At 41.5% G+C, this 71,776-nt stretch overlaps 4 protein-coding genes across 4 annotated transcripts in view; 2 read left to right on the plus strand and 2 right to left on the minus strand.

Moving 5' to 3' along the window:
* Positions 1-7,283: 7,283 nt before the first annotated feature.
* On the minus strand, positions 7,284-28,340 carry LOC149303122 (U3 small nucleolar RNA-associated protein 25 homolog). Its single transcript, XM_089481334.1, has 15 exons — positions 28,234-28,340; positions 27,192-27,231; positions 26,580-26,880; positions 26,246-26,413; positions 25,751-25,839; positions 24,813-25,214; positions 22,568-22,784; positions 21,672-21,874; positions 21,307-21,489; positions 20,592-20,704; positions 19,110-19,355; positions 18,767-19,005; positions 18,205-18,286; positions 10,760-11,084; positions 7,284-7,349 (listed from the first exon to the last, which is right to left on the minus strand). The coding sequence occupies exons 1-15, from the start codon at positions 28,338-28,340 to the stop codon at positions 7,284-7,286; spliced, it is 2,781 nt and encodes a 926-aa protein (XP_089337460.1).
* A 4,092-nt stretch (positions 28,341-32,432) lies between these two features.
* On the plus strand, positions 32,433-33,458 carry LOC149303123 (tubulin-specific chaperone C-like). Its single transcript, XM_089481336.1, has one exon. The coding sequence runs from the start codon at positions 32,433-32,435 to the stop codon at positions 33,456-33,458; it is 1,026 nt and encodes a 341-aa protein (XP_089337462.1).
* A 6,678-nt stretch (positions 33,459-40,136) lies between these two features.
* LOC149303124 (peripherin-2-like) lies at positions 40,137-45,200 on the plus strand. Its single transcript, XM_089481647.1, has 3 exons — positions 40,137-40,717; positions 43,445-43,691; positions 44,988-45,200. Exons 1-3 carry the CDS (start codon positions 40,137-40,139, stop codon positions 45,198-45,200), a joined length of 1,041 nt encoding a protein of 346 aa, XP_089337773.1.
* Positions 45,201-49,692: 4,492 nt separating this feature from the next.
* The window catches only part of LOC149303125 (E3 ubiquitin-protein ligase UBR2-like), a 22,867-nt gene continuing 783 nt past the window's right edge, over positions 49,693-71,776 (minus strand). The window contains exons 2-38 of the mRNA XM_089481473.1: positions 71,621-71,719; positions 71,048-71,211; positions 70,380-70,479; positions 70,045-70,173; positions 69,296-69,479; positions 67,535-67,596; positions 67,128-67,238; positions 66,936-67,001; positions 66,453-66,575; positions 66,264-66,327; positions 65,251-65,375; positions 64,441-64,493; positions 64,244-64,346; positions 63,686-63,734; positions 61,911-62,065; positions 61,480-61,582; positions 60,086-60,195; positions 59,877-59,968; positions 59,213-59,386; positions 58,232-58,431; positions 57,946-58,039; positions 57,424-57,585; positions 56,819-56,931; positions 56,689-56,752; positions 55,868-56,016; positions 55,731-55,786; positions 54,677-54,773; positions 54,276-54,343; positions 53,875-54,010; positions 53,278-53,368; positions 52,100-52,227; positions 51,639-51,747; positions 51,376-51,432; positions 50,985-51,062; positions 50,707-50,877; positions 49,976-50,077; positions 49,693-49,834 (exon numbers count right to left, since the gene is read on the minus strand). Of these exons, the coding sequence (XP_089337599.1) occupies positions 49,693-49,834; positions 49,976-50,077; positions 50,707-50,877; positions 50,985-51,062; positions 51,376-51,432; positions 51,639-51,747; positions 52,100-52,227; positions 53,278-53,368; positions 53,875-54,010; positions 54,276-54,343; positions 54,677-54,773; positions 55,731-55,786; positions 55,868-56,016; positions 56,689-56,752; positions 56,819-56,931; positions 57,424-57,585; positions 57,946-58,039; positions 58,232-58,431; positions 59,213-59,386; positions 59,877-59,968; positions 60,086-60,195; positions 61,480-61,582; positions 61,911-62,065; positions 63,686-63,734; positions 64,244-64,346; positions 64,441-64,493; positions 65,251-65,375; positions 66,264-66,327; positions 66,453-66,575; positions 66,936-67,001; positions 67,128-67,238; positions 67,535-67,596; positions 69,296-69,479; positions 70,045-70,173; positions 70,380-70,479; positions 71,048-71,211; positions 71,621-71,719 (4,083 nt within the window). The remainder of the gene's footprint in view (positions 49,835-49,975; positions 50,078-50,706; positions 50,878-50,984; positions 51,063-51,375; positions 51,433-51,638; positions 51,748-52,099; positions 52,228-53,277; positions 53,369-53,874; positions 54,011-54,275; positions 54,344-54,676; positions 54,774-55,730; positions 55,787-55,867; positions 56,017-56,688; positions 56,753-56,818; positions 56,932-57,423; positions 57,586-57,945; positions 58,040-58,231; positions 58,432-59,212; positions 59,387-59,876; positions 59,969-60,085; positions 60,196-61,479; positions 61,583-61,910; positions 62,066-63,685; positions 63,735-64,243; positions 64,347-64,440; positions 64,494-65,250; positions 65,376-66,263; positions 66,328-66,452; positions 66,576-66,935; positions 67,002-67,127; positions 67,239-67,534; positions 67,597-69,295; positions 69,480-70,044; positions 70,174-70,379; positions 70,480-71,047; positions 71,212-71,620; positions 71,720-71,776) is intronic.

A 71,776-nucleotide genomic window follows, 5' to 3' on the forward strand; every position in this document is an offset into this window, starting at 1 on the left:
AAGAAAGTGAGAGTAATGTTAGCGGGAGAGGAGTATGAAGGAACGTTGACAGGGAATAACGAAAGAGGAAGAGAGAGATTTCGAGGTCGTGGCCGGGGCAGAGGGTCATACCGAGGTAGAAGAGGTAGTGGTGATAGACGGTCACGTGGATGTTATAATTGCGGAAAGGAAGGTCATTGGGCGAAAGAGTGTCCCGAACCAGACAAGAGAAAGCAGAACTCCCCAGAGCAATGACCAATACAGGAAAAAGAGACGTTGGATCTCAGTAATGTTCATGATGTGTTGTTATTGTCAAACTTGCCTGAAATTGATTTAATTGTAAATAACAAACGTGTAACATTTTTGGTTGATTCAGGGGCTTCGCGAACCCTATTGAATTATCCCACCTGCACGGGCATACAGAAAGGGACTGGTAAAATTCACATAAAGGGAGTAAATGGGAGGACACATACCGAAAGCTTATCTGTTCCCCTCCAAATACAATATCCAGAGTTTGGAAAAATAATTACCGCCAGTGTAATATTATCTGAGGTATGTCCCGTAAATCTCCTGGGAAGAGATCTGATTAGAGAGTTGGGAGTGCACATTGCACCCGTGGGAGACAAGTTTGATGTTACGGTGGGAAGAAGAAATAACTATCAAAGACGGCATGATCGTTACTATTATGCCTTGAACATAGATTTTACTGAAAATAAGGGAAACATAATACAGGTTTTGAAACTTGTACGTAAGACATTTGAGACCTGTGATTATTTACAAGTTCAACATTCAAATAATTTTCATTGTACAATGTATAAAGAAAACAGCAGGAGGAGACGAGTATTATGAATCACACTTAAAAGACAAACGAAATACCGTAATACAGACAGAATATTTTTACTGGACAGACAAAGGACAAGGGACATTATCTTGTATATTAACCCCCCTGAATGACCACACTTTTTTAAAGGTATAACACCACATTTGTCTCTGTGTAAACAGCAAACTGATCAGTGGAAGTCTGTGGGAGATATGGTGTTGCGATGTGAGATTAGTCACTCGTGGAAAAGGGATAAAGGAAAAGCTGAACTAATCAAGGCAGGTAAATTATCTAATTATTTATTAGCCCAGGCGGCTGAGTTAACGGCTCTCATAGAGGCATGCAAGTGGGCAGTAGACAAACGAGTAAATATCTATACCCACAGTCAATATGTGTTTTCTACTATATATGTGTTTGCACAACAATGGAAAAATAGAGGTATGATTACCTCCACAGGGAAACCGATAAATCATAGAGCCCTGATTGAAGAACTATTAACGGTTATACATCTACCAAAAGAAGTAGCTGTAATAAAGTGTGCAGCCCATACCAACAGCAAAGATCCTATAGCATTAGGCAATAACCGTGCAGATATTGAAGCAAAAAGGATTGCTCAAGAGATGTTTGCCATAATCACTCACGATATACAAATTGATCACCAGGTTTTGTATGATATGCAGCAGGCTGCCCCTATGTCTGAAAAGCGATATTGGCAGTCTAAACAAGCCACTCTATGTAACAAAATTTTTCACATTAACAACAAACCAATATTGCCGAAATCATTGTTTCGCTATGCAGCCTTATTGAGTCATGGGCTGAGCCATGTCTCAACAGGAGGGATGGTAGCCATCATAGATAAGGTATTTACAACATTCAGATTTCAAAATTACTCTAAAAAATTTTGTGCTAATTGTCTTATCTGTGCTCGATATAATCCACAGGGAAATCTCAAACCTGCTATTGGGAAGTTCCCCAACCCCGAGTATCCGTTTCAACATATTTGCATGGATTATATTGAACTAAACAAATGTGAAAATATGAGATATTGCCTAGTTATTGTTGATGCATTAACTAAATGGGTAGAAATATTCCCAATAGCCCACGCAGATGCAGATACAGTAGCTAAGGTCATGATAAAAGAAATCATTCCTAGATTTGGAATACCAGAAAGAATATACAGTGACAATGGGCCTCATTTTGTCAATCAACTAATCTCCAGATTTACACAAGTATTTGGTATACAATTAAAGAATCATTGCGCCTATCATCCTCAGTCAGCAGGGTTGGTAGAAAGAAACAATGGAACAATAAAGAATAAATTAAAAAAGACTATGGCAGAAACTGGGAAGAATTGGGTTTCTTGTCTACCTATGGTAAAATTGAGTATGCGTATTACACCTAATAAGCAGGGTCTCACCCCATTTGAAATAATGTACGGGAGACCCTATAGTTTGCCACAGATAAAGGTAAAAGAGGCAAATGATGAAAGAGAATTAACCCTAGCAGATTATATGGCAAAAATGCTGAATACCAGATCAATACAAACTGTGAATTCTCTTCCAGAGACACAAGAGCCAATTCCTGAGAAATTGAGTGTTGGAGATTGGGTACTAATAAGGATAATCAAACGAAAGAATTGGTCATCACCGAGGTGGGAAGGACCGTACCAAATACTACTAACCACCCCCACGGCATGTAAGATAGCTGAGAGGAGTTGTTGGATACATCAGTCGCACTGTAAGAAGGTAACACCACTTGCTGGTAGTCACTCATTAAGTCTGGGTACAAAGGGGGGTCCAGACGATAGGTTGGACTCGTCTCAAGCCAGTGAAGAAATCCATTCCCCAAACCCTGAGTTGACGGCCAGGTAGGATGAAGGGGTGGTGCCTGCTTATAGTTTATTGGGTAGTGACTGATGCTATTCCTTTTTTTATTAAAAAGACTGAGTGGAATGAGAACAAGAAAGTGACCAAATGGGAAAATACCAAAGCACAAAATCTGACTTTTTCATTAACAGGAGATAGTTCCATTGAAATTGATCTGTGTAAAATGATTCATTGTAAAAATATTGGGCAAGCAAGAAACTATGCTAAGGCCAATGTATATATATATATATGCTGAATGCCTGAAAAGCCCCCTGGAAAACAAAGCATAACATCATGTCTTGGTTGGGATTATGCTATGTGGACAACAGCTAGTCGAAATTTGGGATATGATATGCCCAGGGCAAGAGCGAGTAAAATCAAAATCTGTAAAAAGATTACAATCTGAATGTAAAACCTTTAATAATTGTAATAAATTGTTATTTACTTTAAAGGAACCTATGAAGACGGATGAGAGACTATATACTATAGGTGTGTGGGTTTCCAATAGAGACCTGCAGGGAATTTTCTTTTTGTCTTTTCCAGAAAATAAGGTCCAAGCAGAAACAGAGTTTCAGATCCAGGAAGAAAGATATATCGAGGAAATTGAGACAGGGGTAATTCCGTATACCAGTTTGAGTTCTATTGATCAAATTGCCCTGGAAGCAGGATTTCATGGAGATAACGTTTGGTTGGAATGGCTTCAATTTACTGTAAAAAGTCTAAACAAAGAGAATTGTATAGTCTGCGCAGAAGCCCGTCCGCAGTTGGCTACGGTGCCATTTCCATTAACAGAAGAGAATGATCCAGTCGGATTTGACTGCATAATAAAGCTCTTTGATGAGACTTATGCCCCACCTGGAAATGGAACTTGTCATACATTAGACTTGTTGTTTCCCAAGGTTAAAAGGGCTCAATTACCTCCAACAGTGCAAATATATGAGGGAAATTACACCTGTATAAAACTTCAGGGTGATAGCAGCTATTTCGATTATAAAGATTTGTCTAATTCACTATGTGTCGAGACTTTCTCCACAGGACTGCGACAGCCAACCCAGATGAGAGCAGATATTTGGTGGTTATGTGGAGACCGGAAAATAAGACCTTTTATCGATCCCAGAGGAAAAGGAAAATGTGCTGTAATACAGCTCATTGTACCTTTAAATTTGTTGACCTCACGGAAGGAACCAACCTCAAGGCCGAAAAGATCAATACAACCACAAGGATCGTTTGATGATCGAATATATATTGATGAAATTGGAGTACCATGAGGAGTTCCAAATGAGTTCAAAGCCCGAAACCAAATTGCTGCAGGTTTCGAATCAATCATTTTCTGGTGGAGTACAATAGCAAAAAACGTGGACTAGATAAACTACATCTATTATAATCAACAGCGGTTTGTGAATTATACTCGAGATGCTATTAAAGGAATACATGAGCAACTGGATGCGACCTCCCTTATGGCCTGGCAGAATCGAATGGCCTTGGACATGCTATTGGCCGAGAAAGGGGGCGTGTGCAAGATGTTCGGGAACCAATGCTGCACCTTCATACCAAATAATACCGCCCCTGATGGGAGCATCACCAAAGCCCTCGAAGGACTAACATCCTTATCAAATGAACTTGCCGAGAATGCAGGAATACATAATGTGTTCACCTCTTGGTTAGAAGGATGGTTCGGGCGATGGTCAGGAATGATAACGTCCGGAATAATTACTATCACTATAGTAGCCGCAGTATTGATATTCGGAGGATGCTGTTTTATTCCATGTTGCCGAGGACTTTTGAATAAGACAATTGATAAAGTTGTAAATCAGACTATGTACTCCCTGGTCGACAAAGAAGAATGTGATCAATTATTAAGAGTATCTGAGACTCTACATATTAATGACGTTGTTGATATGAAAGATAAATTATCAGTGTTAATGACCGATACTGAAGATGAAGAGTCTGATATTTAATAATATTTTGATAAACAGGAGGGAAATGTTGGAAAAATACTTATGTTATCGAAAATATTATTTGCTTACATATAAGGAAGTAGAAAATGTCATGTCCATGATATATGCACCAGTCCCCGCCAACACGCTTCCTCTATAATATTCTATATATATATATAGAATAAAAGGTCAAGTCTGGGCCATTTTTAATTATGCAGCTTAATAGGTGTAACCTGCTTGAAAAGTAACCAATCATAATGATGCATGCTATTACAAGTAGATAAGATGCTATATAAACCATGTAATCTAAACATATAATCAGACAATGCTTCGACTTTTGTGTGTTATGTGCCTTGTCTCGATTATGCGCATGATCTAAATAAAGGAAAACTCTTTCTCAAGAGAATTCGACCATTAATTCGACCAACACAGCTCACGAGAGAGCTCATTTGCTGCTGAGCAGCGCAGAGAATCTGCCATCTCAATGGGAAACTCAAAGCTCCGGCCAGGTGCGTAACCTTTCCCACCAGGGCTTTTAGCTGCGCTGAGGATAAACACATTGGGTCTCCAACGCATTCGCATGGAGTCTCATTTGTTTGGTTAGTACTCCAGTAAGAGTGTTTTGATTAGGAGCCTAAAGCTTGGTGGCAAACAAGTCCCTTGGAGTCAAAGAATAAGGAACGAAAAGAAAGTACTGGATGCGTATCATAATTCTACAATAAACAATATTGATTACTGGGGTGGAAAAATAATGAAATACAGTGCACTTTACAGCAGGGCAATTTAGCATTGACAATAAAACAGGGTTTTATTTAATTGTGTTCCAATTAACTTCCTTTATCCGCAGACCTGGAGGCGGCCGTTGCTGTCACTCATGTGATATTTGGGGTCACTTTCTCTGTTCAATCGCCACACAGAGCAGATTCTTTATGGCAATGCTAATGAGGTCTGGTGTATCTAAAGCCCTTTCCTCTTTCATGAGTCAGAGGGTCTCTCAGGGTGATTAAGGCAGAGTCATTCTATTATACAAGGCAGTATAAGGAGCCAGGAGTCTAGTAGACCTGGCTAACATAATAGAGCTAGGACACGAAATCAAGCTGTCGAAAACATTATTTTATGTGAAAAGTCAAATTAATTTCAACCAGAAATAACTCAATTTTTTCAAACACTGACTGTTCTTCTTTGATCATTCGTTAAGATTCCCGCAGAAGCACGCGGCTGCGGAGCCTCCATAGCCTTCTTTTACAACAGTCACAATGATGTTATTGAGCTCCTGTGAAAAATTCACTTTGTATTATTTAAGCCTCTAGATGATGTCTCATAGATAAATAAAATGCCTTATAAATAAGTGATTACCGTCACATACCGGCAGCTGGAGCTCCTGTCCTACCACACAGAATATAACAGCCTGCTTACAAAAAGACGCCATGGATTATAATGTGAAAGCTGAGCACACGGCGCTCCGTGGACCCACCACTAACGGCAATCGCTAATGTTTACAACAACTCGGCTGCCATGTTAAATATTGTACATTAGAATTTATGATCTTCCTGATCGATGAGCTAAGTGCATGTACTTGCAACGATGTGCGCCATCACAACACGTCCGCAGCTTTATAGGTGGCTGCAATGGAAGAGGCCTGGTATCCCTCATATAATGCATTCAATAATCCTTTTCTTTACCATAACCTAATATATAGAGAGATGCAAAGTAACAGAATGTTGCAGATTCGTGTGAATGTTTTTTCATTATACTAGATTACAAAATACTGTTACTTTACACCTACATTACTGGACTAATATGGCTACTCCCAATATATATATATCGGTTTTAATAACACATCATATTTATGGGAATTTCATTCATTCATTATTAAAGGTCATCATCTTGATGACTTAACACAGTCCATTAGGGAAGATTTTCTTCATCTCAGTCAGAATCTCACTCCATCAGGGCAGGTTTTCTTTTTCTCTTAACACGTCCTATTGTACTGTGCTACAGAATATGATGTCGCTATATAAACCTGTAACTAACCGCCAATGAAGATCTGAAAAACAAACACTGGTTTATCTACCTGTCTGCATTGTTGAAACTACAAAACCAAGCTCAAAGGGATCCGAGGGACTATATCAGTTTGGGGTCCCTCGCTACCTGGGACAGGTAAGCCCCCCAAAAAACAGAGGTTTGTGTGATTAGTACTCCTGGTTTTAGCCCCTATTGTAATCTAGTAGACTAAGCTAGTCTGAGGTTGGTCTAGCCAGGGCTTGGTGGACTGATGGTGAATTCACATAGCTTATGAATAAACTCTAAAGATGGCACTACTCATGCCGAATCCTTTCCATATGATATTAAGCAAGACATTTCTAACGCTTCATTATTTTTACCTTTATTGTATGCAAGCTACCAAAGATAATGACTAGCAGAGGATCTGCTCTGCTTGCCCCACAGGACACCTCAGCCATCAGGGGCACTTTAAATATTAACATAGCCAATAAAATGTAAATAAATTGGGTTTTCAAAACACATAGAGGGCCTCATCAGACTCTAATTCTAATGAGAGTCACACACGCACTGCCCATACACACACACAGACTGTCCATGCATGCACGCACACACAGGTAAGCACTATATTTGATAGGAAGTCTTGAAAGCATATTAAAGCACTTAAAACGCACCGGTAATTTAACCTGCATTCATGTTTGCTAAGCCGTTTTGAGTGAAAACATCCTCTGGCAACTGGTTACAGACCTATGTAAGAAGTTCAATAAAATTACTCATCTTGTTCACCCACATGAGATGTTTTCTATTATTGACTCTATTTTTAACCATGAAAACCTGTATTATACACAAAGCCACGCTTGGCAAAACCAAGTCTTCTGGATCTGTTCATAATATTCACAATGATATAAGCAGCTTAAAAAAATGATGGGATCAACAACTGAGGAGATAAACACATGTTCTGTCACCCAAAAAAAATCGAATGCATTGTTTGTATATATTAAAAAAAATATTAAAAACTTGCAAATGTGCCTGTTTTCCTTAATTTTTTAAAATCAGACTTTCGTACGGCAAAGCTTAAATATTTAAACTAAACTGTCCCGATCACCAGCAAAACGAGCTTCTAAAACCTCACAACATGAACATTGAATCATTTGCAATAATATAAAATTTCTCGTTTACTGCTAGTCACCCTGTTAGTGGTTTTAAGAGTCACTTTTGCCCACGACAATTGTGTAATTAAGGGCAATATTTATACAAATAAAATAATTATCCTCATTTCCTTCGGAAGTAACAATAATCACTGCAAAGCTAGAAAAATGCTGTAAGCAGTCTATACTGACTGCCAATTATAATTAAAATAATAAATAAGAATAACTGATTAATGGTAAGAATTATTATGGAATGCATTTCGACATAAAGACCATGTTACTGATTTTAAAGGGACGCTCCAGCCATTATATGTAAAATCCAAAATCTATACGCATTTTGTCCCTTTCCCCACCCCCAGCAATGTATTCAGCCAAACGCGTCTCCTGCCACGTGATAGACTTACTGCTAGGCAGCTGCAGCACTGGATTGGCGAGCGATGATGGGGACTGTGTGTGGAAAGTGCTCCCATTCATTTTAATGAATGTACTTTCTTGCCAGTGATTGGCTACTTCAAGCAACCAATTTGTGATGAGTGTGGTAAGATTATAGAGGAAATATTCTGCTTTTCCATAAGGTGATTTTTTTATTTATTTTTACATTTTAAAGAATGCGTGTTAACGCACTCGGCATGGAAATGAAAACGGATCTGTCACCAAATATCATATCTTAAAGTTCTTTACATTAGAACTATGCTGTGACAGAGACAGTTTCCATTTAACATCCAATTACCCCAATGTGAAAGACTGTGAAGTGTGTTATATGTCCAAACTGCTGATGTATCATTGCTTGTTGACACAATTATTATCACAACCACAAAAGAACACAATACAGGGTGGAAAATAACTATTTGCTTTGGGTCTTTATAGCATTGATGATAACCAATGTGGCAAATTCCAGTACACGCTCTGAAGTGACTTGGGTGTCAATATGGTGTTGCAGATTTTGGTGAATGAGGGCAAAACTACTGAATGCCAGCAAAGAACAAAGGCGATTACATATAGAGAAGAGAGAGGATTTGTGTAACTATGTGTAAGTGTATAGTCCTGGAGTCAGTGTGTGTATTTGTATAACCATGGTGTAAGAGTCAGTGTGTGTGTGTAAATGTATAGTGTCAGAGTCAATATGTCTACTGTATTGTAGTGCCAGATCCAGTGTGTACGCGTGCATAGCGTTAGTGTATTCCTATATATGTATAGTGTTAGTCAGCGGGTGTATGTTGCTGGATTGTGCGTGCATGTGCATAAGAGTGTGGTGTTAGCGTGTATGGTGTTGTATATGTTACAGTATGGCATTAGCATGAGTGTATATGTCTATATATGCTGTATTAGTGTATGGTATTAGTTGTGTGTACATGAGTGTAAAATGTAAGCGTGTGTGTTACTGTAAGGTATTAGTGTTTGTGAGCATATGACATTAGCGTCTGTCAGTTACTGTATGGTGTTAGAGCGTGTGAGTGTGAGAATAATGGTTAGACATACAAGTTTGAATCTTTATGGTGTAAAATAGCCCTTGTCACGAAGGAGTTAACTGCCGCACTGTAAAATGGTGCAGCACTGAAGAAAGGTCTGTTTCCCCAACAAACATCCTCAAGCTGCAGACCTTCATATACTCACATTGGCTAGTATATGAAAATAAAATCATGAAAACCAGAGAGAAGATTGTAAGCTCGTCTGAGCCGGGCCCTTCTCGCCTGTTGTTCTGTAAGTCACATTGTTATGTTACCCATTGTACAGCTCTACGGAATATGATGGCGCTATATAAAACGAAGACGAAAAAGCCGACAATGCTGGCTCCTAAATGTTTGTCTAGCTCCTAAATCCAAACCAAATGCGTCCCTCCCTGCGCTACTGACATGTAAGCTCGGGCTGTGAGAAGTTTCGGACTCCCTGCATCCATTGCCTGTGTCTGTGGTCCCCTGGCTAATGGTTTCTTGTCTATCCAGTGCAGACATGAATCCTCTCCCTTCATAAGTGAATGAGGAGCTGTCCTTTCAGCACCACAGAGCAGCCGCCCCAACAGTGCTCAGTGAGTCAGGATCAGCCATTACCCCCTGCAGGCATGTTATGTGTTATAAATATGGGGGGTTCAGATATAAAGGCAATGGATGTGGGGAGTCCGTACCTTTACCTGGCCCAAGCTGACATGTCAGTAGTGAGTATGTATTCCTCCAGCCTGGACCCTCAAACACGTTAGTGCCAAACTCCATGTCTTCCAATTCTTCTCGAAGGAGTGCAACGTTTCTCGTGACTCCGGACTGCATTTTCAGAACCGATCCAATAAGTTCAGCCGTGTTTGGACCAGGTGCAGTGCCAGGTCATTCAGATTCGGAAAAACTCAATTTTTATTCGGCACAAAAATCTTGTATTTACCATAAAACAAGGAGAAGTGAAGGAAAACCACTTCATTTGGATAGAGTGCGCCGTTAGGGTCTCTCTAAGGCTACAGACCCCAAGCAAACTGATATTTTCGACACATATAGAATGTATTATATACATTAACTGTCACTGGACATACACCACACATTAAACCCATTGACTCACGCCAAATAATCCACTCATATACATCACGCAGGCATTACCTGCCATCACGTATGGATATTAGTGCACTTTGGCAGTTACTGACCCCCCTGCCCTTAATATATGGATATATACATCTGAGTACAAGGTGTGACTGTTCTCCAGCACTATAACACTGAATTTTCTACAGTAAATGTATACAATATACTAACACAAATTAGCTATACGTCAATGACATGTACAGAGGCACAGCCTGTGTGTCAGCGCATGCATTAATGTGTGTGGGAATACGTTATCCTACTGTTTATACTTCCAGTCACACACATACCCCTATGTATATATGTGTGTATATATATATATATATATAACTGCCTGTATATAGCGGGCGTATGAAGCCCGGGTAGTGCCTCACCCTGAGGCGGTTGCAGAGACTCTTAGCCGGCTGAGAAGTTGCTAATGAGCCGATCATCAGACGGTTATTGGCCTACTTACCATCAATCGCCATGATGCTTCCAAGACGGAGCGTACCAAGGAAACAGGTCGGGGAGGGGGTGGCAGCTGGGCTGTGAGTGACAAGGTAGCAGGAATAAACCACACGCAGCGGCAGGTTTTGCTTTCACTAGTTTCCAGCGGGGACGTGAACTGGGCGGCGGCGGTGTCTGGGGTGGACCGTTCCGTTCCGAGGCGGCACGCGCTGAAGACGACGGTTGGTGCTTGTCGTTTAAATCCGGGCGGCGGGAAACGTTGGGCTGCTGCTGGGTAGCGGGAGGCGGGCAGTGCCCGTGAACACAGCATGCATGTCAAAGGCATATCATTCCTGAATACAATACAAGACCAGGACTGAATCAGGTCCGAGTGTTTACAGAAAATAGGCACACTCGATGGGCCGAACCGGTCTGATGTGCTGTCAGATTTCGATGTGATGATACACATCAGTCCATAATGGGGAATTCGATCAACATATCTGCAACATTTTTCCTCCCCCGATGCCCCTCTCTTCTGTTCTCTCGGGATGTTTGCTGGCTGTGTCGGGGTTCTACAGCCCTAAAGTCACAGTAATGTGCACAGACACAGCAGGACATGATCATATTGTATATAAACGACTATATTATTCCTCTATATGGCCAACGTTGTCACAGATTAGTAACGCTGCCCGGAAGAGCTCGGGCGTCCTATTATTCATTAAAACCAATAAATACGTGTAATGCTATAAATTATATATATTTCTGTTTATTGATGGGCAGGAAGCGGGTATCTGCCAGGAATTGGTCTTTTGCTCCTACATGCTGATCAAATGAGACCAACTGCCAGCACTCACTATTCTATTTATTTACACATTGCCATGGAAACCATGCCAAGCTGCCGGTTTGAAAGGTTTTATTATACTACTGGAGAGATACAGCCAATGGTCGCCGACCGATCAGCAGTATTCCCTTTTTTCATTGGAAGGCATGCTGTGATCCACTTGGGATCCTTCCCCCCTAACGCTGAATGTTATGAGTAACGGGCACACTGTTTGTATCAGACAATGCTTTTTATCATGGTGACATTACCTGACTGATCACGCACTATACACAGGCATTCCTATACCATACCTGGTTTCCCTATGTAATAAAGGGGGAGGGGTGCAGGTCAGCTCCTGATATCTTTTTACCAGTCCCATTCTCTATCTCATTCTGTGTTCTCATCCAACAATCAAATATGGGGGAATCCAGAGTTTCATATCCAAAAGTGGCAGGAAGTTCCATCTCATCATACGTTTCTTTCTGTTGAAACAAAACATCAGGAGCCACTTGGTAGATATGTTATTGGACATTATTTAATAACCCTTAATATGCTAATATCAATGCTCCCAACTCTGGTCAGATTCAGTTCTTTGAGGAGGCCACATATGCCAACTACTTACCCTATACTACTAAACAATTGTTGGAAGTATACTCAAAGTACAGAGAAGGATTTCACCCCCTCGCCCCAAATGCTCCTACTTTCCCTTTTTTTTTGTTAATGCCCTTGTAAAAGAAGGGTCTTCCCCACGCATTTACCAAACCTGTAAGGCTCCAGGTCCTGATGGACCCCCATATACAGTATTGTCTCTTGTCACGTAACTACACAATTTTAACAAAACAGTGATCTGTAAGAAAATGTTTATGGAGACAGTGGTCGCTGTTCTAAAGTTCTATCTAGACCATTCAGAGTATAGCCAGTCGGCAATCCCTGCTGTTACTGAGCGTTGCTCATCCAGACCAAGTTGGGCTCATAAAAGACAGCAAACCCTCCATTAGTGTGTTTATGTTCACTAGTATTGTGTCCATATCAAATTATCCCTCCTTCCCTTCCCCTCTCCTTTAACATGGTCAAACTCTTTAATAGCACTTTATGCCCTTTCCAGCTCATAGTAGTTGAAATCCTCGGCCTACGTACGGTTCCTCTTCACTACCTGCAATATAATAAATGGTTCCCTACAGGTCTGACTGTGCTGTAGTGATTTGCCAACACCCGGGTATTTGGTTGTATTTTCTCTCCCCCTGACAGACACCAAATCAAATTGGAATTCTTACCTTGCCAGGTTGCAAGTCGAGCAGTTCTTCGGTATGGCCCGTTCTACTGCCAGGATTTGTCTATGGAGATGCTTCACTTTATATACCTGTTATTAACAATTTACGGATGATACTTGCGGTATCATATATAATAATCTCTCAGAGGGACACGCTAATTAGAGTCTATGGAGTAACGGACTTAGCATTGCCATAAAGAATCGGCTCAGTGTGGTGTTTGAGCAGAGAACCAAAAGCTGGGGCCAAACTCCCATCAGATCACATTTTCTTTATAGAATTTGAATTTTGAAACAGTGATGGCATATTTAGCCTCGCAACTACCCAAATAAATGGAAATACCCAGCATATGAAGTATTTCCAAAATCAGGACAAATAACTAAATATATTAGGGTTTTTTGGTTCATTTGAACAGACTATGTATAGATTTTTTTTTATAGATGAAACCATACAATTGTAGCTTTTTTCTGAATTTTTCCCTTTTTTTTTACATTTTTAATAATTTTATTTCACCACCTATTAGAAGTCTGCGAAGGCAGCTAAATTCATAAATATCTGCACTACAATTACTACACAATAAAACGGTTGTTCCATTCTTAAAAAAAGAATTGCTTAGAAATCAGCTCCTAATTTAAAGAAATTCTTTCCATGATAAAAGGGCCTAATAATTTGAGAAATTACCAGCAATTGTTATTCTGCGCAGTTCAAATACATTTTTCATTCTTTTGTACAATCAGGCTTATTTATAAGAAATGATTTTTTTCACATCCAACCCTCTGCACTCCTTTGAGAGATCATCGAATGCAGCTGGTAAGCACCAGGTCTGGGTTAAGGTTAAACCTACGCGATTATTAATTTTTATTTCAGACAGCTCCACAAAGAGCAAATTGTCGAAACCTTCTCACGACAATCGGAATTTTAGTTCTCTTTGTTTTCACAGTGAAGTTGTCAGGCTGAAAAGCCACCGAGCTGCAAACTGTTGCCACATTCTCATTAAATGTTGGGCTTAATAAGTAACGAAACATAAAGGAAGGTGAATAATCATCTGGGTTAAATACCAGGAGGTCGCAGTAGGAGACATAAGTGATAAAAAGAGCTTTTACTGCACAGATGATCCGGGGGAAACCCACTTATACCTTCAATCATTCCTCAGATCTGGACAATCGTCTATTGTGGCGCAATAAACCCAATTATAAATGAGTTACGGGAAATGTTAAGAAAATATATTTTATACAGGAAATATTTCCAGATATCAGATTATTATTTGATTATTGTTTTATATAGAGCCACGGTGCTGTACAATTGTTAAACATGACGTGCAAATTCCGTGTTCTGCCCATTTGTTTCAGCCAAAAACAGCAAGCTTTCGGAAGTTCGGAAACAAACCTTGTTGACCAGTGCCTATATTTACTCTCCCTACCTTCTCTGCCGACCACTTTCATGTCTCACAGCTCCAATTCTTCTCTTGCATCCTCTTCATTTGGAAGACAGAATATGAAGAAGATGCTAGAGAGGATGCAGCACTGCAAGACACAGAAGTGGAAGCAACACGTCACACAAAAACGGTCCGTTAACGACCAATGACATGCCTGGCACGTCATAGCATTAAACAAGCTCAGAAAGCGGTCTTCGATCTATCTATGATCGCTTTCATAGCATAAACTGTGTTGCTGTAATGCCTCAATGTTGTGACATTAAGCAACACTGAGATCAGCAGCAGGGGCCCCTTCCCAGGCCATCAGCATCTGCCATACACTGTATGGCACCGAACACCCACTCCAGGACACACTACGACCGCTCCGGACAGCAGTCACAAGCGCCACTGCGAGAGATGGCGGCGCCCTTAAAAAAACAAAAAAAACAACCTCATGAGAACTCTGGCTCCCCTTGCAGGTTGAATACAGGTACCGCATTCAACCATGAAAGTGATTAGTAAAATATTACAATAATGAAAAACATTGAAAAAAAATTAACATTTAAAAATTATGCAGTGATGTCACCATCAGGGGAACCATCCAGTTCCAGCAAAATGTATCTTCCCAAAAATCCTGACATGGAAAGAGTTAAAATACTAGCATTTCGGGTGCAAAGATAGGGCATAGGCACACACTGACCAAAATGGGGGGCGCACTTCCCAAATAAGCAGACAAACCCATGCATGAGGGGTATCGCTGTACTCGGGAGATGTTGCTGAACACATATTGGGGTGTTTGACAGTTACATATACCAGGAGCGGTAAAATCATACCCGAGGTACAATTTGTGTGATAAACACAAAATAAATTACTACTACAAAGGGTGGTAGTAGAATTAGTGCATGGAAAGGGTTAAAATACCAGCATTTGAAATTCCTTGAGGTATCTAGTCTTCAAAAATACATGGTTTGACGGGGTAAATCGCATTGCCCAGCATCAAAGATAGCCGAAATCGCACATGGTGGGGGCAGAATGACTAGATTTGGAAAAAAAAAAATGGTTTTGAAATAGCAAAAACCTACTTGTACTTATTGCCCAATAACTTGCAGAAAAAAAGCAAAGAAATCATCAAAACATTGGGTATTTATAAACTCAGGACAAATAGTAGAATCTATTAGGTTTTTTTTGGTTTTGTTGGTTTTTTGGGGGGTTTTTTTTCAGAGTAAGATTTTTTTTTCATATATTTTTTATAGGAAATTAGATGGTATGTTCAAAATAAGGGTATCCTGGAAAAACATATATAAATAACATATATATATATATATATATATATATATATATAACTTCACTAAACGGGAGAGGAGAGACTTACAGTTAAACACGAGCAACGCAAAAGGGTTAACAGCCTTGGTCCCAAAGGGTACAAAAATATAAAGAGCCTGGTCCTTAAGGGATTAAACAAATACATAACGCAATAGCATGTGTGTAGTGCCAATAACAAAACACTTGAAACAGTCGCACAGCATGCAAAGAAGCAACAGTAATCCCATCCTACAGTAAAGAACACTTAACAGTTCAAGGGTCGCAGAAATAACGGCCATGCGGCAGGAATAACGATTAGGTCAAGCCGAGAGGGATATGGCAACGGTCCAAAGGCTGGGATCGATCCCCCTCCTCCAGACGGTCAGTGATGGAGTAGTCTCTGAACAAGCGGAGGAGCAGATTCCTCCACAGGACAACAGCATTTGGAAGCTGGACCCACATAATATATGTATTAAGAACTCATGCTTTTAAATTGTCTTGGAATGGTCTGATGAATCAAAGCAAGATCTGAAACATTTTAATTAAACATAAATGATCTTACATTAAAAATACTTTGCCTTCCTCGAAAGGGAATAAAAAAACTATTAAGTTGGGAAAGGGGTAGCTGTCTTGCTGTCAACTACAACTCTCACTGAGCCAGGCATTCATGAAGGATTATGGACTACAACTAGCTATGTGTAATATATGTTACTTTTGTCTTTATTAAAACTGTATTATAGACCATATGCCTTGAATATATTTTTCATCAATATCCACCTACTTATCACATGCAGTTGCGCTTGGCTATAGAAACACTGTTTGGAACATAAAAGTCTTGGCTCAGGGAGGCAGTAAGGACAAGACGATCCCTTTAAACAAGAAGCAGAATAACCCCGTTGTTAATTTGCTCCAAGCAGCCTTGTGGTTTTCTGGGGAATCTTTATTGCCGTCATTCAATCCCATATTCTATTTCTATGAGCACTTGGCAGGTATTGATCTGTTTTGCATCCATAATTTATATAAAAACAGCGGTATCCAAGCCCAAATCTTTACCATTAGTTAGATGTGTTTAAATTAAGTGGGTTAAGCGGGTTATTTCACACGACAGAGGCAATTAGGTCAGATTTTATTAGCCGCAGGTAATCGTGCTTAGTCTAAAGCCTTAGGTAAGGTGACCGTGTAGAGCCATTGTGTAATAACAGACAAGCATTAGGACCGGCACAGACAGACAGACAGACAGACAGAGGCGGTCGATGAAAGGAGCCTTCAATAGAAGCTCTGTAGTCATTGTTCTCATCCAAGCCAGATACCTTCTGAAACAACACACGGCTATTCTGCTGCCTCACCAAGTCGCTCTAATGGAACAAGGCGCAGCGTCACCTATGGTTTGGGTGACAAGACAGTCCTTTTAACCTGACTTATATATCGTTGGGCTGCCTTTTAGAAAACACTGAACACATTGTCACATGTTCCACCTTCTGGGCGCATTAATGAATGAAATATAAAGTCAAAATTCAGCTTGTATGACATTAAAAGGGCAAATATTATGACTGGATGACCCACACTGTAGGAGCCCATTCCACTAACACACCAGAATGACCATTGCACGTCAGCCCGTCCTTCCCGTGTTGAGCAAGACCACAATATGATTGTGTGACCGTGGCAATGATCCCATCCAGGGCCAGCCCTAGGTGAGCTATGTATACAGAGGTAAATATGGCTGCAGCTCCCACGTCAAGCATGATATTCCAAGCAGGTCCCTATAAGATACAGCGATTCCATCTCCTCACTATTATTCTTTTATTAAGATAAAAGTCCCCAATACATGACAGCACAGCAATTCAACAGTCATAGCTCATGTTAAAAGCAGTCTCTCGCAGCAACGTAAACTTTAGGCTGGCCAGAGACTCATACGTAAAAAAACCAAAAAACAGTAAATGCTTACACATGCGCCAAAACTGTCATCTTACTTGATTTTTTTTTCTGTCTGTTCATCATTTCATATGACATGGTAATAAGAGAAAAGACTGAAAAGTAAACCCTGTATTTTGTGTTAATAAAGGGTTTCTTTATACTTTAATTACCCCTCCAGCTGCTGCAGGACTACATCTCCCATAATGCTCTTTCAGCATTTTCAGGGGCTGAGGAGCATGGGAGATGTAGTCCTGCAGCAGCTGGAGGGCAGCAGGTTGGACGCCCCTGCAATAGTGTATACTATCCCATAACTATGGTAGCGTATACCATCCCCTAACTACAGGGAGCGTATACCACCTTCCAGAGCATTTAACATTTTTCTTGTTCCTGTCAAGTAAAACTGCCGGAAAGGGTTAACATGCATTAGAATATTTAATTCTACGTGGCTGGAAACACAAGAGGTAAAAAATCATATTAATGTTTCACATTTTTTTTTTTAGGAAAGAATGTTTTCATAAACACGATACGAAACAATACTGCTTAGGTCTGACATCGGGCTGTGGTCACCGACTATTATCAGCAATTGATCTGGTGTTCTTTAGCCATATAGACCAAGTCACACAGACCATGACCTCTACATACCGCATTGGCTCGAATATAGGCCGCACCCTCATAGTTTGGTGCTATGTTAAAGAAAAAATATATTTTTTTTTTTTGACATTTAATGTATGGTAGGAGACTCCCACCCTCCTTACCTAAACTTTCGTTTTGCACGTTGATGTAGATGCGGCAGACGTGACCTCCACTTCCCGCACCAGTCTGCCTTATCTGCATCAACTTGAGAATCAAGAATCAGGGGGGGAACTAAAGTTTTTGCACGCGTTAACGGGGGACCGCATTTTGGCCGGACCGCACTACCGAAAACGCTCTGCAGACTTCTGACACCCTGGAGAAGGTAAAAATGCTAAGCCCTGATTATAGGTCGCACCCCCACTTTAAAGATTTAAATTATGGGGAAAAAATTGTGGCCTATAATCGGGCCAATACAGCATATATTAAAATGCTAAAACATGTCTCATGACGGAAGGCACTGTAATACCTTTTATTCAATGGGGCAATTGCTCTTATAATGGTAAATTTGGGCACATATTCATATTACACAATGTACCTCTTATGTTATTAAATACACATTTATAGGCAAACGGTCCGATCCTTCTGTGACTGCAGAATTCCGAGTTACTTTGCAGAATTCCGTGTCACACGTATAAAAGTTCACCGGTAGGTTTAATCAGTCCTTTCTCGCGCTCGTTTAATTACTTTCTCCCGTAACGAAAAGGTGCACGTTCTTCTTTGAGTGCAGCATCTGTGCCGCTCGCTCCGTCCCAACCACCGCCGCCAACCTCTGCACATCATACTTGGAGTACAGAGCTGTGCAGGTCCACGTTGCTTCCTCCCCACGATTCCAGGCCTTCATCATATTACATACCTCGCTGTAGAAATTAGGGTAAGTAGGCAGTTCATAAAAAATCAGGTTCCTGATGCCCTTCAAAGTATACCTGGGGGGAAAAAAAAAAACAAAGGCATAAAAATAAGACCGGCACGATTAGGCCTGGAGAATGTTATCGGAGGGGAGGCATCTACAGATATCGGTCATAGTCACCTCTTGTAGAAATGAAATCTCTCTGTAACCAGAAGGAATTGTCTCTCTCCCTTCAGGAAGAACTGACGGGCCCTGGAGATCCCCGGCTTGTCTGTGTATTCGCAGATGTGCGTGAAGTTCAGCTCCTCTTTCTTGAAGTAATTTCGGAGGCGCACGTAATCAAAGTAGGAAGGGATGTAAATGAGCGTGTGCGACATGATGGCATCTCGATACTGCGGCAGGATCTTGTCGGTGAAGAACTGGAACCTAATCGAGAAATAACACTAGTTATCTTCCATTAAAAAGCAGTGAATATTTGACTGAATACCAGAATTACATGAAATAGTACGTTACGATGGTGTCCATGAAGGGACATCTGCATCTTACACACTGAGGGCAGAATACGAGCCCCTGAGCACAATGCGGATGGCAGAAAACACAAAAACCTGCAGGCTGAGCTAAGCTGCATGATGTTCTGTATTATTATTATTGTTAGGAGAGTTCAGTATGCTTTATGCAGGGCCAACAATGGCAAGTTCCTCCAACAAGAAGGGCTGAGCTAACCCTAAATAATGTATAATTCAATGGGTTAATGAGATGGGGGGCGTCTCACAGATTTATTTAATACAGGGCCAACCAAGCTTTTCTGCTGTAGAAGCTCACTGGGGATGGGCCTTTATAATCTCTAATGAAATCAATGCATTCAAAATACAGCTCCCCTGCAAACGATCCTGACAGCTCTCCCTTTAGTGAATAAACCCCTCGGTAACCTTTGCAGAGCGCAGATGTCAAAACAAGCATGTTAAGGCTACACGGCATACACAACTATTTGTTCTATCTTATCTTACTAATTGGGCAGATTCAATGTGAACAATAAGTTCAATGACAGTACAGTTGAACCTCCTGCATTTCACAGAAGGGGGATTCTGCCAGGATAAAGACATCCACGGAGGATTCTCTGATAGTTCAATTTCTATTTACATGAACTTCAAATATCAACTTAAAAAGCAGGGATTTTCCCCTCAATGGACAGTCTAATATCCCCAATACTATAGAAGAATTCATATTAAAGTACTCTGAGTAACACTCACCATCAGTGAGTACTTTAATATGTATTCCTCCAGAACAGAAAAAAAAAATCTTTGCAAAATAAAGCACCATGCTGCAAAAGCTGCCTTCTTCCTCCTCCATGATCAAACTTTTATTGTCACTGATTGACAGCTTCAAATAACCAATCAGTGGCAGGAAAGTGCTCCCCACTGAGATTAATAGAAGGACTGGGGTCCGAACAAACCCCGCACTCAGCATTCAGCAGAACCGTGCTGGAGCTGACTGAAGGGGGCACATCACGTCCGGGGAGATGCATTCCGCTGAATTCATTTCCCGCACAGCAAAATCCCCCAATGCATTTGCAAAACTGACCACACAGCTATGAAACTCCAGTCTTTATATTCACGTACAGGGCAACACTGATATAATACATCGTGTAACAGCCAATATTACCTGGCATCGATCACAGAGAGGGAGCTGTCAGCCTCTAGTCTCTGGAACACATGCGGAAGCTGCACCATCACATGACAAATGGAACCCGTCGCGGGCATGCTCTTCACGGACACCTAGAAGAGAACCACGGCATGCTGACCCATCTGATCCACTTGTTACACTACTGGCACAAAGCGATCCCACCAGCGATCTACCAGCAGATTAAAAGGGCTAAACCTGGACCTGCTGCCCAAAGACGAGCGGCCGCCGGGGTTATTTCACGCAGTGCTTTCAATGAAATGGGCTGTATACCATTCAAATGTTTAGGCTGTAGGGCACTATATTGCAAATGATGTAATTTAACACAATCAATGAGGTTTTCAAATAAACTCCAGGAGTACTATATATTTCATATAGTAACAGTCTGGCAATAACATATCAGAGAAATTGATTATAAACATATAAAAAGCTCCTGTAGAATTCTAAAAGCTTTAATCTGTGCCACGGTGTGCATCACCAGCTACCCTATGAAGCATTATCGCAGCATATCACAGGGATGAACATGCTTGCACTGAATCTGAACTTGTGTATCGCTCTGAGAATGTGTGTTGGATCTCTACAAATAATTCAGTTGGTCATTAAAAAATCAAGTGTTCAATCCAACTGCACATTTAAATGGAAAACAAATTACCACTTCCACATATTCCCATATAATACCCGTTGCCCCTGAACACACCTGCCCAGAGTAATTGAAGCAATGCTTATTAAAAATGGAGTTGATCTGTGGTTCCTGCAGCGCACTGAACAGGAGCGTCTGCCGGAAGAACTTGGCCCAGTTGCTGAGGTTCCACATGCGCACACGGGAGAAGTCAACACCGTGGGACTCGGTCGGCTGCAGATTAAGGTGATTCATCATATGCTAAATATAAAAAAAAAACAATGAAAGATATGAGTGAAATGGATCGTAAATTAGTCTCCAAAAGAATAAACTGCATAGCAAAAGCTTTTATGCATACTCCTGCTTTACAGAGCTAGAAATATGATCTGGAACAAAACTAAAACAACCATTAACAAGTAAAACATACGTCTAAAAGCACTTACCAGCATGTGTTCCCAGTTCTGCATCAGATAAATATCAGCCTGGTCGATGATAAGAACCTCTATGGAAGAAAGGAAATCAAAGTCCCGTTTCTTCTCCCCCTCGGTACCAATGATAGTCCGCAGGCCAAGAGGAGACGCGATAATGATGTCCGAGGAGTAGAAAGGAGAGTACAGGCGCATGCTCTTCTGCAGAATGGCTACTCCTGTTCAACAGACACATTAAAATGAAGACGTGCAACACAACGGTGTGTATGAACAACAATGCCGGCCTCTGAACACACAGATGCAGTACTTCCACACAATTTACCTGGGGGCAAAAACGTTAAATATTCATACAAAACATGCACTGCTTTTTATGCATCTAATTAATATCGGAAGCTTAGTGGTTTACAGAACTATTTATGTTTGATAGGAAAGGTATCTGGGACGTCATAATGAGGTTTCTTCACTAAAGGTATCGTTGTGATTGAGCTCTTCGACCATATTATACATGATGAAGGCTCATCCCAAAAAGCCTTTTGGTGCAGGAAGATCTTTGCTGGCCCTTTATAATGTATAGTTCAATGAGTGGGAGTCATCTCATTCATTGAATTATGCAACATGCAGGGCCGGCTCAGCCCTTCTAGCTGGAGAAACTTGCCAGTGTTTGAATTGTGGAATGCATAGTGAAGTGGAAACCACAGCTCTCCTGTAGACTCTTCCGCTACCTCTCTTTACCTAATAGACAATGCTGTCCGTTTATTTTATTATATATTGTGAAGGAAGCTGCCACAGTTCACACGTAAGTACTTTGTCAACAAAAGGAGTAAAAGCTCCCAAGTATTAGGAACAAGAAGTGTGAATATCTATGCAATGTCCAGATCAAAGAGTAAACGGCAACAAGAAGTACAGCCCACCTATCCTGAAATGATCATCAATGTTTCCTGCAAACACGGCTTCATAATCTTCTGGTCTTTTCAGGTTTGGAGGCTTGTCTTCAGGTTCCGATCCATACTCATCTTTGAATCTCTTCTTATTACTTACATCCACCTTTCTACCAAGAACTTCCATCAGACTGATTAGAATCTGTACCACACGCAAGGCAGATTCCCGGAACGGAACAACGATGAGGACCTGCATGCAACAGAGCATCTATCAGTACTGAAATCATTTTACAGATGTGTCTACACGTCTTCTCAATGAAACCATTGCCTTTTTATTCAAACAAACTTAACGAATACGAATGAATGATTGATTGCTTTTCTATAGTATCATGGCTTCCAGCTAGATATAGAAGAAACGTCAGCATCTCAGCTGCATGCTGCAAGTTATCGGATCACACATATGAAAAGAATAAGGACTCATGAGAGAAGACACATAGCAGCAATTTATTTCCATGAGAATATTTGTGTCCTGTACCCGGCTTGCGATCCATCGATAAAGGTCCGATACAATCGACGGAATCCCAGTCCTCTTCCTCACCACTCTGCAGCCAACCATCCTCACCAAAAAAATCACATAATCTTCAGGCTATTAACCCGAGACCCAAACCCACTCACGTTTTCAGCAGAAAAAGAAACAAAAATAGGACTTTCCAAACTTCAGTGGTCAACAGTGCATTCACAATTAATAAATAACTGAACACAGAAGGCACTGGTCTGGCATTATAACAATTATTTCAGCAAGACCAGATGGAATGAAAGAATCATTACAAAACGCAAATCGGAGAAAGTGCATAACCCCACGGGTAATTCAAACGGCCGACGGGAACGTGACACAATGTGGTGGAAAGAGAAAAGAAGAGAGCCCCCTGCCTGCCCCCCATAAGGTTCAACACATCAAAGACAACGAGAAATACAGAACTGGCAGAATGCCCTGAAAGAAAGGACCTTTTTCTAGGATCGCCTCTCTGTTTCACATAACTCCATAGGGGGTTTATTCACAGCAGCAAAAAAATTGTGGGACGCTGGCAAACTTGCGTTTTCACCATTGTGATGGCTCTGCTGAGTAATGAAGAGGGTTCACAGACATGGATGAGCCAGAGATACACAGATTCCAATAATCTGTATAGCAGGGCTTGACAAATTTGTTGTGAATCTTGGCGCCAGCTAAAAAAGTTAGGAGCCAGGATTTTTTTTTTTTAAACTAACAGTTGGTCAGGAGTGATCTGATCGTCATCAGCCCACTTACAAAACTGACAGCATTTGACCTGGAAGCACCCTGGACTTTCAAGTCAGTGCTGATTTTTTATTTAAATTTTTTTTTGGATAAATTATTATTTATTTTTTAACTCCTTCACTGCTGATGTTCCATTGGAGCACAGCATTGACTGATATTTAGTCCCCACAATTGTGGCATTGAAGGGTTAACGCTGCACTGTCTCATGTTCAGACACTCATGCGGAGACCGAAGAGCCCTGTCCCCTGTCCCTGAAACTGCCTCTGGCAGCTGGGACGCAATTGCTGGTCTATAGAGCAGCCATTGCAGGGAGGAGTCTCTTTGATGACTCCTATAGGCTTCCATGCCTACAGGAGTCATCAAAGGGCTTGTGGGGGCTTGATTTGCCGCCAATTGCGTTTTCGGCCTACAGAATCACTCCATGGGAGTGATCACAGACTCGGGGGTGGGCTTGGAGTGGCTGTGCTGGTCTGCTCAGACACCTGGGCAGACAGCAGCAGCGCCCCCGCGATCACCACGATTGTAGCGACGTGGGGGCTTTTTGGGGGGATTTAGGCTGACAAACACCTAGGCGCCAGGACAAAATTCTCAGTCGCCATGGCGACCTGGGATTTGTCGAGCCCTGCTGTATAGTATATGGACAGCGCGTGTGTGGCCCTTACAATGGATCTAACTGTGGATTTCTATCATACTCTCTTGAATTTCAGCTTCTGCAAGCTAACTTTTCTATCTATGAATGCATTTTTAGGTGGTAATCCTTAGTGTTTGAAACCAATACATACAATTAACCTTTAGCATCGCACCCAGAATTCTACACTAGACATTTTCTCGTGGGAATGCCTTCCCGTTGGATCATTCATTTATCAAGACCACATGCTTGCAAATGAGATTGGCCCCGTCACCGCGCGCACACACATCATGTGAGATTCTGGCAGCCATAAAACCAATTCCAGGACCTAATTTGTTTAATCCATGGTGACATACCTTGGGTCTGGTTAGACCTTGGTCCCTAAGTTCGTCTTCATCGACTGCAGAACTTGCATCCCTCTTCCTGGCGTTATTGTTCAAAACCTGGGCGTTCGCTTTTAGGACGTGGTTCAGGGCATGCAGGCAGTACACGTGTCTGATTTCCTCCCCTTGACCGGTCGCCATCCGCGATGGATAAAACAAGTCCTTGTATGAATTCATGATGCTGAAAAGTTCCCTCTGAAGAAAGGTGAAGGTCTGATCATTTTGGCCTGAGAGGAAAGTACTGTTCACTTTGGGCCAAGTAGCATCCAGAGGCTTGTGGAGAGACAGGTTCTTTAAATCAGTCTCCTTCTCGGATTTCAGGGGCTCAGCCTTCTGATATTTGGATGAAAAGGTCAGCGGACCCAGGACTGGCCACTAGAAAAGAATAAAAATATATAAAAAAAAAGTAAAATTAATACCAAATTGTATTACCATATTCAGAGTAATCTAAATGTGGTATTTCGCATTTTGCAACGCAGCTTCTGTAAAACGTTGATGCAGAACTTTCGTTCTCTCGTTATAAGATTGCTTGTTCTATGATTGGTCAGGGCATGGCTGGCTACATGTGTTAATTAGAGAGTGACAGCAGACTCTGTAGCACCATTACAATAAAGGGGAGAACAGAAAGTTACCAGTGGAGTGGTGACTGAACAGAGAGGTATTAAATCGCTTAATTTTTTAATCCTACATGAAATAATCCTTAGAATATCGGGGCTGTAAGGGACACTAGACCATCTCTTTAAAGCCATATTACCCCTTATAAATAATATGATGAGGACAATCCACTACCCCAAGCAGCAAAAGTCCCAAAATGCAAAGCAATGAAATACAATATAAAGTATGAAATAGCGTAAGAGGATATTTTCTTCACAATGCTTCCCATTTATCAGGCGACTATAAAAATACTATACCTTTAATGATACATTCGTTTTTAGATTTGCTGCAATTTGGTCAATGTCTTGTTCTTCTAGTTCTTTGTAAAAATGCTTTGTATACGGATCTAGAATTAGAAGGGATATTTCAGACTTCTGCTGTTCATTTAGAGGCACAAAGCAGGGAACAACATCTACATTTCATTAAAGGGACACTCCAGCCATCACAGGCACTTTAATGCAGCCCCCCCCCCATATAACTTTGCCCCCTATCCCCAACCCTAGTCTATTTTCTGGGCAGGAGATGTGTTTGGCAAAATGCCGGAGGGGACGTCTAGTCAGACCCCTGTGTGCATGCGTCAAAAGCACTCTCGCTGATTTCAATGGGATCACTGGAGAGCAGCTTCAGGGCTGCAACTTCTACTTCAGTTAAGTGCTTTATTTTTTGTGAAGAATGCATATTAAAAAGTACTCTGTGCATTCATCTTTAGTGATGCTGTTATGGACAGTAAACTGTTCTTTTAAGATGACTACCATCTGATGAAGTCTTGGAGGAAAGTATGGGTATGTTCTTGTTATCATCTTCATCGTAATTTGTTTCCAAGCTGAACTTCGACTCGTGCTTTACATCAGTGAATTCTTCTGTAGGATTTCCATCGCCATCATCGCCTTCTTCAAGCTTAGCGGCATCACCCGTTTTATCTAGGAAAAAAATAAATCTCTCTTACATGCAGAACATACAACAGTAGCCGGTAGAAGAAGCGTTCGTTAGCAGCACTGAAAGTGCTCCTACCTCTTCTAGACTCAAACAATTCATATACAGAATGCGTGTGACTGATTTGGCAGAGTTAGTATTCACCTTGTAGACGCATGTAGGACAAACACAGAAACTTACCATTTTCCTCAGCATTGGCATCTACGTTCTGCACTTTATCATCACCAACGGTATCACTTTCATCTTCACTATTTCCATTTTCTCCTTCAGACTCCTCTCCTTCTACTTCTTCACCACCATCCTCTTCTACTACTTCTTCATCATCGCCGTCATCATCATCATCATCATCTGAGACTGTTTTGAATGTGGCCAACAACTTCTGATACATATTGACAGTCTCTGGTTCACTCTCTGGCTCACTGGCAGAGCTTAACTCATCCTCCGTGCTATCAGGCTGCCCAGAAACACAAAGATTTTAAGGACCCAGAAGAATACGCAGGCGCTTTGAATGGCGCAACACAAAAGACATTTATATGAAAGTTTTAAAAGAACCACGTCCACGTTATTACTAGTTATACTACTCGACTTACTTCTAACACCAAGAGCAAAAGCACAGAGGAAGAGCCCTACACAGTGACATTTTTGTGGTAGTTACTAACTCTGTAGTACATATATTTATAAACGTCATACGTTGCTTTAAATAATTAAAGGGATAGGAGACATAATAGAAACATAAAAGGATAAATGCTTTCCAAAACCACTTACCAGCTTGACTACCTGAGTTCTCTCTCCTCTGCTGGAAACTCTGCATCGGAGACAGTATGTAAATGTGATTATTTTCAGAACACACAGCTTAGCAGTTCAGCGACTGATTATTTCAAGAATAGCTTTCATTTGTTTCAATTCTCCCTGCTATTCCCTTTAGGGAGATCGTAAGCTCAAGAGCGGGGCACTCAAAGCCAGGAACTTTGCGTAAAAGTATCATGAGGCTAGACGGCAGCTCACGGTCCGGGTTCTCAACATCCGATGAGTATTAATGTATATTTGTTATGCGGGTGTTAACTGTCCCAATTAAATTGTACAGCACTGCGTAATTTGCTGGCGCATAACAAATAAAAGGTAACAATAATAATAAACTATTGAGGTTCTACGTCTTGTCATTCAGTGACACATACATACGTTATGCTTCAGCCACAACCCGGGGCAAAAATACAAACAGGGCATTAAAAACATACTTTGATGTATTTGCACTCAAACAGAAAGCGATTATCACAAAACCCATCGCCTGATGCAATTCGTATTCTTGTACGATGTTTTCACAAAACTGTGTAAATGTTGCCTGTCCAAACAGCTGGGTGCTACAAAAAATAAGACATTTCATCGCTGGAATTTGTGTCTAATGGAAGAAGAAAAGAAAAAAGATTCAGCCCATGCTGCAGAACCCCCAATCTATTGCTTAACCTTATTAAGTCACTAGCCACTCAAATAAAGATCGGCTTCTCCCAAAGTGGCATTTTCCTGCAAAGCTCATCAAAAACAAAAACAGCTACTTTTTAATGAACTAATGGAAGTAAGAAGCTAAGGTGTGATCGTGTATCCCAACCTGCAACATGTGAGGTGTATAAACTCTGAAGTGAATGAGTTTCTGTTATTCATCCCACATGTCGCAGGGTTCACTCTGCATGTGCTGGTGAGCAGTATGAGTGTGGCCCATGGAGTTCCTATACACGGTATAAGAGTAATAAGAGGCCATGCACACCGTGCTCCCAGCCTCCTGCCGGTACAGCCGTGCTTGGCGCTTTCTTACACGTCATGGAAAGGATGCTGCTCCCCGAACTCCTTCAGGTGCTTCTTCTGTTTTTTAGTCAGGGCGCTCGTGTCCTCCGCTCGCCTTTGCTTCCTTCTCTTTCCCATCTTTCTTCAACAGGTTCTGCCAAACACTGTCTGCAGCCCACGTGAGCGGCCCACACCACAGCGCCGCTTCCGGGTGAGGGGGCGCGGTATAATGACGTCATTGAAGGAACCATAGAGAAGGGCAGTATTGGAACCATAGACGCCTGTGTCCCCTGGTGCGCTGCATCGTTAGTGGGTGCGTTAGCTTACACACTTACATCGCTTCACAGCAACTAGTGCGTCATATCCAATACCACGAACATCAGAAGAATCCCATTTATTGTGTGAGCCGCTTACTTGTAAAATATCATAAGAATTTATTCTTTATTTTACATTAAAAGGAAAATATTAATTCATGATTACCTGTTGATTTGTATACAGATAGCATGATCCACATCGCTGCACATTTAGTCATCCGGGTTTTACATATTTTATTTGTACCCGCCGTCATCACTCTGTACCCACCGTCATCACTCAGCACTCATCATCACCCTGTACTCATCATCATCATACAGTATCCACCATCATCACTCTGTACCCACCATCATCATCCTGTACCCACCATCATCATCCTGTACCCACCATCATCATCCTGTACCCATCCTCATCATCCTGTACTCACCATCATCACTCTGTACCCACCATCATCATCCTGTACCCACTGTCATCATCCTGTACCCACCGTCATCATCCTGTACTCACCGTCATCACTCAGCATCACCCTGTACCCACCATCAACATCCTGTACCCACCGTCATCATCCTGTACCTACTCATCATCACCCTGTACCCACCATCAGCACTCATCATCATCCTGTACCCACCGTCATCACTCAGCATCACCCTGTACCCACCATCAACATCCTGTACCCACCGTCATCATCCTGTACCTACTCATCATCACCCTGTACCCACCATCAGCACTCATCATCATCCTGTACCCGCCGTCATCACTCAGCAGTCATCATCACCCTGTACCCACCATCAGCAGTCATCATCACCCTGTACCCGCCGTCATCACTCAGCAGTCATCATCACCCTGTACTCATCATCATCATCCTGTACCCACCGTCATTACTCTGTACTCATCATCATCATTCTGTACCCACCATCATCACTCAGTACTCACCGTCATCACGCTGTACTCATCATCATCCTGTACCCACCGTCATCACTCTGTAACCACCGTCATCACTCTGTACCCGCCGTCATCATCCTGTACCCACCGTCATCACTCTGTACTCATCATCATCACTCTGTACCCACCGTCATCACTCTGTACTCATCATCATCATTCTGTACCCACCATCATCACTCTTTACTCACCATCATCACGCTTGACTCATCATCATCCTGTACCCACCATCATCATCCGGTACCCGCCGTCATCATCCTGTACCCACCGTCATCACTCTGTACCCGCCGTCATCACTCTGTACCCGCCGTCATCATCCTGTACCCACCGTCATCACTCTGTACCCGCCATTATCACTTTGTACTCATCATCATCCTGTAGCCACCATCATCCTCTACCTATCATCATCAACCCATGGCCATCATCCTGTACCCGCCATCATTATCCTAAAAATCTCAGGCTATGCGCTTCTATACTCCCAGGGGTTAGAGGTGCCTCCCAACAGTGACAGCTGGCAGGGCGAGAGTGCATGTTTATTCATTTTAGCATCATATTGAATATAATTAACATGGCATTTTTTCATTGGACTTACATCATGTAACATCTGTGTGCTCGCAGGCATAGGCATCTCTGGGTTTTAGGCGGCCTTAAGGAAAGTCTTTGGGATGAGCTTATTATTACATACGATGTAATAATCCTCCAAGACCATTGAAACAATTGTTAGAGGCCCTAAGCTGTATGGAAGCCTACCTCTGTTTACATATGGGTGCATAACAGAAGGGACTCAAGTGCTGAGTTATACATCACACATATTGCAGGGCAGCACTGTGTATATGAAACGTGTATCCTAAAAGAACGACGTAATAGTAGGAGGAGACCGGGAACACCCCAAGAATGCAGAAAAAAACAAAAACATTTTATTTCAGTTGTATAAAGACATTTAACCCCTTCGCGACCTTTGCCGGTTCAGGACCGTCATGAGATGAAGGTCACTAAATGACCTTTGACGGTCCTGAACCGTCAAAAAGTAAAATAAGCTTAGAAAGTGATCAACGATCACTTTCTTCGCTTAAACGGCGTTACTGTAATGCCTCGATGTCGAGGCATTCAGCAAGGCCGAGATCGGCATCGGGGGCCATGTCTGGCCCCTCCCGGAGGCGTCAACAGCCGCCATACATTGTATGGCGGCGGACGCCCGTTTTAAAAGCGTTTAGGAGGCGATCAACGATCGCCTCCTAAACTTAAATGGTGTCGCTGGAATGCCTCGATCAGGAGGCATCCAGCGACACCAAACACTTACCTCTGGGTGGGCTGTGACCGCTCCGGAGAGCGGTCACAGCCGCCGCTGCCGGTGATCTTCGCCATCAAGCAAGATGGCGGCGGCCCGGGAAATAAAACAATAAAGACGAAAAAGTTCGCTAGAGGGTCTCCAGACCCTCTAGAGAACTGGCTCCACTTGCTGGTTGAATACAGGTACTGCATTCAACCATGCAAGTCAATGGAGCCCAGCTTTCTAATCACTATGTGATTAGTAAAATATTCAAAAAAAATAAAAATAAATAAAAAATGGAAAAAAAAATTAAAAAAAAATGTGCTAACATTTAAAAATTATTATGCAGTGATGTCACTAGATGAACCATCCAGTACCAGAAAAATGTGTAAAAAAAAATATAAAAAAAGTATTAAAAAAATAAAATAAAATTAAAAAATAAAGTTTATTATTTTGAGCAAGTGCTAAAATTTCTCAAAAATCTCAACAAAGAGTTAAAAAAAAAGCACTTCAAATACCCAAGGGGTGTCTAATATATAAAAAAAATGGCTGATGGGGTAAATTGGAGTGGCCTAGCTCAAAGATAGGGCATAGGTACAGACTGACCAAAATGGAGAAAAAAAGCGCACTTCCCAAATGTGGCATTTTAAATCTGAAACAACCCGACAAACCCATGCATGTCGGGTATCACTGCACTCAGGAGATGTTCCTGAACACACATTGGGGTGTTGTTTGACAGTGGCATATACCAGGACCTGTATATCTATAACTAAAGTACAATTTGTGTGGAAAAAAAAAAAAAAAATTACTATTACAAAGTTTGACAAAGTGTAGTTCTATAATTGGTGCATGGAAAGGGTTAAAATAACAGCATTTGGAATACCCTGGGGTGTCTAGTTTTCAAAAATATATGGTTTGAATGGGTTAAATTGAGTTAACCGGCTTCAAAGATGTTCCAAAGAGGAGATGGAGGCAGACTGACCAGATTTGTTAAAAAAGATTTGGAAATCATAAAACGCTGCTTGTACTTATTGCCCTATAACTTACAAAAAACAGCAAAAAAACATAAAAACATTGGGTATTTCTAAACTCAGGACAAGTAGTAGAATCTATTTAGCTAGTTTTTTTACTTGCTTTTTTAGGTGAGTAAAAGATTTTTCAAATAAAAGTCATAAAATGTGTTTTTTTTTCAATTTTTCACCATGTTTTTTAAATTTTTTTATAGTAAATAAGATGATACGATCAAAATAATGGTATCTGAAGAAAGCCCATCTTGTCCTGAAAAAAAACAATATATAACTTATGTGGGTACACTAAATGGGTGAGGAGAAAATTACAGCTGAACACAAGCACCACAAAAGTGTCAAAACAGCCTCGGTCCCACAGGGTACAAAACGAAAAATGAGCCCGGTCCTTAAGGGGTTAAACGAAATGATTATCACCACGCCAAAATTCGGGGGTCGCCCTGCATGGTCACCCGCTAATGTTATGGGGGGGGCTGCCGCTGTTGCCATTAGCCGCGTTAGGCCTGATGGAGAAAGAGCTCAGTTTGCGACAAGAACATTATTAACGTCGTCCCCCAGCACTACTGTATCCAGGCAACTATGTATCTCTCACCACGTGACCGCTCACATGATCCGCTGACGTCAGTGGCAGTGGACGGGAAGTCTCCGGAAATTCCGCTTGGCAGACCTGAGTGACACAGCTCCATGGAGACCGCGGCGGAGGTCCCGCGAACGGTAACACAGACGGACGATGATTCGCTTGAGCGCCTCAGTCGGTTACCGGAGAGACTGCAAAAGAGGGAGCAGGAGCGGCAGCGGGAAGTGGAGAGGAAGAAGCTAGAGAAGGAGGGCCTTTCCGTGCTGGAGGAGAAGAGCAGTCACTTCAGTGCCAGCTTCGGTCCGGAGCGGGCGGCTATCGAGCAGCTGCTGGCCGGTAATGACCGCGGTGTGTTGGAGGAGGTAGCCGAACGCCTGCAGCGCCTGCACAAGCTGCTCAACGACTCCATGAGGTTCCTGCCGTCCTACGACATTCGCCAGGCTCAGGAGGCGCTCGGGCGGCTGCAGGAGATCCTGGAGGAGAAGCGGCAGCTCCTGCAGCCCAAGAAGAAGTTTGCCTTCAAAAACCGTAAAAAGGATGCGCCTGCGGCCTCGGCCGACCAGCCTCCCGGGGAAGGGGCCCAGCAGCTTCCATCCTCCCAGCAGCCTCCTGCCGACCCTCCCACCCAGGCCCCGTTTGCATGCGGCGTCCAGGGCCTCACCTCCCAGGTGCTGTTCATGGAGGCCACGGAGATCCAGCAGAAGGACGTGCTGCTGAGCCAGCTGCAGGACTGCTCCGTTACCCTGCACGGCAGCCCAGCCACTCTGCACCTGCGAGGCCTGCACGGCTGCCGGGTACTGTGCGGCCCCGTCTCCTCCTCCGTGTTCGTGGATAGCTGCACCGGCTGCCTGTTCTCCTTCTCGTGCCAACAGCTCCGCACCCACAGCACCTCGGACACCCGCTTATACCTGCATGTCACCAGCCGGGCCATCATCGAGGACTGCCACAACCTGCACTTCGCTCCCTTCACCTGGACCTACGAAGGGATCGAGAAGGACTACCAAGTCTCCGGTCTGGACCGGGCCAGAAACAACTGGCAGCTGGTGGATGACTTCAACTGGCTCGCCCATGGGGTGCAGTCTCCAAACTGGGAGATCATTCCTGAGGAGGACCGGATAACCCACTGGAACTGATTGGTCCGGTTTACTTCGGCAGACACGACGCCAACACGTTGGACTTCAGAAAATGCATTATATCGTGAAATAATCTATTTGCATTGTTTTTACAGCGATTGGGAGAAGACAACCCCCATCACACTTGGCATCTTACAGCTGATGATGTCTGTGACTGATGCACTTTGATGCTTCCCTTGTTGCTTCCATGTAGAATGGTCCAGGGAGTCAGTGGAGAGCTGTGGTCCTGTGTCTATGGCACACAACGTTGCTGTTCCGTATTCTCGGGTCTCGCGTATATGTTTATCGCACTTCTATTAATAATTGTCTGTATTACTTGTTATTATTCATGTTATGCCGAATCATGTGTTCAGTGACTGTAAAACGTTACTTATAATAGAAAATATAGCAGCCCCATTCTAGGATTTATCAAATTTCTGTTTTTTCATTCACTCTTTGAACATACACCCAATATTATATGCTGTTGGCTTCATCAGATTTCTTTTGTGTTTCAGTTATTATTTAGTTGCAAACAGATTTCTACTGAATTCCTAGTGGTTGGCTCCATCCTACTCACTGAGGGTTAAATAGGCTTTATTTGGACACTATTAGTGTGCCGCATGTTCAGGCAACCTTCCTTAGGGCTGCATTCGCTAACCTGGTGTTTGCCGGAGAGTGAGACACTTTAACTCCCTGATTTCACTAGTCTAACACAATTGAGCCTGTCTTCCAAGGAGATCTGAGCCGCTCCTGTGTAAAGTATATATAATGCCGCAAGACGACCTAGAATTCTCCCCACGTCAATTCTTTATTATATGTAGAGCTATCTCAGCCCTGAAGGAGAAGGGAGCTGGGATTAGTCCTTCGTTATATATGCTGAATATTCAGCTCTCCTGCTAGTTTGTGGTTTAGTGAAAATTACCTTGATGTGCCGGAATTAAGTGGGGACCGCTCTCACTTAAATGGGGTGTCCCACTTACTCAAGACATCAAAGACATGCTTTATCATGTCAAGCAAAAAAAGCTTAGCGGGTTTGTTAATTATTTAATATAAAGGTTTAATAACATAAAAACACAGCATCTTTATAAGAAGCTTTATTTCTTCAACAAGTTTCCCTGGGGAAACTCCAACCGACCAGCTCAATGAATGAAAAGGCGCTGAACAGTAGGTCTTCTTTTGTAAGGAATGTCGTCACCTTCTTAATGCCACCTTTATACCCTCAGCCTTCTGTCTGTGGCCCCAAACACTGGACTACAGTATTTTATGACGTCCATGTAGTACCGCTGGTGAAACTCTGTACAATTCTTTCATTCATTGCATAGTTCTTACACAGCACACCCAAAGACGCCTCCTACATATAACACTGCACAGGGAAGGGCAATTTGTTTTAAAAATCTGAGTGTGATTCAAGATATATTTGTAGCAGTTAAAGCGTAAACCCTCCAGAGCAATCTGTCTCTTAATATTAGTTGCCAGAGCATCCAGGTGAAGGGATCCTTTTCATAGGCGGATTCAAAATGATCACTCATTATTTTTACGTGTGTTCGGTGTAAACATTGAACCCTGCTGCGACCACATTGTGGGTGAGATGTTTTGCCGATATCCCAAAAACAAGAAAATTGCAAAATAGCACCTTTCACCTACTGGAAAACATCATGCTTCCGTGTCGGAGTGTCCCTGGTAATTTGGGGTATGAGCATTTACTTCATCTGACACCCTGGGGTATAGTTACTGCCGTTCCAGCTCTAATCCAGAACACATCGTGCACCGTTCATGCGCTGCAGTAGGAGTACATGTTCATAATCTAGTATCTAGACTAGAAGTCTGCAGGCTAGGAGAACATTTCAACTTAATAATACATTATTAGAGGCCAACCTCAGCATCTGCGAGATGAGCCGAGCGCACACGATGCATTTAGTGAGACGAATTTCCAGACGATGCCCTACATTTATTACAGATGGCCGGACAAGCCTTTCTATCAGGAGAAGCTCTTCATAACCCATAGTGGATTCTATAAGATGAAACGTTCCCAGTCATCTACAAGGTTATCAAGAACAATCTTTTGACCGGCTCGCTTTCCGTTTACAATAGGGGTATTAGGAATCTTCTTTCTGGACCTCAGAGGTCTCTTGATTCCATCTGAATAAGAGACACCTGAGATCCTGAAAACATATGTGACATTTTTCTCTGCTAAAAAATCTCCTTTCCGCCGACCGATATGGCTGCATCCATTTCCCGGTTACTAGAGCCGTTACAGCTTTTCCAGCAGGTGGCACCGCTAGAGCAATACAAGGATTGGAAGAAGGTGACCTTTGCGTCTGAATTTCCCTTTCATTTTTTGTTTAATAGCAAGAAAGCATACGCGGATGGAGAGTTAATAAGAAAAATGCATTTTGAGTATTTATATATATATTTTCAGATCCATTAACCCTTAACACGTGGCACTGGCAATGTCTGTGGGAGCCTCTGCCGTCGCTCGATGGAGCAATCCACAGTAAACAGACTCTGTGGGTCTAAAACACCCGGGTTTATTCGCTGTTGGCAGAATTATAGCAAGAACTGTTCACAAACCCCCTTTTCTGGCCAAAAATACGGATACTCCCCTACGGAACGGAATGGCAAAATGCAATTTATGTTTTTGATAAACGTGCTGCTGAGCTGAAACTTACTGAAACAATAACACGTAATAATAAATCTGAAATGCTACAGAGAATCATTTGCAGGATAATTCTAGTTCTTGGGTTTGGGGTCCTGGATCCTCCAAGATGTTTTGGGCACGTGCTCGGGTTCTAGATAAAGCCAAAGCATGTTTGTATATAGCACCATCTGTAGTGTAAATGTCACATTTTGGTACATTACTAGATTATGTAAGTTATTCCGGTATTTACGAGATTCAGAACTCTCTGTGAACTGCCTACGACCAGCTAATTCTCGTGCACGTCCATTTACTCCGGGTCACAGGCTTAACGCAGTTTACAGGGTTAGCTTAAGGATATCCTGAGCAAAGGGTTTTACAAACTTAACCTCCTCGAGGCTTCGAGACAACACTTCGAATGCCTACATCAACCTGCGTAAAAATGTGTTATTTACAAATATATATTGTACGTTTTTTAAAGAATTTTCTTTTCCCCATTGATTATAAGAATTATTATTTAATTTGCGTGACTGTTATACACAATAAAACACGTTATGCTGTGGGTGCAGTGGAAGGGGGTCATCAGATGTGCGGACCCTTTTTTAGGATGCATTCTGACGGAGCAGCAGGCACACATTTTGGGCTGAAGTTACAGCTTTTAGAACCGTGTGCTGATTTGGACACAAAAAATAAAAGTGGATTTTTTTATTTAAGGCTTTGAGTGTTGCCGGTAACGCAGCCATACTTTTTTGTACTGGGGCTGCGGCAATATCCAGAATGTGTGTTTATCTCCATAGCAACAATATCATTATATAATATCATACCTCCCAACATTTCAAAATGTGAAAGAGGGACACTTTTTTTTTTTAAATTGCTCTCATGGAACCCACCAATACAAGCAATTGCACTTTACAATATCGCGCTTGCATCGCTACTTAAAACACGCTTCACTTTGTCAGCACAGTCATGTGTACAACCGCCTCATTAACTTCCTCTCCTCTAATTCCCTCCTTGACCCTCTACAGTCTGGTTTCAAACCCCTTCACTCTACTGAAACAGCTCTAACAAAAGTCTCCAATGACTTGCTCTCTGCCAAAGCAAAAGGTCACTTCTCTATTCTAATTCTACTGGATCTCTCTGCTGCTTTCGATACTGTTGATCACCACCTTCTTCTACACTCACTTACTTCTATAGGCATTCGAGATACAGCTCTCTCCTGGATCTCCTCATATCTGTCTAACCGTTCCTTCTCTGTCAACTTCTCTGGCAAGACATCATCACCCCTTCCACTTTCGGTTGGTGTCCCCCAAGGTTCAGTCCTTGGCCCTCTGCTGTTCTCTCTTTATACTTCCTCTCTTGGCAAACTAATCGACTCATTTGGCCTCCAGTATCACCTATATGCAGATGATACCCAAATCTACCTGTCTTCTCCTGATCTCTCTCCATCTCTCCTGTCCCGTATTACCAATTGCTTGTCTGCTATTTCTTCATGGATGTCACAACACTACCTGAAACTTAATCTTTCTAAAACTGAACTCATTATCTTCCCTCCCTCCATCTCCACTCCACTACCTGAATTCTCTATCACCATTAACAACACGACTATCTCTCCTACTAACCAGGCCCGATGCCTTGGGGTCATCCTTGACTCAAACCTCTCCTTCATCCCTCACATTCAGTCCCTCGCCAAATCCTGCCGCTTGCACCTAAAAAACATCTCTCGTATCCGCCCATTCCTCACCCAAGAATCCACAAAAACACTCGTTCATTCCCTTATCATTTCCCGTCTTGACTACTGCAACACTCTTCTGGTTGGCACTCCACTGTCTCGACTCTCTCCTTTACAGTCTATCCTAAATGCCGCTGCTAGGCTCATCTTCCTTGCACGTCGCTCCTCTTCTGCTTCCCCCCTCTGTGAAACCCTCCACTGGCTTCCGATTACCTTTAGAATTAAATTTAAGATCCTGGTACTGACATATAAAGCCATCCATAATACTGCTCCTCCGTACATTTCTGACCTCATTAGCAAATACTCTCCTACTCGATCCCTACGTTCCTCCCATGGGCTAAGGCTCTCCTCCTCACTCATCACCTCTTCCTTTTCCCGTCTACAAGATTTCACTCGAGCTGCCCCATATCTCTGGAATCTTCTCCCAAGGAACCTTCAGCATTGTCCCTCCCTCCCAACTTTCAAGAAACATCTAAAAACCCACTTCTTCAGAGAAGCCGCACCATCTTAGCTGCTAGAACTTCCTGGTCATCGATACAACCCCCACAATACCTCTCACCCTTTCTCTATGCCTTATGTTTGTCACCCCATTTCCCTCTAGATTGTAAGCTTGCGAGCAGGGCTCTCTCCACCAAATGTATCGGTTTGTCTTAGTCTGTCAATTCTTGTCTTGTCATATCCCTTGAATTTATGTATTGTATTAAGCGCTGCGTAAACTGTTGGCGCTATATAAATAAAAGATAATAATAATAATAATATTGAAAATAACCAACACATTGAATTCAATTCCCATGAATTGGGAAAGCTGCAGATGTTAGCTGTGAACTACAATTCCCATGATGCTCAGGCAGCCAGGTGTCCACCATGACTAGGCATCATAGGAGTTGTAATCCACAACTAACACCTGTCACATCATCTGCTGTTAACTACAGTTCACATGAGGCTCAGCCAGACATACTGCTTCCATGATGCTGGCTGAGCACCATGTGAGATGCAGTCAACAGTAAAGCTGCAGATGCTAGCTGTGACAATTCCCATGATTCTCAGCCAGCCAGGTGTCCACCATTATGCTGGCTGAGTATCATTGGAAGAGTAGTCCACAGCAGCAGGACCCTTACACACTGCCTTTACACACACCTGCTCATAAACACACATATACACATACACTGCCCTTACACACACCTGTACATACACACTGCTTTTACACACACCTGCCCATAAACACACATATACATATGCACTGCCCTTACACATGCCTGTCCATACACACTTCCTTTACACACACCTGCTCATAAACACATATATACACATACACTGCCCTTACACACACATATACACACACCTGCTCATAAACACACATATACACATACAACACAAGGACATATGTAAAGATTTATTTTACACTAATTTGCCTGATGGCCACTCGGTTACATGTGGGTATGCAGTTAGTTGTCATGAAAAAACATGTCCTGCATTATGATAGAAATCTTTGGTCATCGTTTTGGGGGTAGCTCGTCACACAATAACTAATAATAACTGCTTCCAACTGTAACATTGTGGAGCCAAAGCTGCATCAGGTAGGTGATAGAGCCCGAAACCTAGAGGAACTGATGCTGTTTTGAAGTCAAAGGGTGATTTTGATTTTCCTTCTCTTCACTCACTTTGCATTTTGTTAAATTATAAAAATAAACTATTATTATTTTGAAAGCATTCTTACTTAATATAATATAATGTGTTTGTTCTCTAACTTTCTCTTAAGCGGAAGCGCTTGTGGCCACAGTAGTTCTTTTATGACCCCGACCTCAGAAGTATATTGAGATCGTTTGTCGGTTCTACTGATCACATTCTATTGTATAAGTTTCATAGTTTTTGGAGGTTGGGACGGGTTTCTCCCATGTTATTCCGGTTGAGTAGAATGCATCGTAGCGTGTGATAAGAGGAACGCAGTAACCAGTAAAGTGAGGATTACATCTGCTGCTTATCGGGTTGACAGAGATTCTTGCAAATGGGATGAAGGAGCTTTAGAGGCATTAAAGTGACGTCTTGCAAATGTAGGTTTAATCTGCTGAAACTTGGAAGCTGTTTCTTCTTCTGTGGGACAGGGCCACCAGGAACAGGCGAGGTGTAGGCTCGCTTTGCCAATTACCTTTAACGATTGTGGAACTAATAACATTCATTTCAGAATACCCTTGATCCACGTTTAGATTTGGATGGTAAATATGGAAGATCCACACTTACTACAGTCACTTTTCAAGGACTGAATGGTAAATTCAGTAATATCTTAATCATATCAAGAATATAGCGGAATCAGTCCCACAGAAATCTCGCTGCTAAAATGGCAATGATGAAGGTGAAATTTAATATGAAGAAAAGGGTTAAATTGGCCCAGGGGCTGTGGCTGATGAACTGGTGCGGTGTGCTGGCCGGCATTGTCCTTTTTAGCATGGGCATATTTCTTAAAATCGAGCTGAGGAAGCGAAGCGAGGTCATGGATAACGCAGAAAGCCATTTTGTGCCCAATTCCTTGATTTTTATGGGTGCGATGGGGTGCGCTCTGAATGCATTTGCTGGAAAAATCTGTTACGACTCCCTGGATCCTGCAAAGTTTGCGAAGTGGAAACCAATGCTGAAACCCTATCTGGTCATCTGTCTGCTTTTCAACATCTTCGTTTTTTTCATTGCCGTGATATGCTTGGTGACAAGGGGGTCTCTCGAGAGCACCCTGGCTCAGGGGCTGAAGAACGGAATGAGATACTACAAGGACACCGACACCCCTGGGAGATGCTTCATGAAAAGGACCATTGATCTGCTGCAGATCGAGTTTAAATGCTGCGGGAACAAGGGGTACAGAGATTGGTTCGAGATTCAATGGGTCAGCAACCGCTACCTGGACTTCAGCTCCAAGGAGGTCAAAGAGTGAGTAGGTTCTGAGTGTTATTCCAGACACGAGTACACGGTTAGACCCTACAGTACAGATACGGCAGCAATGACAGCATGGGTGCATGTTACGACATGCTGCTTACACTAAGGTAGGAAGGGGTGCAGACAAACTCCTTGCTCTACAGAACCAGAGGACCCTAAACAGACCCCCTCTCACCAATGTCTAGCTCTCCAGCATGAATCGGTAATGCCATTACAACCCAGCTCTGATTCCAAGTCATGCAGAGGCCTCAAAAGACCTGACTAAGCAGGGATTTAACTCATTGACTGCTGCATAACCAGATCCTACCCATGTACCCAAGATTTCACAGAGTTCGAGTCAGAGTGGGGTCTCAGGGTCATACAGTCTGAATCTGGCTCTTTCCTATTCTACACTGCTGTAATCATATATAAGACTCATACTGATGCTTTTGCTATTAGTATTATATGTTTGATATCCCTGCTTGAATGCAGGTGACCCAATTAAGTGTATTTTTAAATAATAACAAGTCAAAGTTTCCAAAGGACCAGTATTAGAGCCATTTGGTTAACACATATGACTCACTACTTAGAAATTTCACAATGGGCTGTTAAAGGGTTAAATGAGAGCACATACATATATTATTATTATTTTATATTAAATGGTTGTAAGCATAACATGTAATAAACAAACATTATGTGAAAGCATGATACTGTATATTTATGTCTTGTATGAATGGCAGCAGATTTAAGAGCCAGATTTACATTCCAGGTGCCCCCAACCCTGTTATCTAGAAAAAAACAATAAACAAAAAGGTTTTGTAGGTGGTGCATAGGCTGAAAATGGGCATGGTACTGACAATATTTTGTGAACCATCCGGTAGCATACAGTGTTCTATATCCTTAAATATTAAATTACTGAATATTCATTCATTCATAAATGAAACTATGTGAATAAAATAGGCCATTCCTTTAAATTCCTCATTCAATTACATAAACAAGTGGCAGTCTTTGCTTTGGAATGCTGGGAGCTGTGTGTGTGTGGCTGTTTATGACCAGGATAACCTGAAGGCTAACCCTATGACCTCAAGCTAAGGAGAAGACTTGCAGAAATAACACAGCCTCTCAATGGCCTGAAGCTTTAAATGGGTGTATGAATGAATGAGTGAATCAATGTATAAATGATTTTGGGGCAGAAATAGGACAGACAGGATGTTAAGGGGCAGAGGTGGCACAGACATGCTGTTTGGGTGGAAAAGATGGCACAAACAAGCAGTTTGGGGGCACAGGTGGCACATGCTTATAAAGTGGGGGTGCCCTGGGCAATTTTCACACCAGGGGCCCTGTGGTTTCTAGTTATGCCCCTGGTGTGGCGTGTTGGCACATGAGCTCAACCACGCAGTAAAATATATGGGGTTGGTATCCAAATATTTCGCTTTTCATTCGCAGTCCGGCCCTAATTAAGTGCCATTTAAAATCATTATGCAGTAATTAAGTGACCCATCCATGAGCCGTCTGTGCTATTTATGTTCTAAACCGAAGCAAAATCATTTCACATCTTTTATGCTTTTATCGAGTAGATTCTCTCTCCGGTAGAACGTAGGCGTGTGGAGGAGATGTTACCGGCCACGTGTTACATTCTGCACATATTACTTAACCAATCATGGGCAGATAGCAACTGATGAAATATTTTTTTCATATGACCGATATATTATTTAAGGTTCTGTATGTATCCTCCTAGGGTAATTATCTTCTTAACTCATGCTACTTAAGAAACGCTGTGTATGCAAAAGCTATTCTGAGATATAAATAGCTGTACGCAGGAGGGCGATTAGATCAGTGTTATCCACGTTTAAGGACTGGAAGCCTTTCTGTAATCCAGTGGAACTGAGAAATAATTCCCATAAAGCATCGCACGCCAGATCCATAACCTGCAGGGTCATGAGATACATAACGGGACGGAGATTTATTCTCCAAACCTTCACATAGATACATAGAATGTATTGTCCTTACGCACCAAACCGGCTGGAACACCAAAAAAATAAGAAAAAATAAAATGAAAACTATTTTTTAATCATAAAAATATTCTTTATGCAGTTAGTAGCATCGTTAAGAATATACATGTAAATGTTTAAGGGGATACATATACGGGGGTTACAATGGTTTACATGAGCTTGGATGTACAAACCCGAAAGCTCCCAATCAGTTACAGTGGGGTTAATATAGCCATGGTTAATGTATTTTGGCGGTGCTCCCCTATACATGATAATCAGAAGCTTAATAGGGGGGAGATAACTTGATTAAAAAAAGGAAGTTGATACCTTTCCATATGGTGTATACCTTAGGTAGGTTTTTAAACACCATCGTCTATGTTTTAATCCAAAATATGTATAATATATGCTCAGAGCACCGCTATTCTAGGTGCCCCATGGAAGGGAGATGGGGGTGAGTGCAGCACCGCTCTCTCCTCTTCATCACTTTCCAAGTCCAATTTCAAACTATGCCCTATCTACAAACCCTTCTTCTTAGGTTTCTTTTAAATAAAGGCCCCACTAGTCTTAGTGCTCACGTTGAGCCATGGACATGAAGACACTGAAGATATCCGGTAACCCCACACAGGTCAGCAAAATGGAAACATAGACTATATCTTTCATGGTACCAGAAGTTGGCCAACGTTCGAGTGATGAGCCACTTGGGTTACTTCTTCTCCCTTTGCGTTTAACCTCTCCTTTTACCTTCACGCAGCCGGATTAAAAGCAACGTGGATGGCAAGTACTTGATCGATGGAGTTCCCTTCAGCTGCTGCAACCCGAGTTCCCCCAGACCCTGCATCCAAATGCAAGTGACCAACAACTCGGCCCACTACAGCTACGACCACCAGACGGAGGAGCTGAACCTGTGGAACAGGGGCTGCAAGGACGCATTGCTGAATTACTACACCAACATGATGAGCACCATGGGGGCTCTGGTGCTACTGGTCTGGATCTTGGAGGTAACACTGAGTTATATACTTATTTATACAGCACCAGGCCAGATGATGATCCCCTAAAAGTGAGAACTTCTGCTACTGATTCAAGTAGCTAAAACCATGACAGAGAATGACACAAAGGGACACTAGATCACTCGGCCCCTCTTATCTTGCTCCAAGTGTTGGTCTCGCCCCTGATCTGCCATCAGGTCATTGCTGGTGACAAGTCGCCGGCCCTTTGATTGTCCCCTCTGGCCTTTGTGACAATAGGCAACTTCAATGTTGATTTTATGTCACAGCCTGAAAACAAATTGGCTGCAGATGCCCCCGAGTTAAAACCCCAGTGATGTCAGGTGGCAGATGTAACAGGCAGTGTCACCTGTTACTGCATCATACAGCTAAACGGGGCATTTATAACATTCAGGATCACAGAACACCTGTCCTTGGGGAGAGATGGCTAAGTATCCTGAGAGTAGCAGTGCACATCTTCAGATGAATTCTTTGAATGTATGCATTCTATAATACCCCCAGAAGCGTCCTTATTTCACCTGGCATCTACTTTGGGCTTGGAGACTGATCCCAGTCTCATCAATGAAGCACAAAACAGCATTCACAGAATTTATATTCATTTAAATAAAGCAACAAGCAAAGCGATAACCCGGTAATAAATAGCTATATACTAAGGCGCAACTGTATAAAATCAGACCTTTCTTTTGCACTTAATCTAGTTATACTGTACTGCAGAAGAAATGCCCATGTTTTTCAAATAAAAGCAAATTTTGTCCATTAAAATAACATGAAATGGATCGTAAATCCAGCGCACATGGGGTTAATGTTGTAAATGACTATTGTAGCTGGAACCAACTGATTTTTAATGGAATATCTTCATAGGCGTACAGAGGCTCTTTATCACTCCTGTGTTCCAATGGCCCTTTATCATTCCCATCACACCCGTGTTCCAATGGCCCTTTATCACTCCCATCACGCCCGTGTTCCAATGGCCCTTTATCACTTCCATCACAGCTGTGTGACTCCATGAATGACGGGAGGGGGAGGGGGGAGGGGGAGGGGGAGTGCGAGTGTGTATGTGTGTGTATATATATATTTATATAATCACTCACTCAGGAATCACATGAAACAAACAAATTTGCATTGGTGGATGTTGGAAGTCTAAGAAGATCATTAAATAAACCCATTCACATGTTAATAGATTAATTTGCAATGTAAGCGCAAGGGTATATGAAGGACAAGAGATCGATCAACGCTCCTGCTTTTAGACCTCTTCTGCCCCTGACCTACCCATCGCTTTCTCTTACACAGATGACGGTCATGATCGGGCTGCGGTATCTGCACACGTGTCTGGAGAGCATTTCAAACCCTGAAGACCCCGAGTGTGAGAGCGAGGGCTGGTTGCTGGAGAAGAGCATGAAAGAGACCGTCAATTCTTTCTGGGCCTTTCTGAAAAGTCTCGGTAAGGGGAACCAGGTGGAGAGCAGTGAAGGGGAATCACCGGGAGTCACCACGGTCAGCTGAACACCGAGGCTTATCAGGACATTTCTAAAACCAAGCCATCTTTTGATGTGAATATTAATCACTCCATAAAAAAAGCCAAGGAAAAACAAATGTGACGTCAACATATAGCCCAATAACAGGTTACATTACACAATGCAGCCTATACATTTCTAACGTAAAACAAGTACATATTTAAGTTAGCTTTGCTTAATATTTGAATTTGTAAAAAAAAAAAAAGAGCCTGTTTTTACAGATTTTCTTTTCAGTAAGCTGTTGCAATGACATCACTTACTGTAATTACTATAATTTAAAACCAAGCATGATGATGTATTAAATGCTGTTAGTATGCAGTTACGCATTTGCGACATCATCAGTCTGGTTACAGAAGAGAGCTATATAGAAATATATGGCATACAGATCATTCGCAAATAAGAAACCCACCTTTGCTGCCAGTGAAGCGTACGACTCTGTCCACCGTATGCAATTCATGGCGGAAAAGGAAGCTCAAATAAAAGTGAATATTAGCAAATCAGAATTTAGCTACCGACAATCTTTTTAAGGTTTAGTCCCAGTTTATTATTAATGCTATAATAGACCACGTTGATATTTATTTCACTTAGTGGGGGGCTCTGAATTTTAGGGGCTTTTATAGGAACAATTAAATATCATGTTCAGCTCAGTTTAACATCTATACTCAAAGCGAAAACAATGGACGACTTAAGAGGGGGGTGGGGTGGGGGGGGTGTGTGTACGTACACACACACTTTTGTTCAAATGTTTGGGGTCACTTAGAAATGTCCTAGTTTTTATTTTTAAAGGAAAAGCAAATTTTGTCCATTAAAATAACATGAAACAGATCCGAAATCCAGCGCAGACGGGGTTAATGTCGTAAATGACTATTATAGCTGGAAACGGCTGATTTTTAATGGAATATCTTCATAGGCGTACAGAGAACCTTTATCACTCCCACCACTCCTGTGTTCGCTGATGAAGGCTTAAAAGGCTAATTGTTCATTTCCATGAAAACAGCTAAATGACCCCAACTTTTGAATGGTAGTGTGTGTGCACGCATATATATATACACACATATACATTATATATATATATATATATATTCTATATATATATTACACACAGCTCATCTATACCTCCTTTCTAAATTACAACATAACAGTAATTATGAGTATGCCTGTAAAATGTTAAACCTATTACCCATCTTTGTTACCGACTAAGACAATTGCCAGAAATATGAATAAAACCCCATTTGGTTAGCGGCTTTGGGGAGTTTCTGTTTTCTCCAAACATGCACAGACTGACCCCAAATGGTCCACCTGTGTTCATGCAGGGAGAACCTGAGAACTCTAGTTGGCGCTTGCGCATTATTACGGAGAAAACCCGTGTTAAACGATAAGAGAATAGTGAAAGTGAATTTAACCATCCTTAGTTAGCGTTTCCACACGTAGGAGGCCGTTACTGGATTTTACCATTGAAATTTTAAAATAATAACGACGCATGTTGAATAAACCAAAATACCTACATATTAATTTCTTGCCAAGCAATGAGTGACGCGTCTCCGGAGGGGAACGACAAAAAAACACAAAAAAGTTAAATTTAAAGGTAAAATTCAGCCGGAGTTTGATCTACAAACCGTGTGTTACTGTAACATTCACTATATGCTGTTTGCTAAAATAGGACCAGACATTAAAAATATATTGCAAGACATTCTTGTTAAAATACTTACACTTGTGATTTTGTTGATGTGTTCTTCGCCATGTTCATGTATCCCACAAATTGTGTACATATACACATATATATATATATAAACCCCATATTAACCCCTTCATGACAAAGCCTATACATGTACAGGCAGACAATGCATTGTTTTTAATGGGTTTAAGGACAACCCATTGTCCTTAAGGGGTTAACGTGTTAAATAACGTGCTGTTTTAGCAAGAACAAAGCTTCGCGGTTGCGGCATACATCCGAGTTACTGACATTTAACCATTTTCTTAACATATTGAAATCCTAACCCTGTAATAACTATTTATTTAATTTATAACGTCAGCTTTCATTGTATTTTATGGCAATATAGTCAATAAGCCCCGATACTTAGACATAGGGGTCTATTCACTAAATGGAGAGCTGTGGTTTCAGACCCTTCATTCATGATAGATTATGAAAATCCACCCCGGGGGGAGACGGGAGTTACCTTCACGTCAGGAAAGTGATTAGATAATGCTGGTTCCCTTAAACGAATACCCTTTAAGCTACTTTTCGCATTAAAAAATATTGTTAAACGGTCAATATAATATTTGAAACAAAACAGATCATGAATATTATTGTTGGATCTGTAAAAACAGTATATGTGATTCTAACAGGTTCCATGTAAACACATCTCTGTTCACTAAAGCGGTTATGATTATGAAACATTGCTCTCAATTCCCAGGAGGTAAATGCCTCGTTCACTTTAAAGTCACCCCCTACCTGGTGTAATCCGCTGAACTGATGAGCAAGCTCGGCCGTGCCCTTATCAGCACTAATATCATAATCACCTTTGCGCTCAGGTGAGTGCAGACGCTGCAGGTGTCCGGGTAATCCGGAGACGCGATGCCACGACAGCATAAATAACACAAAGGACACCGGCAAGGACAGCTAAAGCATTTATTCTCCATAAGTTGTATATTTTATACATATGTTACATTCAAATATTACAAGAATTTCATGTATATTAAAGATGAAGTAAAATCCTTTCAAATAGACTTCCGTTCATACATGTCTTTTACATAGTCACTTTCTACATGGAACATAAATACATGCGAAGAAACCGAGCGTGGCAAGAGGACTGCTTAATGAGAGATAAATGAGAGTCTATCCTAAAACGGGCCAGTTCACTTACTAAATGACTCCTTGTGGCCTAAATCTACCCCCCCCCCCAGGCATCAGATCGCTTGCTTTGGAATTTGTGGCACTCCGGCAGCACTCAAGGGGTTAATCCACCGCAATATCTGGAATGAACCAAAATTATCTCGAACATTCAAATTTGATTGGGCCAAATTGAAATGGCGATTAACCCAAGAACCCTAAATGTAACAGAAAAAGGAAATATTCCTAATCACGTAATTATCAGACTGTAGGGTTTAGTGAATTTAGTGAAAAGTGACCCTGTTTAGATTGTTACAAATGGCGATTTAGGTCGGACTACCTGGTAGTCTGAGGTGCTGTGCGCATGTTCCAGAAAAGCCTTGCTTATTTACTAAGGGGTCATTATTAGGGCAATCACACGGAGGTCCGCTTTCTTGACCATGAAATACCCGAATGCCTGCTCCTTACTGATGATCCATCGCATGCTTTGCCCTCCCTCAACAAACGGGGTCCTGCCAATTACCGCCTGCCGTCCGCTAACGCGATAGGAGTTCATCCCAATAAAATACCATATCTACAAATATACCATATCTGTAATCATCAAATGGCGACGCAACCAACGGGATTTCAGTCTCTACAACGACTTCACTGCCCCAACTGAGACCCTGCTATAAACAGTTATTCCGGCAGTGAAGATGTTAATGAAGGAACGTGCCGCCGGTAAGAAAGACCTGTATTCATACCATGAGAATTTTCCAAAATATAAACTGAACTAAAACAGCAATTTCTCGTATTGCTCATGGAAGGAACATTTCACGCACCCCCAAACAGTAGAAGGAAGTTTCCACTGCATTCGGTTCCGACCCAAACCGACTAGCGGACTCTGGACATCCCTGCTTTAAACCCACAGGATCCGTTTCTTACACATATTTCCAAAATCCATGGTGTTTTTACATAAAGAGTGCAAATAAAAGATACTCTTTCTTAAAGCGGAGTGTTACAGCTTATGTGATAACTCAAGGCGACGGATGAGAGTGATGGGCACCTGGGGCTCAGTGTACGTTTATAAGCTGCATTAGATCGCAGTTCTCCTCGAGACGATTAATAAGCAGGGGAGAGGAAACCCGTCTGCTGCCAGTTTAATTGGGTAACAAAATTGACTAGACAGGAGGCAAGTGACCAGAGTTCTCCATTAAACTACAACTCCCAAGAGCCACTGCTGCCAATGACATCATTAATCACGGGAGACCAGCAAAAAGAGCGATTATCTCATAAGTGAAGCTCGGATTGTTCTGGCTGAAGCTGTCGCCCGAGTCATTGTGTCCTCAAGCAAACTACTGCCATTTTTAGCCACGTTATGAGAAGGGCAGCCATGCTTACTACTGAAAAAGATGTGCTGTGAGTTCCAAGCTACGGTTCCCCTGTTTAAAGGAAGCACGGGGAGGGGGGGGAGCAAATACTAAGGGGATCCGACTTACTGGCGACGTTTGCACTACCTCTAGGGAAACGCCACATTTATTCAGAAACTAAACAATGAAATATAAATTAAAAATTTGCATTGTTTGTACAATACGCTGTTTTCCGTCACAGTTTTTTTTTCTGTTTTAGAAAAAGTGAACAGCTATAAAAAAAAAAAAAAAATGACCAGTCATTATAAATGTTGCCATTCGATGCCAGCTAGAGACTGGTTGGCTTCCTGCGCATGTCCGATTTCCTCCGTTATGCTGTGCTGCTGCCAAAGCTTCTGGATCTTTTTAAAGCGCTCCTTGCAGAGATGCAGAGGGTTTCCACGCCTAAAATATTGTTAAAATGTATTATTACACATTGTTTAGTCTTCCTGAAATATGCGTTAAGTTGGCGTTTTGGATCTTAAAGATAACCATAGAAATATTCAATAAACACGAAACAGAGAAAAATGGATGACGTTCGGGTACCGTAGTCCTTGGTCTGTTTCTCCATAGTCATCAAGGTAAGGGGGCGCGTAGAAACATCCCTTGGTTTTTCCAGCTAAGAAGAGGACCTGGCATTCCCGGACCCTGTAAATATTGGCATACAATATATGGATGAAGGAGCCGTATGGAAAGCATATACATCGTCCTATATACTGTGACATAACACACTATATAAACATTGACTTGGATACAGTATCCCATGGACATGGCAAAAACCGGAGAAGCCAGCTAGCCCAGCCTGTAAGTAATCCGTAATAATATTCAGTCTCAATAACAAGATAAGTGCAGAGAAAATACCCATCACCGAATGCTACATATGCTTTTTTCCACTTATTGTCACAAATGCATATAGAATTAAATCATTGATATTCTTTGAAAAATGCACTCAATGAATCCAATGAATTAACAGACAAGGAGCTCTTGGGCGCCCTCTGCTGGAGAGGATGGGGAAGCTCCGCACTACACTATAATGCGGAATACAAATAAGGAGAGGAGAGACAAAAACCCCAAGCTTTTACCATTTTCCCCCTATATGCCAATCCATAATAATAAGATCAGAAACAAAATATGTTTATGGAAAAGCCCAGGACCCCCAAGTATCCCGCGTATGTACATATGTGTAGGTTGTACATGCATTCGCATATATAAATATACTGGAATAGCAACAATTCATCAAACGTAACCGCAGATCACAGAGGGAAAAACGCCCGTACCGGAGGAAGATGCCCATTCCGGATCCACACGCATACGTATGTGCAGTACATGCGCCGACATCGTCCCCCTCCAGTTCCGTCTGGCAACAGTAGCTCTGAGAGCAAAGCATCGCCCCGCACACCAGACACAGAGTGGGGGCTCTGCTTTTATCCCCTCCCGATTTGGGACACCTGTTTGAAAAAAAAACAACAAAAACGGATACAATTCTCAAACAAAAACATTAAAAATATCCCAATAAAAGCCGCCGCTACCCAGGCAGAGAAGTTCCGCTACTCACGAGAAATTTGATGCTTGGTTAATGAGGCTGCTGTAATCTTCGGGCAGATCTATTAGTTTGTTGGATTCTCTTGGAAAGCTAAAATAAAAAAGGCAGAACATATTAGAGAAACAGCTGAGCAGCGTAAGGCAGCAAGCGGTGGCCCAAGGGCCGTGCCACCAGTCTGCGAGTAAAACGGACAATAGCCCAGGGGCAAGTTCTAAACTGGTGGGGCATTTGTGCTCTACATTCCCGAAGAACCCTCCAAACGCTCATCAACGATCAAGTCGCCTATTATTCTGTAACAAATTACTAAAATTATTCCACCCTAAATATTTTGATAAGTCCGCTGAAGCCGCGCATGATGCATTTCAGAGAGGCGTTGGACGAGCATTAAAGTCAAACTCCCTACCTGACGGCCGTCTGTTCACCAAGCAGAAACCTCTTCACCTCCTTGTTGTTACACCAACTAAAACAAAATGAAGGCAATCAGTGAATGCAGGGTCATCATTTTCTTTCTTTTTTTTTTTAGCCAAATGTATAAAGAGCTCATTTTGGAAAATGACCAAATCTGTCTATCAATTTCACAAACTGGCTTTATTACTAAAAAAACCCCAAATCATTGCCTTACTGAAGCAGAACAGCAGGTCGCAAAGCGAAGATGTTTTCAATTACCTATTAATCAGAGTGTCAGATACTTTGGGATTATCTTGAAAAAGGTTGATGAGGTTGGTTGGTAGCGCCAGGTAACTGCAGAGGTGATCAAACTGACTCATTCCGTTCACTGGAAAACAAAAAGCAAGCAAATCCACATCAACTGCTTCCAGAATGAACAAGTGGAGCGCAGACCCCCATATGAGCGACCTCTGCCTAGGTGAAGGGCGCAGACCCCCATATGAGCGACCTCTGCCTAGGTGAAGGGCGCAGACCCCCATATGAGCGACCTCTGCCTAGGTGAAGGGCCCAGACCCCCATATGAGCGACCTCTGCCTAGGTGAAGGGCGCAGACCCCCATATGAGCAGCCTATGTCTGGGTGAAGGGCGCAGACCCCCATATGAGCAGCCTATGTCTGGGTGAAGAGTGCAGACCCCCCCCCCCCCCATGGGCAGCCTCTACTGTAACTGTAGAAACCTACCTGGTAAATCTGTGGGAGCTGGAACTCCATTCAAATAATGGAAAAACAAAGCGGAGCACCTCAGGAAGGGCAGGATAGCAGTTTTTAGCGTTCTGTACATATGCCATCCGGACAGATCTCTCACGGGTCTTTAAAATGTAAAAGTAAAGGAAAACCCACAGTCAGCAAAAGTGTTTGGCAGAAGAAAAAAAATCATCCTATTGGAGGAAGTTTCTTTTAGATGCAAAATGGCAACTTTAAGGATATCATACATAAATAATAATTAGAAAATATAAACCTATAACACCCCGTCACGTGTTGAAGTAAATTGGAAAAACAGAGAAATCAAAATAAAGTAAAAATACTTCCCTATTTTACACTGCGGCAGCCCAACAAAACAGCAATCGGGGCGCATGTGTATATAGGAAAAAAAGAAAAATATATCTGATAGTGTGATAACGTATGTAAAAATCAATATGTGTAATGAGTATGTGCACTCACAAGTATAGCCGGTGAAAGAGGCTCTTCAAAGGTAAAAATAAAGAACTGTTTTTTTACCTTTGAAGCTAAACTTGTGAGTGCATATACTCATTACACATATTGATTTTTACATACGTTATCACACTATCAGATATATATTTATTTTTTTCCTATATACACATGCGCCCCGATTGCGGTTTTTGTACATAAAAAATAATTATAAAGAAAAAAATTCTGGACCTGTGCCAACAATCGTATTTTCCGTAAATGGTAAGTCTCCTACGTTAAGTGAAGGAAGACATTATAAAGCGCTACGGGGCACTATGTATGTGGTGGGGGGGACTTCACGGTAAATATCGGAAACCTTCAGTTTGAATGCCAAAAACGTGAGCTCTCATACTACTATCTGCACGGAGCTGTCTGACGATAGAGACAAAGTCAGCGGTGTATGGCGAGAATGCGGATGTCACAGGGAGTTTAGGCTTCACAGAGCGGTCACAGACTGGGCATGTTAGCTGATCGGGGTACAGACCCCATAACCTGCGCGTGAAGAATTACAATCCGTCCTCTGGTGAGATGTTCTGGGAAACAATGTTATTAATGGTTAAGATCTGAGCCTCAGATCAGAAACTTTAAATGTACCAAACGTAAAAAAAATGGAAGGAAAAAGTAAATGGTTTTCATATAATCCGTATTTTGTTACCCAACACCCCCCCTACCTTCCAGTACACTGGCAAATCTTCCGATATAACTCAATGACAGCCAGCTCCTCGTCGCCATCACTGGATTCTTGGTCCATGCAGTTTTCTTCTGAAAAGTATAACAGTAATAATTAGCAATAAAAAAATTTCTAGTGCAAATCCATTGAGGGACTCGGCACAATCGCGCAATAATTCGAGTGGGGCTAACAAGACCTCCCCGCGCATGTGCTTTGAGCAGCCAACATGGTCACAGACAGCCGAGCACAGAGAAGGTACCATGCTTTAACTCTGGGGCTGCAGCTTACGCTAAAGGTAAGTGGCGTTATTTGTTTCTTTCTTATAGGTAAAGAATACATATTAAAACGTTCAATGTACTTTAATACGCATTCTTCATTAGTGGGGCTGTATGGCTCTGTAGTGTGTAGAAACACGATAAGGCCTATAACTCTCATCATGCTAAAACAGCCTCCGGCTGGAGAATCACAAACCGGTAAATGCTGCCACCGCACACCGACCATCGTTAACACGCGATACAGAGCCGTTCCTGCCCTCTTGGAACGCAGCTGCCATACTGTTTAGTAATGGTGATCACGCATACATAATTACTTTAATTACCTATTGATGAGGAAAGAACTATCTGGACGATGTGTGCCATGGTCACAAGGTGGAAAATGTGCAGGTCTCCCGTCCCGAGGCTGATCCCAGAGAAGTCCTGGCACTGCAAGGCTGGGAAGGCGAGCTCCAAACTGACCTAAAGGGGGGAAAAAACATTCGGTACAATCCAGCAAACAACAGGGCGGCCACATATCGAGTCGGCAAACAACATGCATCTAGAGGGTTTAATTATATATATATATATATATACACACACACATATACACATATATATATATACACACACATATACATATATATACACACACACCATAGTGTAGTACAACCATCAATTTAAGCACTGTTTGATGGTTTATATCTCATTGCAGGTTTATAGGCAGACCGTGTGTTCTGTTACTCACCAACAAATGAAACATATCAATATCAAGTATATACGGGATATCGCTGCGGTCTTCTTCAGGCACAATTGCTGTATTAAAAAAAATAAATGTATGAAGTAACACTCAATTATACTGCAGCTGAATTACGCGCAATTCATATTCCGGTGATATAGACGCTTCACAAACATAACTTAACCGATCGAATTACGGGTTAAAAAGCCCCATAACATGCTGCGCTGTCTATGGACCATATATTGTAATTAAAAGACTAAACGCTACTGATTATTGCCTGTAGGACATGTTGAGTAAGATACCTGTTTAGTTAGTATATTATCAATGGGTCACTAACTTCTCCCATACTGAGTGTCAGAAAACGTAGTCATGGTTTGAAGAAACAAGCTTTAAGAAAAAAAAATCTCTACCATGAAACAGGCGACAGAGGTGCTTCTGCACCACGGGAAGGGAACACGCAGTCCAATGCGCGGCCGCAAACCTGGTCAGGGACTTCAGACAGTCGTCCTAAAATGTAACGGTACAAAAGGGAAAAAAATTAGAATTATCCCGGGTCAGACGGCACAGACACGATCTACACCCTCCCTCCTCTATTATTAACACCTTTGGGTAAGAAGGGAAATGAAAACTTGGCAGCAAGATGGCAAAAATACTTTTTAGCGATACTTAAACCATTTGCATCCCTAATGACGTTACATGCAGTCATGATTTTCAGAAGGAGCTAAACCCATCATGACACGATATGCCTTTACGAGTTACTGGCAGATTCCCTGTGCAGGGGACAACCGCCCGACAGCTCCTCATCATAACTTTACGAATGCAAGAAATGACACGGGATTTTCTAAATATGAAAATTAGAACTTTGTTTAAACCTATAGACCTTCATCAGCCATATACTGTCTTCGTGGGTGATGGGGTGGCACAGGAACAACATGGCGAGTACTAATTTCCGGTGGCAGCCCATATCGGAACCCGAGGATCCAGTGTAAGCTGATAGCGACCCATACAGCAACATCCAGTCAGAACATATTTTATCAAGCAAAAAATAATCTATAAATATATATATATATATATACACACACACACACACACCAGTGCCAGTCTGATCAAGGTATAAATATTAAAACACAAAAACATAGCATTTATACAGAAAGGCAAATCAACCAGAAACCACAGCACGGCTACGATCATGTTACATGACGGGGTTTACTGCTCAGTGAAAAGCACCAACATAAGAAATTAGATGTATATATATATATATATATATATATATATATATATATATATATATATATATATATATATATATATATATATATATATGTCTATAACAGAATTATTAGGTATTACAAACGTGTAACAATCTAATATAGTTACCGATCAGACTGCTCGTGAGAAGAACACATTGTATGCGTGTTTGTATGCGGTAAGCATTTCTCACTTTAGGAGGTTATTAGTTCTTACCTGACGGCAGGGCAAATTCCCAAATAAAGGCCTCTCCTCGTCCATCAGTATGCGTTCTGCAGGATGGTAAAAGTAGATGATTTAAATAAACGCATGAAGCACTATTTCATCTCTTACTGAACAGACATAGATCTCACCGATGGTTTGGATCGTGTAAGCGCAGCTTCCCCAGCACATGATTGGGACGCGGGGGTCCTGCTCGTTGGGGTGGACATTCAGCCCGACCTTGTACGTCGCTGTTCCAAACGTTGTCAGCATTTCTTTAATGTTGTCAGAATATGGATTCCTGATGAAAAGACAAGCAATGTTAACTAGATATGTGCTGTATATACGTTTAGCTATATAACACTATTCAGAGTGCATATAAACGATGTTTTAGCGTTAATTATTGGCACACATATTGCGGATACATTTAATGTGCGGTTTTGAAATGAATGAAATTACAAAACGTACGATGAAGCGAAGCAGAGAATTCCCCATTAATACCAGTACTATGGGTAGTTCTACTAACAGAATTTGACGGCTGATAACCATTTGGCTTATGTCAGATATGATGGGCCTTCTGTGGCGCTCGGGAAAGAACAGGGTAATGGAACTATGCTAACAAAATAACCACTCTTGCTCAATCCCATTATCACAGGTTTAAGCGCAAATCACATCATGTAATATAGTTACATAGTAAATAAGGTTGAAAAAAGACCTAAGTCCATCAAGTTCAACCCTTCTACCTAACCTTCCTATTCTTGATCCAAAAGAAGGCAAGAAAAACCCTAATTAAGCTACTTCGAATTCTGCCATCAGGGGAAAAAAAATTCCTTCTTGACTCCAAGAGGCAATCGGATTTCTCCTTGGATCAAGAACCTCGTTGAAAATGAGTTGCATCATATCATCACACTCTATTCAGAAATTCTGTTGACCGTTAAACCTTGAAACAGATAGCAAATCCTTATATACGTACTTCGGGTGAAAGTCGGGCCGGAAACCTTCGGGAATATCTACTTGTCTGGGTGTCTCGGAATTCCCTGCGATAGAAATGAATTAGGGATAACGTATTCGTGGAGCATATAGGACACTGTGCTAGAAGCCACCGTGTTTAAACGCACCAGATTCTGGGTCTGAGTGGAGGGCATGCAATGCTTTGATCTGTTGAGCCGTCACAGTCACCCACTCGGCTAAGTCGGGCTGATCAGAGAAATCGAGTCTGTAAAAGGGAAAAAATACGGCTGATTAATATGCAGCCCGGTACAGAAAAGAAAGCAAAACAGCCACAAATTCAATATTATATAATTTAGACCGTAGACGGAAGTCTAAATGATGAGCAAATTTCTGGATATGATTTATTACAACGCATTTAATCATGTTTAGGGGTTTATTCAGATTGTATTGGTGTACAGGGATACTTTACTGTTTATGATACTATGTACACGAGCATCATTAATCGTCTATATGCATACATGGGATACACCGTAGAAAAATATCCAAGCAATCTCAGTTTTTACGGTTCGCTTCGATTCAGCCCGCAGAGTATCTGTCAGACTTCTTTGCAGCTTGACCCCTTGGTTGTATGCAAGTTTAGCATGCGAAACGTCAAACATACGAATGTCTATAGTTTTAGCTCCACCAATTGGTATTGTAATCCTGAAGGATTTGGCAGCGAATGATTGAAGCACATAAAGTCTGTATGAGCTCTAACCTGTGGTATAAGCTCCTTGGCGGTGGAAGCATGGGGATAACCGTGTTGCTTAGACACTCACACAGAGGACACAGAAACTCCCCGTTCTCCACGTCGTAGCTCGTGTGCACCCGTAAGCGCTGCTGCCTGCGCTGTTCCTTGGCTTGGACGGCATCAAAATACCTACGAGAGAGCAGAATACGTTAAGGGTACTTGCAATATTCACCTGTTCTATATGCTGGAAAGTGTTAATGTATTCTTCCTTCACTGGAATAGCGCTATGGAACCAGCTAGTGCTGTACAAATAAAATGTAATAAAAATAAGTGAACCTCTTTTACTGAGATCCCAAAACCCAGAAAAAACACACACTCACACACACACATATATATATATATATATATATAAATAAATAAAAAAGCGCCTACGACCAATTCTACCCCAATCCCACCAGTTTGAGGGTAATTTCAGATTAAATGTATAACGGATACAACAAAATAACCGACGTGTTTGTGCGCATTTCTTTAAAATAACCAGGTAATTACCTCTGCCAGCAATGAGCATGCATAATATGCCCGCAGCTTCCGGTGTGTGTCCCACATGCCAGGTCTGGGTGCATGAACAGCGGGTCGTACTTCTCTGCACATAAAAGTCAGCAAAAACTTAAAATCCACATAAAGGACTAATTATGTGATCATTGTTACGACAATGTAAAATTCATTACACAACCAAAACCTTCTGTTTTGAACTATTTCAGTGAAGAACAAATAAGCAGTTTTACAAGAGATTATTAGCGACCCTCTTAAACACTATTACTACGCCAGGACTCACCAGGGTCTTCAATGACTCGACTCCTGTTCTTGGAGAATACGGTTGATCGTTGGATGAACGCAGCAAGGACCATAGCTTTGCTGTCCACTTTGAAAGCCTGCTCCTCTTGACACAAAATGCAGGTGACAAGATTACTTTGTTCAGTAAACTTCGATTGATGAGGACCCAGGGCAATGGGTTTAGTGTCCGGGGTTGCAGGGCTGTAGAGTTAAAAAAGGATTGGCATTAGAGCCTGTCCAACACACAGAACTTAATGACAAATAATTACTAATGACCCTCTAATCAGTCCATTATTTCCTGCTGTAAAACCTGAAACCTCAATCAGTCCCTATACTCGAGATGGCCTTATGTCTGTATCATTCATGCATGTTTAAATTCTATCACTGTATTAACCTCTACCACTTCTGCTGGGAGTCTGTTCCCTTTAAGTGGAGTAAAACTTCTGTAAAACTAAGCCTCCGACTTGCTAGTTTTAGATTGACCTCTTGTTATAAAAGGTCTCCTTCTTTAACATCTCTTCCCCCTCCCCCCCCCAACACTTTGTTGCAAGTCCCCCTCCTTCTTTTGCTTTTGGATTTTTATGCCCCAAGTGCGTGTTGTTACATTTATCAACATTAAACTGCAGCTTTCATACTCTCGACCATTCTTCTAATTCATGTTTATCAGCCATTTGGCTTATTCCACTAAGAATGTCTACCCATTTGCAGACCTTTGTATCGGCTGCAAAAACACAAACCATTTGTTTGAGATCTTTTACAATAGCATACATTTTTTCCCCTAAAAGTATGAATCCCAGTACCCAGGCTTGAGGTACCCCCCCACCCCCAACAAGACCTTCCTAGAGCCTTTGCTACTACATCACCTTTACCCCACCATAACTTATGTTGTGTATACATCCAAACTCAAACAGCGCACTTTATTTATGAGTCTTCTACGAGGGACAGCGTCCATGACCGAGAGGGAAGGAATTCTCTGCTTTACCCCAGATCGCACGCAGCGGAGGTTGATGCGCTGAGCTCGTCAGTCTGTTGGAAAAGCTCTTTATTTTCATCGATGAAATGCCTCTGCATCTCCGATATCTGCGCCATGATCTTCTCTCGACGGAGCCTGGCAATTTCTGCTTTTCTCTTTCTCTCTGCTTTGTCTTTATCATGTGTATCCTAGGATGAAGAAATTACGTGTAATAAATCACATCTCCAACTATCCCACTGAAGCGCACAGAAAAGGATTATTATTTATCTTAGTCTTATCAAAATGCATTTATCTCCAGACCTGAGCGTAAACATTGTTGGCACGTCTGATATTTAGGTTCAATTAACTTGCTCATTAACTACAATGGCCGATTGCTTTATTAGGAAACCCATGAGCACACTGAATTCATATGGTCATCCAGGGAGATTAAAAACACATTTTACTGTCTACAGCTGGTCTTCTAGAATAGGAGAAGATGGGAGTTCATTAAAAAACACATAGCAATGAATATCTGTATCTGTTATGAAAGTAAACATTACTTTAGTAGATAAAGCTACACCTTTCAAACAAACATGTTTCCCTTTAAATGTGAAATATTCCAACTGAATTATGTAATTGACGACATCCAACTCCATAACTCAAACAATTCTACAAATCAATTGATCTGCACAATCTAAGCCGTACCTCCTCCAAAATGCTGCCTTCCGTCTCAACCACCGGGCAAGCGGACGAACTTTCTCTGATCTTCTTGATCGTACTGAACATCTATAAAAAAGAAAGATGCCAATCTCTATTGCATGATGCATAATATAAAAAGGTATTAAAAGAAAAGCTAAACCGTTAGTGAGCTTTACACAAACGTGACAACCGCAGCTCAGTTACCTTGAGTATCCAGCGTATCATGTCTTTGTGCACCTCCAGATGTGCTGCGTTCTGTAAGCTTTCTAACATCGCCAATATGCTTGGAGAGGTGTTGGGAGATTCTCCGGGTCCTAATAAAAGACGCTGTACCTTAATCATATTCCGGAAGAACCGCATAGAACACTTAAAGCTCATGTTTTCCCATTTAAAGGAAAACAATTGATTGTGTAAATGTATGTAATCATATAAACCTTTCATCTTGTTGCATGTGTAATGTTTCCCAATGACAAATATACGAGCTATGCCATACCTAAGACTAATACTCTGACCAAGCAAATCACAAAACGTGGTAAAACCACTTTTTCTTTCTAAATATACTTAGATTTTCAAGTAAGCCCAGTTACCGGGACAGAAGGTCCGAGTTTGCTTGGTATTTTGGGAATGGCAAACTTATCGAGATATACGTAAAAGTCATTTTCTATAGCTCTGTAATGGTCATGCCAGACACATAACCGACCGCTCCATACCTATTACCTTAACTGAATTATATTGCTGATATATCTATTTCCATTGAATGCAAAAAAACTGAATGTTGCAGAATCTTGTAATACCTTTTTTATTGGACTAACAGTATTTAAAATAATAGACGAGCTTTCGGGAGTCCTCCCTTTATCAAGTCAAAAGCATTTCTGACCAAGCAAGTGAAAAACACAGTTTAAAACTGACCAGTACATGTTCTGATACAGGGTTAAAACAGGGGTTAAAACAACACCGTAGATAATTTGCAGACAAAAAACTAAGAGGGTCGTAAATAGTGGCATATAGGGGGGGAGCAGGGGTGAGTGTGTAGGAGAGAGAGAAGAAGGAAAAAAACAAAAACAAAAAGCACAGGTTATAGGAAGTTTTGATAGTGTGCTAAGAAGCTCAAATCCACATTAAGTCCTCTGTTTTTACAATCATAAAAATGTATCATTTGGGCTTCAAATGTCTTTCTTTCTTGGGTGTTTTTGAAATGACCTCTCAGTGTTTTGATTTTAAGGTCATGTATGGCGTGACCGGTTTGTCTCCCCCCCCAGCCTTATCTGTGCAGTATATGCCACTATTTACGACCCTTAGTTTTTTGTCTGCAAATTCTCTACCGTGTTGTTTTAACCCCTGTTTTAACCCTGTATCAGAACATGTACTGGTCAGTTTTAAACTGTGTTTTTCACTTGCATGGTCAGAAATGCTTTTGACTTGATAAGGGGAGGACTCCCGAAAGCTCGTCTATTATTTTAAATACTGTTAATCCAATAAAAAAGGTATTACAAGATTCTGCAACATTCTGTTTTTTTGCATTCTTATACACTGGACTAATACGGCTACCCCAAACTACAGTATTTCCATTGAGAAATACAGACAGCGACGCAACCTACTGGAAATCTTTTGCGTGAAGTTAAAAGTAAGAACGTTGTCCTCGCTGACACTCTTCAAGTGCTGGCTCTCCTCTTGCAACGCCATGCCAATCAGATGTAAAACCTGTGCAACGAAACCCAAGAAAGTGAACTTTTCTATGAATGTGTTTAGCAGGCAATTCCTTCTCCCCACAAGATCTACGATGTTTAGTATTTCCATGGCTTGTTGTGAGATCTCTAAGAGGGACACGTTCTACAGTTATCCCATTCTTTAAATTACAAAGCCATGCGTGGCAAATACAACCCTGTGACGGATTAGTTCTGGCAAGAACAGACCTCATTGCTGATAATCTAAAGCTATTAGACAGATTTACACATTCTGCATATTATTCTTTTATTTTCTATAGCGTATAGCGTTTTATGGTAGCGTATGGCATTTTATGATGGCATACCCTTTGCAGCATTGACTCGGACCACGAATGGCCGTTCGGCTCCACCGCCCAGTGAAGGACTTTTCCGATGATGCACAGCATGGCGTCCGACTGAAGGATATTAATCAGACTTGCAAAGAGGGGACAGAAAGGAGGCAGCACTGGCGGAGGGAGAGCTGAAACGAAACAATCCCAGGCGTTCAATAGCCTTGTTTTACTCCAACGGGTCTCAGATTGTCTTACTCCAACATACAGTCAACACGTCAGTCAACTACAGGATCACCGCTCCCTCGCTGCCCTGAATATCAGTTTTTAAACAAATAGGTTGAAAAATGAACAAGCTTATCATGGAAAGGGTCGCACCAACCCTGCCACCTGCATGAAATATAGCTTCATTAACAAAGAGAGGGGAGGAGGGGGTCTCACAAAAATAAAACCGTATACACTATATACACTACCGTTCAAAAGGTTGGGGTCACTTAGCTGTTTTCATGGACAACAAGGAAGTTTCTAGCCGTAACGGAAAAACCTTTTGCGATTATATGGATCAATTAGCCTTTTTAACTTAAACGTGGATTAGTGAACACAGCGTGCCATTGGAACGCAGGAAGATGAAGAGATTCCATTAAAAATCAGCCTTTTCTGGCTAAAATAGCCATTTACAACATTAACCCCGTCTGTGCTGTGTTCCTGATCCATTTCATGTTATTTTAAGGGACAAAATGTGCTTTTCTTTAAAAAACAAGGACATTTCTAAGTGACCCCAAACACCTGAATGGCAGTGTGTATAACACGGTGGTTAATAGTGACCACATTTTATTTCACAAATTAATAATGGCAAACGTCTATTTTGTATGGTCTCCAATGTGGTTTTCCTCCTCCCCTGGCTGTGTCTATTGAAAGCAGGAATCATTAGTGTGTAAGCTCCTTGCGCATGCTCAGTAGCCCACCCACAGAAGTCACCGGAGCAGCACCCATATATATACCCTTAACATTTTCCAGACGATCCCATGAAAGGCTTAACCCTGTTAGTGCCAGTCTCACCTAAACACTCCATACAAAAGAAAAAAAACATGATACATGAAATAGTTTAGCAGCTTTTAAAGGGGAACGTCTAACATATTTTCTTACGAGTATCAGATTACAATATGGTTAAAAAAACAACAAAAAACAGTATTTTGGAAAGCTGCATATTAGCCATTTTTATGAGTTCTCGCTCTGTTATCTGAGCTCAACCTACTAACAACCCAACTCCTTATCATACTGGCTTGTGATAAAATGACTCTGTCTTAATCTCCCAGTAGGACAGTGACTAACGAAAATCTACTGAGGAACAGACTTCATTAGCATCGCCAGAAAGAATCTGCTCAATGTGGTCACTCAGCAGGGAAAGTCACCCAAAATATCACATGACTGACAGCAATGGCCGCCTCCAAGTCTGCGGATGAATAAAAGACATAAAAAGAAGTCTTTCCCAATTGTAACCTACATTACCGAACACAGAACTGTACTTTATGATCAAGTTGAAAAATACATATTTTTCCCATGGAGCTTCTCCTTTAAGATCTAATTAAGAAAAGATTTCAACCTTCCTCCTACTGAACTACTTACGCTAAAGACACGTAGAGCTAAAGTATTCTCAATCGCGCTGTCTCCTGTTTTTGATACCGCATATAAGTAACAAAAACATATATCTTATAATCTAAAGTATTACATAATTTAAGATAAATTTATGTGTATGCCTTCATGTATAAACATTTTAGAATAGGTTCCCAAAGGAAGAAGCAGCTATGTACCTGTATCCTCTCCGTTCTGTCTCCTTGATCGCCGCTGTGCCTCCTCAGCCTGCAAAGGATAAACATTTCTGAGGGTCAAGAAATTATGTCCATAGGAACCCTTCTCACACCACAATACCAAAAGGGACGGATCTACTAAAACACAGGTTTTAAAACCGGCCCTTCCGCAGAGACACAATTTCAGAGAATTCTCATATATTATAGACGCGTCATCATCTCTGACCGGTCGCAGCCGACAAGAATAAATAAATTGCCGAAAGTATTTTTCTCTACGTACTTGCCTTTAGCAGACGACTAATGATAAAACACAAGACAAAACCGAAATGTGCGGCTATAAGATTGGGTCGGGGTGGAGTATATATATATATATATATATATATATTATATATATATATATATATATATATATATATACACACACACATATATATGAGAAAAGCATGCCAGTAAAGATTAAATACATAGGTATCCAGCGACATGCTGCTATTCTATACGTAATAAACTTCCAACTTTTGGTTATCTCAGTTAAATATGAGCAATCGTGATGGAAAACGTTACCTTAGACTGTTCTGCTCTTGAGTAATGGTAATAAAATAGATTAAAATCCTTGGCACATTCAGGCTTCAGCTCATACAGTCCCCTTCCCGTCAGGCCAGGCTTTCTTAAAACCAAAAGCATTAGAATATCAGTGAAGAGGAAAGTGGCAGAGAAATTACATCATATTTAAAGAATTAGAAAGGACAGAGATTTCTCACTTGAATGAGGCTATCGTTTGAATTACAGATTCCATTCCTGTTTCTTTGTTTTCCTGTTAAAATAAAAATATATATATATAAAATGTATCAAAATTACATTATCTTCTAGAACACTCAATTAACACGTGGCCAAGTGGAACAACAGCTTTAAAAGGACACCCCACACTATAGAAGAATGTATATTAAAATACTCTGGTTAACCCTAACCCTCCTCCTCAGGCTATTCTTGACACTGACTGGCCACATAAAATCAATAGTATGAATATGACACAGAGGGGCGCGGCATTTAGAAGAGACCCCCCGCCTGCGGCGTTCCCCGAGGCGAGTATATCGCGTGCAGGGAGTATATTTCTTCCGAACACATCACCTGCGCGGCACTTAGCCGGGGTGGGAAAGGGGCAAATGCACAATGGGGGGTTCTGCAGAGAACACAATGGTTCACCCTGTCCCCTACCTGTGTTCACAAATTGAACATGAAAAAAGGGACCAAAAAGCTATTATATATATATATATATATATATATATATATATACACACACACATTTAAGTGCATATAAAGGCTGGAGTGTGCCTTTAAGTCAGGTAAACCAAGTTATTGTACTGTAGGAAGTATCAATCTGCAGGCTACGTTATGATACCAAATCTCATCATCCTCAGACAACTTCTCAGTTTGGAAACTGTAGTCTAGCAGCAGCTAAATTCTGCAGGCTTCCTGCAATTTGAATAAAGGGGGGTCGTTTGGAAATAGCATATCTAATAATTCTAATTGTAAAATCACTGTTTAACGTCGGTTGGGCTGCAGTTACTTACGTCTTCTGGCAATGCCTTGACTAGTTCGCTGTGGGCCATGGGTCGGATGCTCAGCTGGTGAATGATTTCACGCTTTATCTCATCCATAGCAGTTACTTGCCCCACTCCCGGGCAGAACCTTTCCCCTGGGCGACACGAGAAACACCGGTGAGAACTCCGTCTATCTTATTCTCCGGACTTGGCATTAAATACAGTCAATGTTTATTCAAAGGCTACAAAATTACAGACGGCTGAAACCTCGCCACTCACACTGGGTACAGCATAGATGCGTTTTATTCCAGCAGTCTGTAATCGGCCATGCGACTCCTTAAAACCGCACTGAAAAGATTATTTACATCTCCTTACTGAATATAGCGCTTTGGGATAATGAAAAGTTACCCCATCACATAAATAATGTTAGAAGAATGCTTTTTGGGTCCAGTCCATGACATGATGGTATACTGCGGAAAAACAGCTCGATTTCACTTAATGGTACAAATGTGCTTGGCCCAAGGTCAATTAACTTCTTGGGTTATATATGCAATAAAAAATTCCAATAGGATGATGTATACATTTATTCTACAAAACATTACTCTGTGTAATTTTTAGGTGGTAGGAGCGCTTAAAACCTCAATGCATTTACTTAACAAATACCTAAATTTACTAATATGTACATTATAGTGCTTACAAAGCAACAAATACATTTTCCAACCTTAGAGATGCTGGCAAACTTTTAAAAGCACCTGGATAACTAATGTTATATCCCATATAGCCACATTATGGCTGTGTGTGTGTGAATGTGTGAGTGTGAGTGTGTATATATATATATATATATATATATATATACACACACACACACATATATACACATATATTATACACACATACATATATAGATCCCAAAATACACACACACATATATATATATATATATATATATATATATACACACACACACACATATATATATAGATACACATATAAATACATACAGAGACACGCTCTTGTGCACACAGATCTGGATAATAACATACCAACAATCATTATGATCAAATGTAGCATTTCCTCAACGAGTGTATTGTTCTGCTGGATAACATCCTATGAAAAAGAATGAAAAAAAATGAGTAATGGAAGTCAATTCCAGAATAGAAAAGAAAAAAAGTAAAGCGGACACAAAACGGGGTAGCATTTAACGCAGGTATAAGATTGAGTCATAGTATTACCTTATTCGGAGTATCCCTGCGACATCTTTTGCCGTAATCGGGAGTGCTGAAGATCTGGTAAAGCTCAAAACGGCTGAGCACAATCATCAGAAAGTGGTTGGGATCCATCATAGATGCTCCAGCCTAAAATGAGATTGTTGAAATAAGGGCGGCAAAGCTTGACCTTTACCTTCAGCAGTTTGATTATTTTGGTTTATTTGGTGATTTCTGTTAGATACACTAATCAATGGCTTAGAATGGAGTCCGTGAATGAATGAATGAATGAATGAATGAATCTGGAACAGAGGTAGAGCAGGGACGGAATAGTTGTAATGATGCATGGATAATAGAGGGTCACATTTTGCTTCCACGAGCAACAGTGAAAAAAAAGGCATGGCAGATATTTTAAGTGTCAATCCCTTCCACAAAATAAATTCCTGTGGGAAAAGTGTTAGCACTTTATGTTACACATTTATTAATTTGTATAAGAATGAAAGTGGATACCTGTAACATCACAATATCTTTGTCAAACATCTCCCTTCGGCATTTTACATTGTGGTAGTAATAAATCTGTTAAAAAACAAAACAAAACTTTTTAAAACACTATATATACATTTTATATGTAATTTTCACATTGTTCCAGCACTAATTGATTCATAGCAAGTGTGATGTCATCCTGTAAAAAGCAACCCTTACCTGATTGACTAGAGAAAACCCGTTCCTTCTCCACATTCCGGCATGTACCTGAGCACATAACACCAAGCTGCGGAGCGGGTGCTCAATGAGCATAGGTGGGCTTAATTCACTCTGTGGGAAAAAAAACAACATTTTCTTACATTAAAAACCACCTACAGCAACTATTAATAAATGATAATTGTGTCCAAAAGCCAAATTTCATCTAAAAATGACAATAAAACATCACTCCAAGCAACAACAAACATCAATCAACCCAGGGGTCACCGACTAGCCTTGCGAGATGCCAAAGGGTACAGACAAAAAAAAAAATATATATATATATATATATATAATCATAAAAATGCAATTTAAAAACCCAACTAAAAACTTTATCCGACACGCAGGGGCCGAGTAGAATTCATACTCACGAACGGCAGCTGCTCTGGAAACCGGTACGCCACTTCAGTTTTACTCAGCAAAGCGTGCAGTCCTGAGATTTTGGGAAAAGAGCGCTCAGAATCAAAATGTATTGCTTAACAATAACACAAGCAAAAGTAACAGCTGGCGTAACCATTCACAATTCTATTAACGCGCGTCCGTATCTGCCTTAAGAGTTAATGACATCATCTGTCTTTTCAAATCTGATCCCGAGAAATCATTACCGACTGCGCCACACAAACACATTGTATTATTTTTACATTTTTATCACATAACTGATTAGCGTCTGATCACCGATTATTCATCGGATTCACTGATCAGCGTCAGCGGTCTAAACTTCTTGCTTACAAGTGATCTGACAGTGGTTACAGATTGATTATTTTATAATATTTATTTTTAACAACTTTAACCCTAATAAATTCCGATCGATGATTAATGGCTCTTTATAGGCACAGATCAGCCCCCCCGTGACCTGATCAGGCGGGTGCGTGTTATACACAAGTACTTCACACTTTTTACATACAACATTTTGTGTAAAGTTATAAAGTATTACACACAGGTGCGTATTATACCTGATATTTTACAGTAACTACCCGTCTACCCGGTGGGGGCAGCATTTGGGGGGGTTCAGGGGCGAGATTTAATTACCTAACTGATCTTTGCTACACTCAACGAGGATGCTTTGTACTAAATTTGCCTCATATTTCAGATTTGCTGGTACATGCAAAAATCTGATCTATTTATATTAAAACCTACAAGGAAACCGTTTGCGGGCTGTATCAGGATCTAATCTGCTACCGAAGCCTGGGATTAATGGTATTGCAGCCTACATCTTTTAAGAGGGCTTAACGGGACCTACTTCTGCTGAGGTATTTAACCTTGATTCACGTTTATACGCGATACCTGCCAGTATAGGAGCCGGGAGTAAGGAAATAGAAACGTTAGCGACGCTAAGTACCTTTGGTCATTTTGCTTAAGGGACATAAAGGCTTTAATGAACATGAAAATGTAGACACATACGAGCCATTAGTCTGTTAGCCAATATATAATTCCTAACGAAAGGCCTATTTCCAAACGTAACAATAGAGACATTTACCTATCAAACAAATATAAAAGAACCCAAAAAGTTGATGTATTAGTCAAACGTGAAAAACTTCCAATATTTTACAGTAGGGCCTTAGTTGCTAATACAGGCATAAAAGCGGTATAAGTGAAATTATTTCAAAAAACATTTTACCGAAAAGAATACACTGACTTTATTCCGGCCCTAAGATAAGTCCTGTTTGCAGCCTGTGGGTCTTTACCGCTACAGGGGCTGAAGTATTCACCGGGGCGGTTATATCCCGGCAACGTTAGGCCGGTGAGGAAGACTCTCTCACATACCCACCTACAATGACTTCCACACCGGGGACAGAGGCATTGAGCTCGGGGTATTTGCAATGAGAAATGTGACCGTGTTAAGCACCTCGTCAGACAGCTTAGTGCTCTGTACTCGAAGTGAGAGGCGTTAAGCCTCCGGGCACAGAGTTTACCTGATTACTGCAGGAGACACAGCAAACATATAGGGATTGTATAAATCAATGTGAATAAATCCATTTACTTAACACATAACCAGCCAACGCTGCACCTTACTTCCCCATATGAACAGCCAGGCTTCTCTTGCGCATGACAATGTGAACAAAGTAAAGTGATTGAGCAGTATGGCGTCAGAAATCATTCCGAAACGCACACCAGAGCCGCACTTTTGTTACCTGCGAGCAGCCTGGAGATCGGGAGGTGGATGCTAACTTTTTCCTGAGACACGCAGTATCGGATGGTATCCACCGAATGGCCGGAAATGCTCAGCGTGATCGGCTGCTCTCCGTCGGCGAATCCACTGTGACAGTGCATCAAGACTATAAGGCACTTCTTGTAAGCTCCAACGAGGACTTGTTCCTAGGAAAGGAAACAAAAGTCAGCCAAACGTGACAGCGGTACTATGGACGATGTGAGGCTTTGTGTATGTAAAATACAATGAGAAATAAAATCCTATATTATCTCAGGGTATGTGACATAAAGGGGGGGCGGTTAAGGGGCAAATATGAATCTTCCTCCTGGTGTTAGTGAGGCAAAGCAAGGTTGACTAGTTAGCCTGTGGTTATTGCCTATGTTAGACAGACAGCACTGTCAGGTGTACTGTGCATGTCTGTGCAGCCCCTGCAGGCTTCCACCCACCACCACGACACATCGACCCCCTACATATCCGGGCTACATATAGAGGAACGAAGCAGCTCTGCAGTGACTTTTACACAAACACCTTACAGAGAAAGAGTAGCTTGCAAGGCATGAATATTACTTAAATGAAATGGCAAAATTGTACGGCTGACCCTTTAATTAGGATAGGGTAAAAAGACCTGAAGCTTTCGTTGCATGTAAGCACCCAACACCTTCATACAGATGGAATAAGGAGGTGGTGCGCTCCAGAGGTCCTCACTTGTCTGACTGCAGCTTCAGTACTTACGTCACAAGCACACCAGTCCTGCATCATTGAAATGATGTGAGTCAGTTTCATCTGCAAAGTGAAGGCTGCCTCCCATTCTGGTTCCATCTCAATATGCTGGCCGACCTGCCGGGTTATCGGGTCCATTCCCTGGAAAAACCGACAGTATACACATCACCGGGGCAAAACAAGGTGCTGGAGGAGGAGGTTCTCAGGGGTGATTATATTTGCATTCTTATATACACCAATATATAGATAACTAGTACACATATATGCACACACAAACTTCCCAAGGTACACATTCGGGTCCCATGTTTCTGCCCCCCTTTCCTGCCCTTATTCATACCATACCATACCTGCATGCACTTCAGTAACTCTAGGAAGACATCGAATCCTTCAAGAAATTTGCAGCGCAAAGCATCTGACCACTCAGTTGGCTTGCTAATCAGCACATACCTGCAAGGAATGGCAAGTTTGCATTATGCGGAAACAAGAACATGTCTAATGGATTATTGGGGAAAAACCCCAAAACAGCTCTGTGTAGACTTTGCATGCTTTAAAGAGGCCTCAATCATTGATACTGTTGTAATAAAACATATGTATAGAGCCTAAATCTGCTGCAAAATGATAATTATAGTGCAATCATAGCAAAAAGGTAACGGCTCTACTGACCGTCACCTCAACAACTCACTTTGCATTGGCATTTAGAGCAGTTCTACAGAAGCAGTAATAAAAGTAGTAATAAGGGTATCAGAAAGTAGACCTATTACTTAAAGCTTTCTCAACCTGACGGACCTGTAAGAGAAAGCTGAGTCTAACGCAAAAAAATGGAAGCCGCTTTCTAAGAAATGTGAAGATGTGTGCCATATGCAATGAAAAAAGTTATTTTTAACTCTTAGCGGTTCTCTAAATAATTTGAAAGCCCTTTCAACAATCTGAGATTCTGGTCTAGGTGCAATTTCTCGGTGCAAACGTCTAGCATCTGTGATGTTAAAAATCATTCGCAAATTACAGCAGCACTTACTTAAGATCCAAGATAAGGCTTTGGACCCTCCGAAACTTAAAAGCTTGCAGCGCTGTATAGCGTTCAAACTGAAATCTCCCCTGGATATCTCTGTGTCTCAAGTGGTCCATGAAAGTCTTTATTATTGTCGTCATCAGACCTTCTTCGGTAATCAGCATTCGAGCCTGCCACAAAACAAAAATTACTAGTCAATATACGAAAATGATGGTCCTTCAGATGATATGCAAATAGAAAATCCTTTTACTTGACTGCTTGTTTTTTTTTTCTTTTAAACTTATCCCCCCCCAAAAAAAAAAAACAACATTATTAGCTCAATGGCCACAGCTAGTTGGGAATGATATTTTTCTCCACTGTTCTTTATCTTTTTATTATGTCTTTTTGTAGTCTGCTGCTGTTAAAGGGACACAATGTATACTGTATATACAATATATACAGCAAATACCAACTAAACAGCAGTTACACAGTGCCATTCTACTGCCACGCTATGTCCGTTTAGCCGTCAGGCTCGTTGACAGTCTCTTATACTCACGGAGACATCTGGCAGGCCTGCTACTGCTTCTCACTCATACTTACAAGTGAAGGGACTGTGAATATCTGAACCGAGAGATCAGTGATTGAGAATTCTCTGTCGTGGTCATCTTTCACATAATCACTCTGCAATCGCTCATAGTTCTATTAGAAGGAAGGTAAGAAAGACAAGGGGTGGCATCTATCAGTCCAGACACGGCA

Source organism: Sceloporus occidentalis, unplaced genomic scaffold (assembly GCF_023333645.1).
Source record: "Sceloporus occidentalis isolate IW3139 unplaced genomic scaffold, rSceOcc1.0.p SCAF_15, whole genome shotgun sequence".
NCBI classification, from domain to species: Eukaryota; Metazoa; Chordata; class Lepidosauria; order Squamata; family Phrynosomatidae; genus Sceloporus; species Sceloporus occidentalis.

Bases quoted from the DNA above. Each gene is read 5' to 3' on its own strand.
- LOC149303122 (XM_089481334.1), bottom strand. From the start codon at position 28,340: ATGGGAAAGAGAAGGAAGCAAAGGCGAGCGGAGGACACGAGCGCCCTG. The intron at 26,881-27,191 runs GTAAGTGGTTTT...GTTTCTGGGCAG, and splicing joins GAACTCAGGTAGTCAAGCTG to CCTGATAGCACGGAGGATGA. The intron at 18,287-18,766 runs GTAATTAAACGA...TTGATTCTCAAG, and splicing joins CCTTTTCGTTACGGGAGAAA to TTGATGCAGATAAGGCAGAC.
- LOC149303123 (XM_089481336.1), top strand. From the start codon at position 32,433: ATGGAGACCGCGGCGGAGGTCCCGCGAACGGTAACACAGACGGACGAT.
- LOC149303124 (XM_089481647.1), top strand. From the start codon at position 40,137: ATGGCAATGATGAAGGTGAAATTTAATATGAAGAAAAGGGTTAAATTG. The intron at 40,718-43,444 runs GTGAGTAGGTTC...ACCTTCACGCAG, and splicing joins AGCTCCAAGGAGGTCAAAGA to CCGGATTAAAAGCAACGTGG. The intron at 43,692-44,987 runs GTAACACTGAGT...TCTCTTACACAG, and splicing joins TACTGGTCTGGATCTTGGAG to ATGACGGTCATGATCGGGCT.